Source organism: Mandrillus leucophaeus, unplaced genomic scaffold (genome assembly GCF_000951045.1).
Source record: "Mandrillus leucophaeus isolate KB7577 unplaced genomic scaffold, Mleu.le_1.0 Scaffold131, whole genome shotgun sequence".
NCBI lineage: Eukaryota > Metazoa > Chordata > Mammalia > Primates > Cercopithecidae > Mandrillus > Mandrillus leucophaeus.
Window position 1 is genome coordinate 3,716,234 of NW_012101266.1, and position 72,089 is coordinate 3,788,322.

The window sequence follows — 72,089 nt, forward strand, 5'->3', positions numbered from 1 at the left end:
AAACATAGGAAGGAAGACTTTTATTATGATTAGGCAGTGATGCCTTCCCCAGAAGGTAATCTCAGAAAACATCTACTCTTGTGAAAGCAAAAGTTCAAAGAGATCTGGATAATTTTCTGATAAACATCCTCTGTATTTCATCTTTTAATCATGATGCAGCTTTTATGCTTGGTAATTATTCAGACAATTCTAATGACAGAATCATGGGTTTGTATAATACAGAGATAAATAAAAGTTTCCGCAGATTAGCCCATGAACCCCCCCCCACCAGGAAAATATTCAGATTTGTTCCACCATATTAAAATGTTTGCAGGCATCATAAATTCTTCCAGCCTACGCAAGCCATGAATATTCCAGCACAGAGGTTTAAAGACCTCCTGTCCCTCAGTAGCCCATTTACTACACTATCACATATGTGTGAATAATATAATCTCTTAAGCTCTATCCCGTCATATCTTTAAACACTTTGAATCTAAGATTAGAAAAGTCCTGAGATTTTCACTTACAGTGAAAATGTCTTCTTACTAAATAACACAAACCCATCTACTTTTAGAGGATTAAAAAAAAAAAGTTTGCTGTTTTTTAAGAGATTTCTACTATATTCTTTTAAAATTTCTATTTTCTTCTTTCATTATTTAGCTGTTTCTTCCCTAAAATTCCTTCCCATTGACAATTTCTTTCTTAAAATATCAATGTAATAATGTACACATAGAGTAAGAGGGTGAACCAATCCATGTCTGGGGGCCCAAACTCTGTTCATTCATTTATATCTGGAGGGCAAACTTCCCTCAGGCCAAAGGCATTAACCTTGGATGGGACCTTAACACCTTTCTACTCCCTTCACCTGGCATGCCTACTCTTGCCACCACTACCAGTAGTGAAGCCAACCGGGCTCAATTTTGGACCTGAAGTTGGAAGAAGCCCCTGCTAACTTTTTGAAAGGTGAGGCAGATATATTATCAACAATCTGTGGGACACTACTGAAGAATGTAATACTGTAAATGGCAGTTAAAGGCTCAACTTAGCCTGCAAACATCCATCTAGCTTATAGTGGTACTTAAAGGTGAGAACATGAGACATTGAAATAGACTTTACCTCTACTAAGTAATAACATGAACTTTGAGTTCTGGTAGGCCTGGTTTCAAATAAGGATTCTTTCTGGTTTTCTGATTTCAGGCAAGACACTAAATATCTCTAAGTCTTGGCTGCTAATTTATGAAATGGGTGTAACAACTGTATCCTCTTCATTGGGAGAGATAAATGAGATAATGTATGTTGAACATACAATATTTAGCATAAGTTCTCAGAAAATGCTAGTTATTAGTATCACTATTTATAGGTACATGAAGTTCATGAAGTCAGATACTGTGTCTTCAGTAGTAAATAGGACACAGAGCATTACACATAGTGTGCTTCATAGGTAGATGCTGAATTTAATTGACTGTATTCTAATCACTATTTCTTAAATTATTGTCATGAAAATTCTATTTCATATTCAAAATAAGCTTACAAATGAAACTCTGATTTCCAATTTATGAATACACTGTAGACTATGGTATTTTCATGTTTCCTTACTATTCTGATAGGACATCAACATTACAAAATAATATCTATATATGCATAAGTCCCTTCAACCACACACTTGTTTTGTTACAGGATCAATCAGTGGTATGGAGAATATAAGTTTGGTGTTTCACATGAAAAAGATATAATAACATTAAAAAGCAAGAAATAAAGAATGGGTAGAAAGAACTACTTCTCTGGGTAAAGCTGAATTAGTGCCTATAACTAGTTACCAAAAGAAATTATTGAAGCAAATAGTTCAGTGTGATTCCAAAAAACATTAGGCTTAATGAGGCAAAAGTTTGAAAGCGGCTTGCAAATTTACACCTATGGATTTTCAAAGGAAAGTAAGATTTGCCTATGAAAGTTTGTATTTTGTCAGGCAGAGAAAACAGTGGTGAAAAATTACTGGTTTGTCTCAAAAGCTAAGTTGATTTTGCCTTTTCAGTTGGCTTCAATTAGTTCCATATTTTAAATTTGGTACTGGAAACAAGCTGAGACATTGGGGGAAAGAAATAGAAATGGCCACTGCTCTGTAAGCAAAGAACCAGAAATTTCAAACAACCAGAATAAATTCTCATGTATTTTGAAAAGAATTTAAAAACTTCAGGAAAATAAACCAATAGTTGTATATCCTATGTACATGTTAAAAGGAACATTCAAATGAGGTCAGATTCAGCCCAGTGCCTTCTGGAGGACAAAGACGTCCACAGTGACAGCTGGCAACTTGCCACTGGCAGGAATCATTACATTTTGGGGTGCTTAACACAAAATATTGGGCATCATATTATGTATTTTATATACATGATTATATTAATTTTCACAATCTTAAGAGTCAACTGTTTGCCCTTTTTTATTTCTTACCAGATGAAGAAGCTGAAATTTCCAGTCAAATTATCTAATGTCATACAGCTAGCAGAGAAAAGCAAAAATTAAGTAGTCTGGACCTCAAAGACTATTCATTTTATGACTCTAAGACCCTACAGAGCAATCATCAAAGAAAGATATCTTTTGGTATACTTTTATTGTTAACGATTTCCTTTTACATTATTTTTAGAGGGTGAATCCTATTGTGGATGACAAATCAACTAATATAAAAACTTTCTAAATATATATGAGTTTAATATATAATGATCACAAAAAATCTTATTTGTGTACCTAAGTTGTTTTGTAATATGGACCTTAATCACAGGAGCCCACTGCCAATTTCCTTGCCAGTATATAATTTCATGTTCCTCAGCCCTGATATAATATTAAAGGTCAAATAAATGACCTGAGAGTGTCAACCTTCTGATATTTAGCCCTGGTGACCAATTTGTTTGTTGTTATTATTAAACTTTCAGAAGAAAAATGAAATGAAGTTTCTTTTTTGCCAATGTTGTCTTCTTCATCATGATACTGTGAAGTTTTTATCTACACAAGGGAATTAATGGAAAATTAGCTTTAATAGCTACAATAGACTCTGCCTTTCAACTAGGAACTCACTGTGTATCAGGGAATTTATGTATATTATCTCAGATACTCATAATAACTTTACATATTTTAATCTCTCATTTGGTAAATATGGAAATATTTCAAGTTAAGTAATTTGCCTAAATACAAACATCTAGGGTATCTGATTTAAAAAATAAAACCAGATCTGTGGGACTTCAAAATCGAATGTCTACCATTATCCCAAATTACTTCTTACATACCAATTAGAGTTGATTTTCTGCTTCTAAACTGATATTATGTGTATTTAAACAAATGAAAATAACAAGGTTTATTTAAACACAAGAACCAACAGAACATATTAAAATCAAAAGTATGAGCTTCACGAAGCCCAAATATTATTATTACCATCATTTTAGTGCTTAATAAAATGTTAAACTTTGGTATTAATAAAATATTCATCATGATTTATATCAAGCCCATGAGTTCACATTGAGCTTTTCTATTACTCCAGAAAACAACCATAAAGCAGGTAACAACCACCATTTTACAATAAAGTCTAAAAATAACTAACAATTCTTGTATGATTATGCCAAGTTGGTTAAGGAGCAGAGCCCAAACATAAACTTAGGTATTATCACTTCAGACTCACTGGTTGAAATAGTCATGCTTTGTGATTCTTCCGTAAAATACATTAGTAGACTTTAAGCAACACTAGTGAACAATTTCAGCATGAGCTTTAGCTCCAGTAGATCTTGGTTCTAACTTTGGTTGTGGTATTTTACAGAAAAATTAAAGTGGGAAAATCATTTAATCTTTCCGGAACTGTTTCCTCATCTGTAAATGGAAAGTTAATAACAACTATGAAATAGGGCTGTTTTGAAGGGTAATCACAAAAGAACCCTAGAATGCTTTTTGACAATACATAAATTTTTCATCACTAATTTATTCCAAAATTTATAACAGACATTTTCTGATAGAAAATAAAATAAAAGTGTTTTCTATAATTTAGATTACTATTAGGTACAAGATACAAAGTAAAAGTAACATTGTAATGCACTAGTTGTTCCTTAACTCTTATAATCTTTTCACTTTTCATTTATTTTCAATTTTCCTTCTGACTGTCATCAATTTGGATTAATTGTAATAATTTCTGTTCTCATTATTACCATTAGAAACACAACATGTTGTGTCAAAGTCAGTAATTTGTATTCTTTAGATTTGGCCAACAGTCACGATCCTGGATTTAGAAAGCAGCATAACCGTTTTCAGATGGCGCTCATGCCACAGTTTCCATGGCTTCCATATTTACTCGTTTGTCTTGATAAGAGTGGAAAATTGATTTTTATTATAGAGCTTAATAGATATAACATTGAGGTTACATGGAAAGTCAATTTATATAGAAACTAAGAGTTATTTAATCTCAGCCCTTTGACACATCATCGAGTAGGAAGAGGCCACAGATTATCCTGACTTGACTTCTTGGTATTTTCACTAGTCTTTGTTCCATATCCTCCAGCTGATTATGGCATGCTCAGAAAGCACAATTTAAACATGACACTTTTCTATGTAAAAACCTTCAAGTCTCCCCATTTCCATTAGAAGAAAAATGGTCCATATTCTTTAGCACAAGTAAAGTCTCTTATGATCTGACCCTAAAGTACTCTTATTCCATTACTGTCAAATACACAACTTATTTGGAGGCCAGATTTTAATGTTGCTGTTACAAGAGCTTGCCTAGGATTTATTTATAAATCTATCTGACAAGCCCCTTCCTCCTTTCATGTTAAAATTGTCTCTAATTTTCCTAGCAAGGAACTGTTACTTCCTTCAAGGAAAGTCCAGTGATAATTTTTCCCTTCTCCTAATATCAGCAATATTTCATTTATAATGTTTATCTCATGCATTTATCTCACACATTGGATGGTATCTGTGAGAAACATTATACTCTGTTCTAAGTTATAAGTTCCTTGGAAGCTTAACTTTGCTTTATCTGTTTCTATGGCTACTTCAATGCCAAATATAGTAATTATTTAATAACTGTTAAAGCATTATCCAGTTATCTAGGCTATAAAAAAGAAAAAAAAAAAAACCCTGGGAGAGAAAGATAGCTACAATTACATCCCCAGAAAAGCAAATACCAATATCCATTATACAGGGGTAAGAAAAAAAAAACAAGATTTTGTTCATTATGGTCTTTAGATTCATTCGGGCATGTGAACACAAATGCTTTTTCCAGCAGTGCATGATTAACCCAGAAGCCGGAGTGGCATCCTGGCAGCAAAGGCATTTTGTTTTTTATGACCCACTTTTCAATCTTCTCATGCATGTTTCATTTTGTTCAACATTCTTATTAGCAAAGATCATCAATGCACGGGCTGCAGTTGGTTGAAGTTGAAGCCCATTGTATATTTTTTTCCACCTCTCTATCTTATTCAAAAATAATTAAGTGGAAGGGGCATCACTTATACCTTTGAGGTTACAGATGTTTCACTACTGTAACAAATGCTAAGGACAAAGATACAGAGGCTAGCACAGCAAGTCACTACTATTGCATCATATTGAAGGAAAATCTGGGGTTTCTTGGTAACAATGTGTATTATTTGCCTTTCACAATTTTTTTTTTCTTTTTTTACCTCCGCATGGTAAATTGTTGATTTCTCAAAAGCATTTGAGACATTTGTAGTTAAAAAAATCAGTTACAGTGGACAATTGTGAGGGTGGCAAAAGGAAGCAGAACGTGTACCAGGAGATGAACAAACCCCATTTCTCTGTATTTAGCTAATCTGAACCCTTAGACTGTAAAATATAGGATTTTCCTTAGATTATTTCTAAAGTCTAGATTTAAACAAATTAAATTCTCTAATGATAATTTCTATATCTTTATCACAACACATTATTGCTCAACTGGGAAGAAATAAAAAAAAAAGATAGCTTCAGAAATGTCTACTAATTATAAGGGACTATTAAAAGAACTTTTTGTATATTAACTCAGGTAAACCTCACAACAACCCTATTAGGTAAGTTCATTGTTAGTACATTTCATAGATTCAAAAACTGAAGTACAGTGTAATTTATCCAGGTTCACATTTGGGCAATGGCTAGGATACATCATGTGACTCCACAGTAAAAAGTGTTCTAAAGCTTTGCCACTGAAAGTGTGGCTGACAGTCTGCAAGCATCAGCATCAAAGGGGAGCTTGTTAGAAATGAAGCTTCTCTAGTTTACATATACCACAGTTTCTTTATCCACTCATTGGCTGATAGGCACCTAGGTTGGTTCTATATCTTTGCAATTATGAATCGCACTGCTATAAACATGCATGTGCATGTCTTTTTCATATAAGGACTTCCTTTCCTTTGGGTAGATACCTAGTAATTAGATTGCTGGATTCAATGGTAGTTCTACTTTTAGTTCTTTAAGGATTCTACATACTGTTTTCCATAGTGGTTGTACTAGTTTACATTCCCACTAGCAGTGTAGAAGTGTTCCCTTTTCACCACATCCCTGCCAACATCTATTGGTTTTTGACTATTTAATTATACTACTCAGCCATAAAAAGGAAAGAAATAGTGTCTTTTGCAGCAACTTGGATGGAGCCAGAGTCCATTGTTCCAAGTGAACTGAGAACTAAGTAGATTACATTCCTAACTTAGGAATGGAAAACTAAACAGTGTATGTTCTCACTTATAAGTGGGAGTTAAGCTATGAGGACACAAAAGCTTAAGAATGATATAGTGGACTTTGGGATTTTGAGGGGTGAGAATGATAGGGGGTGAGGGATAAAATAGTACATATTAGGTACAATGTACACTGCTTGGGTGATGGGTGCACCAAAATCTCAAAAATCACCACTAAAAAATGTATACATTTAACGAAAAACCACTTGTACCTCAAAACTCATTGACATAGAAATTAAAAAAATAATAATAAAGAAATAAATATTCTAAGTCCCTGTCCCTTCAGACCTACTTTCCAAGTAATTCACAGATATATTAAAGTTTGAGAAGCCCTGGTCTAAAGCACCAAACTTCATTGCCTTGACCTTCCATATTTTACTGCTTTCTAACAAACGTTCAAAGAACATGCACCAGAAAAAAAGGCTTCGTGTTTTATAGTCACCTTGAAATTATGTGTTCCTCCAAATTCAAGATAACTCTCAATATTGCATTACATAATGAAGACAAATAATGATGGAAGTAATTTCCTGACCCTACTCAGTGATAGTTGGAGAAAGTGATGTTTTTCAGATTTGTTTTGATTAGAGCTATCTTCAGTAATTCAAATTAAAAATCAATATTGAAACAAATTCCCTCCATTTATTGATATGAGCTGGGATCAATGTTTTCTGCATGAATCAGCAAATGACATTTTTTTATAAGATAGAATGCATTTTACACATAAGGTTTAATAAGGAAAAAAATCGGTTTTCTTCTTCATTCTTCTGAATTTGAATTAAAATATCACTTAAGTCTCTACTCAGTTAAATATTGGAAATAAAATGCACATACCTAATCTACTACTATTAAACATCTACCAAAAACTTCATTTAGTATATTATCTAACTTCTTCAAAAACAGTGGTAACTCTTGCAAAAATATAATAGTGTATTAAAGGGAATCATATTTTGATTATATGAGTTCATTTCTTGAAACATATTATTTTCAGTTACCAGTTAAGATAAACTTACCAATAGACCAGAAATATCTCCATATATATAAGGAGAACCATAAAATAGGTTTTTATTAAATTTCTTCTGAGAACTTAAAATTTATATTCAGCATCTTTAAAAAGAGGATCATATCAAGCAATGGAGACTCATCTCTAAAATAGCTGCTGTACAAAGCATTTAAATCAGGCTAATTCCCACATGAGACAACATTTTAACATCTAAATATGTTTTGAAAGGATTACTTTCTAATTAAGGTAAATTTTATTGAAATTTTCCATTTAGTCTTTGCCATATATCCTAAAATAAACTTATTCATACTTTTAATGAATCTATTTGTATCTGCTTGTATGTGATTATCACTATGGATAATATTTATACTTACTGAGGCTGAAGCAGTAGGATCACTTGAGCCCAGGAGCTTGATGCTGCAGTGAGCTATGATCATGCCACTACACTCTAGACTGGGTGAAAGAGTGAGATGTCATCTCTAACAAACAAACAAACATGGCCAGGCACGGTGGCTCACACCTGTAATCCCAGCACTTTGGGAGGGCAAGGAAGGTGGATCGCCCTGAGGTCAGGAGTTCGAGACCAGCCTGGCCAACATGGTGAAACCCCATCTCTACTAAATACAAAAAATTAGCTGGGCGTGGTGGCATATGCCTGTAATTCCAGCTACTTGGGAGGCTGAGGCAGGAGAATCACTTGAACCCAAGAGGCAGAGGTTGTAGTGAGCCAAGATCGTGCCACTGCATTCCAGCCTGGGCAACAAGAGTGAAACTCTGTCTCAAAATAATAATAATAATAATAAATACATAAAAACAAAATATATATTCATTTATTATTAATCATGAAAAGTTTATACTGTTAATATTTTCCAAAGAAAATATGTCTAATGAACAACTTAGAGCTAGTATATTACTAAAAGTTGCTAATAGCCTTGTGTTAACTACTTTAACAAACCCGAATGATGTGGAAACTTATTTTGGAAGAAAGTTATTCATAAGAACACATAAAAACAATATATTCAAAATATGCAGAGGTCACAAGCCCAAGCATTATCTTTAAATATGTTTGATGTGTTTTACTCTTCTTGAATATTTTAGCATGGAAGCTGCACAAATGTATTGGGGGGAAAAAAGTCTAAGAACCTAAAACTAAAGTGCTCATAAGGTGAAAAAGAGAATTATATTATGCTTTAAAAGAAGAATGAACTTCAACTTCATGTTATTTTTCAAAGATATTCTTGACTGAATGAGTAGGGTGCTAATTGCCTGGTGCAGGTGAAAGAATGTTGAGTGGTAAATCTTTAGCCATTAACTTCTGTGGCCTTCCCCAGTATTTCTTACCAAAGTTCTCTCTTGAAAACTCCTTATCTGAAAACAATATTGGCAAAACTAAACCCCATCCTCTAAAGCATCTATGAATTTTTTAATAACTCCAGGTTTTAACATGGATAATTAATATAAATACATTTGAGATTAAGGAAAAACAGCTCAATTCCTAAAATCGGTTAAGGACATGAACAGGCAATTCACACACACACACACACACACACACACACACACACACATCCCCTTAGATATACCTTAAAATAACCAATACGATTTTGTAAGCATACCCTAAATTACTTATAACTAAGAAACTGCACCTTAAAAAATTATAATAACTTTTATTCAGTTTAGAAAATATTAGACAGCCTACTATAGCTAGTGTTGGTAAGTATTGCTATAAATAAAAATATCCATATTTTTTGATGGGAGTGTAAATTGGTACTGTCTGTGAAAAAATATTTTAGTGTTATCAACTAAAATTAAATGCACATGTCCATTAATTCAGCAATTTTATTTCCATTAACACACTCTACAAAAGATTGAAAACATATTTAATATTATATGTATAAATCATCAATGGCTGTTACTAATATTAAAAAGCTAGAATGAATGAGATAAATCTAAACAAAATGATATATAAAAAAGTATTCAAGACATCACATTAAACAGAAAAGTCAACGTATATCAAATAGAATGATTTCACTGCTACTAAAATTATTAAGCTTTATATATGTATATCTATATATAGGTAGATAAAGATAGAAATAGATGCTCTTGACCCTGAACAACACAAGTTTGAACTGTGTGTGCCCATTTATCCTGGAATTTACTTCTGCCTCTGCCACCCTGAGACAGCAAGACCAATCCCTTGTCAGCGTACTCAATGTGAAGACGGTGAGGATGAAGACCTTCATGGTGATCCACCTCCACTTAATAAATAGTAACTATATTCTTGCTTATAATTTTCTTAGTAACATTTTCTTTCCTCTAGCTTAGTTTATTGTAAGAATACAACTTCTGATAAATATAACACATGAAATGTGTGTTGACAGACTGTTGATATAGGCTTCTGGGCAACAGTAGGGTATTCACAGTTATGTTTCTGGGGAGTCAAAAGTTATACACAGATTTTCAACTGCACGGGGAGGGGGATGTGTGTTTAGGTAACTCTAAATTGCATGTTTTTCAAAGGTGTCAACTGTACATACTTGATTGTTTATAAAGTTTATTGAAACAAACACAAAATGAATTTAAAAGTGCTTACATTAGAGAGTAGGACTGCTGGAGTCAGACAACAGAGGACTTTGTTTCTTGCTCTATACCACTCTATTGCTTGATTTTTTGAAATATCCATATGGGGTATAAGAAAAACATGATAGAATAGTGATAAGTTTTACAAAATTTATGTGAACTCATAAACCCTTTCCTTACTTCCCTTATTAAAATCCTTTAATGATGCTGCAGTGCCATCAAGATAAAGACCTTAGAAATTAGTTTAAAAGAAGATGAATAATTCAATAGAAACTAAAGGGAATAACGCACATGAACAGGCAGTTACTGAAATAAATACACAAATAGATAATAAATGCAAAAATAGTTTAAGTCACTCTATTACCCCCAAAACAAAGTTAAATTGAAGAACACAAGCATGCCTTGGCATGATCTTCAAGGCACACTTTCACAGCCAGATGTGTCACCTCCATCATCATCACATCAAGGTTCATGCAGCCGGTTATTTGTCTTCCTTCACTACACATGGTGCATCTTTGAAGTCACAGACCACAGACCCTGGCACCTCTTTTAGATTCCTTGCACATAGCAGGACAGTTAACAAATTATTTTTGAATTAATGATTTTTTAAATAGATTGCATAAAATGAATGGCAAAAGGAAAGATGCTCTTTATTTTGGAGAATGTTATTGAGAGGAAAACAATTCACGATTATGTCAAATTCTGATGTATTTCATGTTTTAGGAAGCCAAAACTTATTGCTCCTTGTTCAGTATCCACAAATTCTCATGTTATATCTCTAATTAAATAATGGCATATAAGGAGTACCTTTCTTCCTCCATTATATTGTGAGATACTTAATAGCTAGGTCTTACTTCTTTCTATATCCCCAATGTCTGGTAAGACAACCATCAAATAAGAGATATTTATTTATATTTGCTGATAATACAGAAGTTATTAGGAAATAGTTTTTAGGCAGCTAGAAAGGGTAAAAGTTCTTCATGGAATTTTCCTTTAGCAAAAAGCAGCCTCTAAACCATTTCTTCTCTAATAGAAAGCAGCCTGATAAGTTAGGCATAGATATGCAAACCAGAAGCTCTTATATGCAAATGCTGGCAGCTGTATATGGAAGCCAGGTACATTCAATATGTAACTGGTGTCTCCTGCCCTCTTTTTCTAGTCGCTACTTGTGCCAGGTGTCATGGCAGCCTCCAGATAAACCCACGTGTACAGGCCTCATGGCGACCAGCCAGGTGGAGGCTACATTCTTATAATAAAAGACCAGGGTGGGAGGGCCAGTCTTTTCGCTGGCTATGTAAATGACACACCTGGTGGATCCAATCCCCTGAGCCCTGTGTAAATAAATCACCTCCTCAAGCCCCTGTACAAAATTGATTGCCTTCCACCACAAAGAGGAGACCCTCCTTTGGGTGACCCACTTTCTCAATATGAGGAAGCCTTTTTTATCTCTCTTCTTTTTCTATTAAACTTTCTGCTTCTAAAACCCACTCCCGTGTGTATCAATGTCCGGAATTCTTTCTCGACTGAGACCAAGAACCAGGATATATACCCCAGACAACAGAGTGGTTTCACTAAGTTGAACAGAATTATACAAAAGCCTCTCCTAAATTCAAAAAGGCCAACAAAAGTATTAATTGAACATTCATTCACCTCAGTGTTTCAATAGCATAGTAATTACTTTGGTTACTTTAAGGTATTATTCTTAAGATATGGCACTTAAGGTGTATTAATCATATATACAATCTGTGATATTTCATATAATAAAATTATTTTATGTAACTTAGAGAATAATTTTACTTTTTAATAACTAGAAGTTTATAGCTACTGAGTCCTTAATAACATGATATAGTTGAGAATCATTTGATTAAATTTTTAAGGTCATAAACTTCATATTTCATGTTGCTCTATGGAAGAGCAAGTATTTTTGACAATTCATTTCATAATTTGATTTCAACTAATGCATCAATCTAAAAAGTGTGTTAGCGAACCCAGCAATAATAGCAAGGATTCATGTAGCTATCATCGGTGGACTGGTATTTCTAAGCACTTGACACCTATTGATTTTTTGCGGGGTGGGGAGTCTCACTCTTGTCACCCAGGTTGGAATACAGTGGCACGATCTTGGCTCACTGCAACCCCTGCCTCCCCGTTCAAACTACTGTCTTCTCTCAGCCTCTCGAGTAGCTGGGACTACAGACACATGCCAGCATACTGGCTGAATTTTTTTTTTTTTTTTTTTTTTTGTAGAGATGAGGGTTCACCACCTTGGCCAGGATGGTCTCGAACTCCTGACCTGAAGTGATAAAACCGCCTCAGCTTCTCAAAGTGCTGGGATTACAGGTGTGAGTCCTCATGTCTGGCCCCTATTGACTTTTAACATCCCAATTTTATAAATGGGGAACTGAATCAAAAAGAAGTTCAATAACTAGCTAAAGTTTACAGAGCTAGTAAATGGCAAAATCCAAATTTGAATCTAGGAACTTTGACTCTGGAGTCCATACTCTTAATCACTGCAAAAGATTTTCTCCTTAAAAGCCTAGGTAGCAAAGAGTTCTTATAATGCCAGGAATATGTAGTATGTGGCATTATGCAGGGTTCCAAGTTGGCCACATATAGACAGGTTGTCAGTGCACACAACACACACACACACAGAGACAAACATAGTATGTCAGGAGACGCATCAGTTTTGTTCCCCTTCCCCCACCATGGCATTGTCATCATATACCCACATAGGATTCTGCCGAATATTAAAATCAAGACAGAATGCTAGGTTAGAGAGTATAATAAACATGCCCACTACTGCTTGCTGTTTGGTCATTGGCATCAATCACCCAGAAACTTGTTAGCAATGAATATCAGGTCCAACCCCAAACCACCTGAATCAGAATTTTTATGTAGACAAAATTCTCAGTGTTGGGATACAGTTCTCCATGGGTATCTCATACTTCATGTCCTCTGAAAGAAGGCATTGACAGCTTTTGTTTTCAAGGATGTTTGTATAGCAAATGGTCTCAAAAGAAAGACATGGTATCTCACTGAAAAGCAGAGGACAGATTCGTTTGCTGACCAAGGTAATAAAAATAATGTTTCCCATTGGAGGAAAGGTAGAGAAGAGCTGTATGCAACTTTTTTAAAGATTGGACTTTCCCACATTTGAAGTTCCTCAACAGTGATATAAACCCACTGCATATTCAGAATGTACTTGAGGAGTAAGGGTAAGCAATGGTAACGTAAGCCTTATTCTGCCTTCTGTGTCATGAGTAATAGGTTATCTCTGGACCACAAACTCCATGTGTTCTGCCAAAATACATGAAACTGTCGGAGGCTAACTTAGTTTGCAGGTAAGGGAAAATCTCAATCTCCACTCCACCAGTTGTCTTGTTGACAACTGGTGATTTGTATTCACATTAAAATTTGAGAAGCCCTCAGGCTACTTCATTTCAAATAAGCAAATAAATAAGCATGAGAGAGACATATTTAAATGCAAACCTGTATAGGCACTGTTTTCAAAAAGAGCTCCACATGTTCGGACTTGCTGACCCAAGGAGGAGGTAGTGATGCAGTTGGATAGTCAGTTCTTCCAAAAGAAAAGTGTTTTCTTGGCCAAAAAAAAAAAAACAAAAACAAAAACAAAAAAACTACTACTTCAAGTTGTCCACCACAAGCATAAATTCACAACTTAAAAAAATATATATAAGTTCTTGGATTTGGGGTACTGGGTACATGGTCTGAAGAATTGTGCCTTATGAACTATTCATGTCCAATACCCACTCCCCATTCACTGGAAGAAACATGATAGCCACGTACATTTACACTTACCTGTGTACAACTTTTCATTAAGGAAAGATTTTGGATTGAAGAAAAGATGCAAAAGAAAAACACATTTATTTTCAAAGCAAATTATTTAATTTTGCTACAAAACACTACTGCCATGTTGTGGCTTATCTGAAAGAATTCAAGTGTCAAAATGCAATGTGATATTGTACCCCAAGAATAATCATTTGATTAAGATGTTTTTATAAGTCTTATTCTCTTCTTCTACCATCATGTTTCAGTTTTATAATTACAAGTCCATTTGGAGTTTCATCTCTGGTCTCTTAATTACAATAACTCTCATAAAAAATAGTTCTTGTTTCATTTTCTAGAGTTTATATGCTATATATATGGCACTGATATTGAGTATGACACAGAATTCAATATAAAATATTTGCTTTAAATTAAAAATATTACCTATTTTACACTTGTACTGTGGTTCACAATTTTGGCTACATGTTTAAAATGTTTGGGAAGATTTAAAAAGCCTGATGATGCCCAGACCACACCCCAGATTAATTACCTCAGAATTTCCTGTGGTCCAAACATCAGAACATTTTTTACTTTTCTCATTGATTCCAACATGCAGCTCAGTGAAAACCACCACAGTAGAATGAAAACCACCACAGTTCCAGAAACATAGTAAGATAGAAGGAACAAGTTCTAGTATCCAATAGTACAGTAGAAAATTTTAACAAAAACTTACTCTATCTCCAAAATAGCTAGAACAGAAGAACTGTGATATCCCCAACACAAAGAAAAGGTAAATGTTTGAAGCGATGGATACTGCAATTACCCTGATGTGATCATTACACATTGCATACATGTATCAAAATATCACAAATATGCCAACAATATGTACAACTAGGATTCATCTATAAGAATACTACATAAAACGTGATTGGGAATGAAAAATGCTTTTTCAAGAAAAGAGGCTGAAACTTAACACTACTAAAATTCATATGGACAGTCTGAAACACTGTATTTTAATGTTCAAGGCCGGCAGTGAGAGTTGTTTTAACAGAAATACAAAGCAGGTGTATTTCAATTATAAGAAACGAAGCCACCTGCTGCTATACTCGCCAGTTCCCTTATCTGGGCCAAATAGTCCCCACCTGCTGAGTTAATTCTAAATTAGACCTCAAGATAGATTTTGTTGTTGTTGTTGTTGTTGTTCTGAGCAAGAAGAACCCAGACCAGGAGGTCGGGATGTTGTGTAACAACAGTGGCCGTGGCCTCATGTTAGCTTTGGGCCTAAGTTCTGTGGCTAAGTTCTTCCCTCAAAAATAAGACCATGTAACTCCTCCCAGCAGTCTGTCTTATTCCTGTGGTTCTCCTAAACCTAAAATACTATCCATGGGCAGAAGCCTTCCTCCCCAAGGTTAACCCCATTGGCCTCCTGCTTGCCAGTTTCACCTCATAATGTTTACAAATATATCATTTTTTTTTTACAAATGTTTACAAATGTAACATCTTTTCCTGTTCTGCTCCATTAGAAAATATTGATATCTTAGTAAGTTTCAGGTGAATTCAGTTACTAAATATTTACATTTGATCGATTCAGTTTTTTTCTTCCTTGCTTTTCACTAGGATATTTAGATTCCAGAGGCTTATACAATGACTGAATTGGGAAGAATATGGGGAGAGAGGTGAATTGTTCTGTCATACCATTTTAAAGGGTTATTGATAGGATCGAGATAAAGTATGTAAAACAATAGCATCTTTTCTAATGCATGATGGATGCTCTGTAAAGAGAAACATCGTTTTCTTAACTTAGTTAATTCTTATTTAGACAGAAATAAGAACATTCTTGAAAGTTTTTCTTCCCATATTCCTGATTCTACACATAAATGAGTAGCTTCACCATCACTTTCCACCTTTCTAGATGTACTAGAAATAAATTCTTCCACACTCCTCCTTCCTCCTGAAAGGAGGGACTTCCCTGATAAAGAAGACTGGATGGAGCCTCACTTCCATTAGTGCACAATTTTGGACTAGACAGGGTGATTGAGTTGGAGGAGATTGCTGGGAGGAGGCTGGTCCCTTGGGTTTCTGTCTCATAACCTACTACTTACCTTAGGAATCTCCATCAGGACTTTTATCTGTTCCCAACTCCTGCCTATGATGAAGTAGGTTCCCCAACTTGGAGGGAATTGTATCTTTCTGAGAAGATAAAATCAATTCCAGGTGGAATATGGTTCAATCTACTTTACTCAGTCCATCTAACTATTAATACTTGATACATTTAGATCCTCCTAATTGGGCTCCTTGTTCTATTCAGCAATTATGATTTATTTTCACCCTAAATACTCTACATCATTATGAGTTTTTATTATTGTTATTATAAATTTCACATGCTCATGATAATCCAAGAAGTGGATTACCTACTGAAAAATTGGAAGGAAAAGCAGAAAGAGAAAAGAATATAATTGAGAAGCACTAAAAGCACTTAGCAGAAAAAACATTTTTTTCCTGCTAAAAATGCTGAGGGATGCCTCCTGCAAGAAGATGAAGTACATTTTCTAATTCTCTGAAGTGTCAAAGTTCTAAGATAAGTCAGGCTGTTCCTGTCCAAAATTCCTGTAAGGGGAATTTATAGCCTGACTTGTTTACCCTGAGAACAGATTTCAGATAAACCCTTAAGAACAGAGACAAAAGAGAAGAAAGAAAATGGTGGTTAGAGAAACGGATGTCAGAGGTTCACAGAAAGCTGTTTGTGGGTGGTAGTCACAAAGTTTCCAGAGGGCCAGGGATGGGTCTGGGGCATACAGCAAAGAGTCACACGCTCCAGAGACCAGAAAGGGAGTAATGTAGGCAACTCCACTTGGGATTAATGCAAATAAGTTAGAGAGACTAAATGCTACTCAGGAAAGACAGCATCAAGGGTACGGGGTATTGGCAAAGAGCGCTCTACTGGCAATCCAGAGACCTGAAACTTAGATTCAGCTTTGATTCACAAAATCTCTCTGTATGTAAATCTCTCTTCATCTTTAAAATATAAGGAGATAGGCTCTATTTTTTAGAGATTTAAAAAAAATTTAATCTTTTTTTATAGAGTCAAGGTTTCCTTCTGTTGCCCAGGCTGGAGTGCACTGGCACAGTCATAACTCACTGCAGCCTTAGACTCCTGGGCTCAAGCGATCCTTCCACCTCAGCCTCCCAAAGAGCTGGGACTACAGGCATACACCACCACTCCTGGCTAACTTTCAAAACAACTTTTTAGAGACAATGTCTTGCTATGTTTCTCAGGCATTTTTTTCAGGTTTTTCTCCAGCTCTGACATTCTACAATGCTCTGAATAGTTGGTAGTTCTAAGTCTAAATTTCTTCCTTTGGTACCTGAAAGTACACTAGTGTGGCTTCCAAAGGTCTCTCCTCTTTTGACAAAAAAGAGGTGTGAACTCAGATCATCTCTGTGAGTTGGAATGTATTAAAAACAGGAGAAAGATCCAATAGATTCCCCCAAGCCAAAAAAGAAAAAGAAAAGAAAAAGAGGAATGAGATGGAACCCGAATATATTGTTTTATAAAATAATGCACACAACTTTATTTAAAATGAAATATTTTCTATAGAAAGATAATCTAAACCTCCATCAAGAGGACAGCAAAATAAAGGGGCAGGGCCTGGAGGATGGAGGTGCCATAATCATTAATTATCACAACAGTACTAGTGAAAGTTAATATGAGCTCCTGAAGCAACTATGAATAATGGAAAACATTTCAGTGGTCAGAGTCAGCCAGGTTGGTTCTAAAGGTGAACTTTTAACTCCCTCAGAAGTTTCAGCATCTACAAAACTTTCAGAAAATCATACTAAAAACAGAGCAGAAATCTTTCACTGTAACTCAAGTTTCTCCCTGAATAGCTAAGAGACGCAGCATATTTTCCCTTTTTCTAAGGTGACAAGACTCTTCAATGAAAATATCAAGAGATGCCTATTCAGAATTTTATTCCAGGAATATTTACAGACTTGGCAGTTTGCCCCTAAAAATAAAAGAAAATAAATAAATAATTAATTAGAAAAGGAAAACCTTCTTCAGAGTTTCTCTGAAACAGGAAAGGAAACTTTTTTATTTAATTTGGTATGTCCTTGCTTTCTGCAAATGAATGGGTTTATCATTAGAACCAAAGGAGATTCTAAATTGAAAGCTCTCAGTCTTAGTAGGCTGAAACTTTTTCTCTTCACAGTGAGAACCAAGAGAGGACACCTGCACATTATCTCCATGCTATTCATTGTATAGCCTCAAATGAAACTGTTTTGAAATGCAAATTCTTGTTTGGTATCTTTCTCTGGCACATATTATTTAAATTTTGAAAAAAGCAAAAAGGAAGACTTATTAAAATTAAAAAGTGTTGCATATCTGCTTCCTTTCTGGGCATAGGATTCCAAGCTTCTATAGCTGAAAATCTTCAACCGTTATTAAGATTCTTGCTTATGCATGAATTGATCAGTATCTAAGTTACAGGGATAGAAAAATATCTTCAGCCTGGATGAGCCACTCCACCAGGTTGCACAGATGCATGTGCTATCCCTACTGATGGTCAGGCAAGACCCACAGGGCTATTTACACTTTCCTTTGAAAGTATTCCATGCTCAGAAATCCCTTTCCTAAAATTTATATTAAAACAGACAGTTATGCTTACTTGATTGAGGATAGAATTTCTTATGATTATTATTTCTGAGCCCACTGCCAACTTTGACAAACACGTTCATTTACCAGAGATAATAATGTGTGATTTTCTCTTTTAATGAAAGATAAATAATTTGGCAGTCTTGGCTTCATGTACTTTTCTATTTCAATACACTTCATTGTATGGTGTGGTGTCCTTCATTCTTGAATGAGTTGGTGTGCAGAATGAAAGTTCTTTCTTTAGATCAATTGTGCTATTTTCTGTAAGGCACTGCTATTCATACGACAGGTTTACAAAAGACCATTAAAGGCTGATATTATGTTAGGTTCTGCTCATAATGATGTAGTTCTTTGTTTATAACTTACATAATTCGCTGTAGTGACAAAGCTTCATCAAATTGGAACAAAAGAAATAGGAAGTACATTTCTGGGACTCTAAATAGAATAAACAAGCTTTGACCAACTCTACTTTTTATTGTGTTTCTTTGAATTAATGCAGAAGCTGTGTTCCCAAATCTCAACATAAGAATAGCAGTTATTTTTGGTTTTATTATCTAAGATGGTATGTATGTATATGTATGTGTATACACACACACACACACACACACACACACGCTTAATATTTTAAAGGTAAAGCCCATATAGGAGAATTGCAGGAGTATACGGCTCCAACCTATTGGATATTTCCTATCACAAACTCCTGATTAAATTTGAATTCATACTGGATTCTCTACAATATAAAATATTTGCATTTAGTCTCAAGAGATAGAAATTGAACTAGAAGGCAGATATACAGCAGATCATCCAATCCACTTCTTTCTACATATCATACTGTCTAAAAGAACTTGCTTTAATGATAGAAATGTTCTATATCTGCCCCATTCAGTTTGGTAGTCACTAGCCTCATGTGACAATTAAGCACTTGACACATAGCTAGTGCTACTGAACAACTGCATTTTAAATATTATTTAGTTTTGATTTTATTAAATTTAAGTAGCTATCTATGGCTAATGGCTGTTGTATCAGACAGCATAGCTTTGTAATAATGAAAGTGGTAGAAGGAGGTCTGCCAATATGCTCCACTCTGAGGACCACCAGTCACCTCTCCTGTCTCACTCTAGGTCCATTGCTCCTGAAGTTGTACATGCACAGTCTATAGCCTTGCATGATGATCTGCAGAGGGTTCTATAACTGGAGGGAAAGGGGAGGATATCTCACTTTCCTCCTCCATCAGGAAATTAGGACTAAACTCATTAGGCTCACGGCCAACACCCTGGAAATCTTTAAATCTCCTCCATCACACTCCACTGTGAAGCTCAAGTTACATTTGGAACTCTTCAATGTTACTATATCACTTCCTTCTACCACCTCCTCCTTTAAGTATGTACATTTAAATCACACTTTGACTACAGTTTGGTTACTAAGAGAATAGGGTGGGAGGCAAGAGTGCTTTCACAACAATCTGCTCTACATCAAAGGTAGACACATCTTAAAAATGCAAACCATACTCATGTTCAACTTCATAATCTGATCTTGGCTTGTATACTTAATAGGAATGTCAGAATGCCTATTCTGACATGATAAAAAATCCCAAATACATGATAGAATAATTTCTCCTTAATTCCATTCTCCCCCTGATCTTCTCCATCTCAGTATGTGCTATCACCATTTACCCAGTTGCACAGGCCCAAAACAAAATTAGCTTTTCTGTCCATTATCTCTCCACCTACTGTCTATATCTAATCCATAAGTAAGTCTTGTTGACTCTGCCTTCAAAATGTATCCAGAATCTGATCTTCCTCCACAAACAACTACCCTATCTTACCAAATCTATTGCAACAGATTTCTTATTCTCTGCATCTATCATTATATCCTCCCTTGCTATCTATAATCTTTTAACCATACTTCATAGTGGGAAGGCACTAATAAATATGCCATGTGAGGCCTTTAAATCTAAACCCTAACTACCTTTCTGAACTCATCTCAACTCATGTCCTAGCCTGGTGCCTCTTTCATAGTCTTCTTGTTGCTCCTCAAACACACTAAGCTCATACCCCTCTTAAGCCTTTCACTTACTCATAACAGTCTGGAATGCTCTTCCCTACATCTTCTCATAATACACTCCCTCACTTTGGTTTCCCCTAATCACTGTCACATCACATCCTCTACATTCTTACTTTACTTAATCTTCTTCATGGCACATATCAGTACACAAAATTATATTATCTCATTATTTGACTTTGGGTATTTTTGTGTTTTCCCACAAGAATGTTCCCATGAAATCAAAAATCTTGCATATCTTATCTACAGGTCTCATTTCAAGAATTAGAAGAGTACCCAGAACAGGTGCTCAAAATACTAGTTGAATAGGTTAATAAAATTTGATTATGCAGCTCATCCAAACACATGCACCTAGAGAAACACAGCTACATGCCACAGACTTAAAGATACTGAATAGACACACTCAGAAAGATATTTATACCACAAACGATACACAGTCATGCTTCTTAAAACTTTCAGAGGTTTCTCATAGTTTTAATGATAAAGACAAAAACTTCTAACATGGGTAACAATATTTAGCTTGATATGGTTTCCACGTACTTCTCCAACATCATCTCAAACCATACTCTATCCTTCTTAGTCTAGTCACACAAATGTTCTTGCTATTCTTTGTATTCAACAGATTTTTTATATTAAAATAATTTAATATAGTCACTACTTGGAATGCTCCTCTCTTTCTTCTTGTGTAACTTAATTTCCACTGATCATTAATATACTAGAACAAGTGTCCCTTCCCCATGGGAAGATTGGTTGATCTCCCTAAACAACTCAAATCTTCCTAGTTATATAAGCATGAGACTCCCATAAATGAATAAATAGATGAATGAATTTTGACAATGTTGCTAATGATATTGGGCCTCTAAATACATTTGAGTATTGAAACTTTATCTCTACTTGCTGCTGTGGTATTTCACGTTAATTAAAACTCTTGTGTAGCTGCACATCAGTCACATTCCCCCAACTGCAAGAGATGCAGTCAGGGAGATGAAATAGACCAGCAGGCTTCACATGCTTTCCATCATCATAATGGTGACAGAGATAAAGTTGACATTGCAGAAGTTACCAGAGCTTCTATTTACCTACTGATATTTACTGTGTTCCCCCAGGACAGCCAGTAACATCATTTACTTCAGATAAGGTATGTTTGACAATGCAGTGAACATTAAAAGGAAAGGTGCCTGGGTAAAACGAAAACAACACTGTGTCCTGGAAAGGGGAAGAGATGGATGGGCTATATATACATGTGGGTTTATTAAACATCAGGAATGACAGTCACAATAATAAGACCTGGCATAGAGTGCACTGTCATTTTCATAAGTGTATCTTCTAAATATCATTTATGAAAAGAATTCAAGTGAGAAGGTTATTAGAAAAAATAAAAGGCATATACTGAAACCTGAGAGCTTAGATTTTTTGGAGTACTAATTAGTCAAATAGATGCATATTCATTGATTCAAAAAGAAGAGCGGTATGCCTCCATAATTTCAGACACAAACCATCAGATCACTGAGCAACTGGCAGGTCATTAAGCAAAATTCTCCAGGTACCTATACTGGTTCTTCCATGTCTAAGTGGGAATCAGAGCTCTTGGGGCATAGGGGACAATAATCACAATATCCAGGGTTATCATGGGATTAGTCTACACTCAGACTCTGTTATTGTGCACAAGACCATGTGTGTCTAAAAGACAAAATACAAATGTCCTCACAGTAAAAGAGAGCCAATAGCCAGAATGTCTGTCACACAGCAAATAAGGCCAAGTGCTTCATTAGACTGTAATTCAGTTTATGTCTTTTCTGTCATCCTTAATTAACTATGATTGAATCTACCTACCTCACGCCCATAAAGGATTCATTTCTACTTCTGTCATCACCTTGTGAATTCTTCTGTAGTGACAGCCCTACTGTTATCCAGCCAAATGACCACCTGTCCACTCAGCTGAGACTCTCACTCAAACATGGTTGTGCCCTCACTCAGGAGCACACCGGCGCTTGGTAGCTCATAAGAAAACTGACACTGACATTACCTGAGCACTTTCTAAGTCAGCTACTTTTAAAAGGGCAACTCAAAAGCTCTCAAACAGAGCCAAACAATAACACTTTTAAAGCTTCCTAGCATAAAAACAACACATGCTACTTTTCATTTGTCATAAGTCATGTAAGAAGATAACATAGATTAAATTTTCTTAATTATAAGAAAGCCTATATTGAATCATAAAATGGCAATTCCAACCTTTGTTTTGCAGGTTCTGGCTTGGATCTTTCTATATGGTCATTTCAAAGACTGTACTTTTCATTTTCAAAACGTTTACAACCAACCCTTGAACAATGAAGGGGTTGGGGTTTCCAACCTGTGCCATAAAAAATCCTCATGTAACTTTTAACTCCCTCCAAAAGTAATTACTATTAGTCTACTGTGGACTGGAAACCTTACCAATAACATAAACAGTTGATGAACACATTTTCTCTATGTATTATATACTGTATTCCTACAATAAAGATAAAGAGCATGATAGAAAATCATAAGGAAGAAAAATAAATGTACAGTATTCATTGATGCTGTAAGTTTATGTCATCTGTTTACAAGATAAATAATCTGTCTGAAATGGTGGCCACTGCAGCTGCAAACTTTAATCTATGATACATATCAAGTAATTCTACTTTTTAGTGTAATGTCATGACTTTTCTCGGCTTCTTGGGAGCACTCCCAGAAACACTAGTGACACGTTATGTGGGTCCCATGGTGTTATTTAATGTTTAAGGTATTACACGAAACACAATGAAAAATATGCAAGAACTTGGAGAGATCAATTTTACTGAGATACACAATTAACTGGAGAGAACGGCACAAAAGGAGATACTTAGTGTTACATGGCAGGTTAGCAGATCCTTGCAACACTTGAGATCCCCACAATAGCAACAGGAGATAGCTATGAAATTATTACTGTAGTATGGTATGTACTGCAGTTAATTACATGCAGTCATTATTTAATAGTGCATCTTTATATGTCTTTACATTTCTCTCAACTGCAAATAGCACCATGTCTGTAGGTGTTTGCATGTGTAAGTTTTGATAAATTTTAAATTTTTTAATAGACTTTTGTATTTTTATGATAGTAAATGCTAAAATAAAGTAGTATCTACATATATTTTATGAATTGACAGCACAACTAAGTTTTCCTTATTTTTTTTATTTCTTGGCTACAGGATTCATGTGTTAGTTTTTTCAAGTTTTCACAAATTTCCAAATAATTTTTCAATATATTTATTGCAAAATATCAAGGTGAAAGTGTACCATTCAAACTCATGTTGTTCAAGGATCAACGGTAATGTCAGTTCTAACACAAAAATGTTTTATTTATGTAATAAATATTTATTACACAGACACTTCTTTAAGTACGTGGGTTTAACAGTGAAGGAGATAATCTCTGTTTTCAATTTTAGAGTTTAACATTTAAATACAGAGATGTGAATATGTTGTCATATTGCAAAGTAATAAATGCTCTCATAGGAGTGAAAGCAGGGCTCAGGGAGGTAAGTGACAATCATTGGGCTTTGCCTTAGAGAATCATGAAAACCTTTCTTGAAGTTTCAGCTGAGATCTGAACTAAACCCATGAGTTAGGCAACACAGAGAATAGCTTTGTAGGGAACAGGCAGGGAAAGATCTAGACAGAACAATGGGTCATCTTGTAGCAGGAATATAAAAATTAAACAATGTTCTGATAGTCTGGGAATTACTAGGATAAAAACTAGGTTAAAGAGACTCAAAACTGTCATTTTCACATGGGAACAGAGATAAACATATACGTGATGTTCTCCCATGGGTATAACTGTCATGTAGGTGAGGTTTGTAGTGAGTTGAGGTCAAGTTTCATTTCTTAGATTATATGTAAACTGCCACCTGAAGCAACGACAAGAGGTCAACAGAGGATATTAGCCAGGTGTGGTAGTTCACACCTGTAGTCTTAGGTATTTGAGAGGCTGAGGTGGGAGGATTGCTTGAGCCCAGAAATTTGAGGTTAAAGTGAACTATGATCACACTACTGCACTCCAGACTGGATGATGGAGTGAGACCCTGTCTCTCTTTGTGTTTTGTTTGTTTGTTTGTTTTGTTTTGTTTTTTTGAGACGCAGTCTTACTCTGTCACCAGTCTGGAGTGCAGAGGCACGATCTTGACTCACTGCATCCTCCTCCTCCTGGGTTCAAGCAATTCCCCTGCCTCAGTCTTCCGAGTAGCTGGGACTACAGGCATGTGCCACCAAGCTCAGCTATTTTTTTTCTATTTTAATAGAGACAGGGTTTCACCATGTTGGCCAGGATGGTCTCCATCTCCTGACCTCATGATCCGCCCACCTTGGCCTCCCAAAGTGCTGGGATTACAGGTGTGAGCCACTGCACCTGGCCATCTCGGTCTCTTAAAAATTATTTGGAGCTCAGCTCTTCAACAAAGACATAAAAACATAAAATCTTTATAACAGGCAGGGAAATAACTTTCCTGTAGACTCAAAAAATTGGCAAGTGAAATAGGGCTTACATAAAAAATAATGGAGGCCAATGAATACAAATGTCAATTTGCTATATTCTTTCTCCTTTATCACATGTAAATACTTATTTCTTAAATCAACATCTATTTCCTGCAAGATACTTGGCTAGGCAAAAGATTTTTAATGAGCAAAATGACTTCAATTTTCCAAAGAAACAGATGAAGAAAACAATATTTTCCATGACGTGTCACAACTTCTGCAACAAAAAAGGACACAGGAGATAGATGAGAACAAGGACTCAAGTGGCCCACTTGACACAGAGAGGAGTTTTGAAGCTACTGAGAAGAGTTTTACACTAACTTTCTTAAATAATGCTTAGGAATTGCCAGTGTGAACTTCAAGCCAGGGAAGGCCACAGGCAAACACATACAGTAGGGGTCCCAATCCCTGGGCCACAGACAGATATCAGTCTGAGGCCTGTTGGGAACTGGGCTGCACCTCAGGAGGTGAGTGGCTAGCAAGCGACAAAGCTTCATCTATATTTACAGCCACTCGCCATTGCTGGCGTTACCTCCTGAGCTCTACAGCAGCAGCATTGGATTCTAACAAGAGCAAATACAAACCCTATTTGAACTGTGCATGTGAGGGAGCTCGGCTGCACGCGAGGGAGCTCAGTTGCACATGAGGGAGCTAGGCTGCTAGCTCCTTATGAGAATCTAGTGCCTGATCATCTGTCACTGTCTCCCATCACCCCTGGACGTGACCATCTGATTGCAGGAAATCAATCTCAGGGCTCCCACTGATTCTACATCATGGTGAATTGCATAATTATTTCACTATATATTACAATGTAATAGAAAGAAAGTGCTCAATAAATGTAATGCACTTGAATCATCCTGAAACAATTTTCCCCCCACCCCAGTCTGTGGAAAAATTGTCTTCTACAAATCCAGTCACTGGTGCCAGAAAGGTTGGGGACCACTGATATAGAGGGATGAAAAAGCAGATTGTCCAGGATCACTCAAGTGTAGTAGAAGAATTTAAACAGAGTAATCCAGAGGGCAAACAGAAGTGCAGGTTCAGGCTCCTAATGGTCCACCGCAGAATACAGTGACAGCTTGCTAAGGCAGTGACAATTGGGATGGAAAGAAGAGAATGAATACACGAGATGTTTAGAAGGTAGAATTAACACAAATTGTTGAAATTGAGCAATGGTGAAAATAAACCCTCACCCACAATTCAGGACTCACTCATGTTAACTGTGAATACATTCATGAAGAAAATTGAATAATGTATTTGAAATAACTGTGCTGTCAGGACATATGGCTACGGTAAACCAAAAATTACCTCTGACTTAAATGGCCACTAATTATATGGCACAACTTCTTTTTCAAGAACTGAGAAGGGATGAACACACACACACAAGCAAATTACAACGAAAAGAGGTACATATTGGGGTGGGAGGAACAGTAAAATCCTTTGAACTGTTCAAAAACCTACATGATTTTATAAACCACCTTTCCGTATACTATTTGGTGAATTACCATTAAAAATCTCAAGCAAATCAGACAGGAAAATCATGAAAAAGTCAAATGATTACAGGTAAAGAAAATTGTTTTGATAAATGAAGCTTCACTAAACAAAATCTGCTTAATAATTTTGGCTGAAAGCTGCAGATAATATGTAGCAATAGGAGCAGGGAACTTAACATCTCTGCCTGGCAAAAAGAAACAATTCAGCAAGCAACAGTGAACTGATATGCACTAAATAAACAACCAGGCAGACACACCACTGTGAAAGGGCTTTTTATATAGCTAAACCAAGCTGGATGGCTTAGAGTTGGAGAAAGAAGTGCTAAATATGTAACAGCCTGGGGCCTCGCTGGACCCAAATAATAGTTATTTCTGAGTAGGTCAAGCAAAAGTCAATAAAAAGGAAAGCAGGAATGGCTGTTGGGTTCATAGTAGGATAATAATGCCCTTCTGGGAAAAATCTGGGTTTTGAATAGCCAGAATCGAATACTTAAGTTTCGAATACTTTATCATAGACCACCAGTTCTGGAAATATCAGTAGAATAGCTAGAAAATAGGTAAATTCTGCCAACCAGAATCATCCTTAACATAGATTCCCTAAACCAGTGTTTTCAACATGGGTAGAAGAATCACCTGCAATGGAATTACAAGGAAGCTTATTAAGTGGAAATTCCTGGATACCACCTCAGAGTTACCAAATCAGAATTTCTAAGGAGGAAGCCTGGTAACTTCATTTTTAATTGAATTTTCAAAAGATTCTTCTGTCTTCTAACACCAGAGAACTTTTATTTTTGCTTATTTTGCATTTTGCTTTGCTTTCAAATGCCATCATTCACAGATAATAGATTCGCCAGAGAGAGAAAGGCAGAAAGGGAGGGAAGAGAGATCAGATAGGTATATAGCCAACTGCTGGCCAAATTTTTCTTTCGCAGCAAGCTAAGGCTAAAGTAACACTCTATGAAGCACTAACTAATTAGAAAACAAGTTCTTCTGAGATAAAAGAACAAACGTACAGCCAACAATTAGACAATATGAATGGCCGTTTATAATCAAGTATCAGATTGTATGGAGCAGAACATGCCCACTGTATTAGTCTGTTTTCACACTGCTACAAAGATACTACCTGAAACTGGGTAATTTATAAAGAAAAGAGGTATATTAGTCTGTTTTCACGCTGCTGATACATAGCCCAGACTAGGCAATTTACAAAAGAAAGAGGTTTAATGGAGAACTCACAGTTCCACGTGGCTTAGGAAGCTTCACAATCATGGCAGAAGGCAAAGAGGGGCAAGTCACATCTTACGTGGATAGCGGCCGGGAAAAAAAAAAAAAAAGCCTTTGCAGGCAAACTCCTGTTTATAAAGCCATCAGATGTTGTGAGACTTACTCACTATCACGAGAACAGCACAGGAAAGACCCGCCCCCATGATTCAATTACCTCCCACCGAGTCCCTCCCACAACACGTGGGAATTCAAGATGAGATTTCAGTGGGGTCACAGTCAAACCATATCAAGAGGTTTAATTGACTCACAGTTCCACATGGCTGGGGAGGCTTCAGCAAACTTCCAATCATGGTAGAAGGCTAAGGGGGAAGCAAGGCGCATCTTAAATAGTGGCAGGAAAGAGACAGTGAAGAAGGAAGAGCCACTTTTAAAACCATCAGCTCTCCTGAGAACTCACTATCAAGAAAACAGCATAGGGGAACCACCCCCAGGATCCAATCACCTCCCATCAGGCTCCTTCCTTGATACACGAGGATTACAATTCAAGATGAGAGCCTAACCATATTACCCACAAAGGTGAATCAGAAGCTGAACTTCTCTGTGATTTCTTCAATTATTCAGTTTTCCTGAATCCCTTCCAGTAAAGTTTCTATACAATAATCTATCAGTAAGTAATTATCACTTAATAAACCTTTAAAAAATTATACAGGAAAACATTTGTTGAAAGTTTGAAGATAGTATCATCTATAAAAATGTATTTAAGATGATTACTTTTTCCTTTTTTGGTAGGCGAGAAAGCAAGATAATAAATGCACTTAGTAGAATATTATAGTAAACAAATTCTTTAAAAAGGTATATACTTTACTCTCTCATAAGACTATGCATCTCTTCTACAGACATCCTGGTGAGAAAGTGGAACCCTAAATGGACACTGAGCCTCAGGCATTTTTATCGGACCTCCGATGAAAGGTATAGGCAAGTGGGGTCAGGTGTGTGGGATGATTGCACTTGTCAATTAAGCTCTCGATATGGTTTGGCTCTGTCCCCACCGAAATCTCATCTTGAATTCCCATATGTCATGGGAGGGACCCAGTGGGAGGTAACTGAATCATGGGGGCAGGTCTTTCTTGTGCTGTTCTCATGATAGTAAGTCTCACAACATCTGATGGCTTTAAAAACAGAATTTATAAACTTGTGAATATATATGTATGTTGCAAACCCTAAAAGCATAAATTCACCTAATAATTGTGATATGTATCTCTATAAGGTAAGTATCGAGGGTGAAATTGAACCTGAAGATTTGTTAAATGAAACTATGCAGTAAGTTTGTAAAGACATATGCATACTTCACCAACCTGCTCAAATTTAGATTGGCAAACCCTTTCCTCCTGATGGGCACTGCTGAAAGTAAAATGAATGAAGTCTGAATTATGGTCTGCTATTTCTTCTACCAAAAGCCATAATCTTGAGCCAATAGGTGTGTAATACTTTTCAATGTTATTATTAGCAATGTTTATTTAGTTAATGCTCCTGATGAAATAACAATTTTTGATCTAGATTTTTTAGAGAGTGTTATTTAGAAATTAATAATTTCAATATTCAAAAATTATTTTAAAAAAGAGTAAACTATCAGACTCATCTCTTAAACATTAGAGTTGCTTCTACATCCCAAACTCTAACCACTCAGTCAAATTTATTACTAATGGGTAGGTACAGAGGGTGGTTAAGAAAAAGATACAGCTTTATGCTTTACTTTATTCTATTTGAACATTACCCAGCTTTGTGCCCAACTGAACTCACTAAATTTCAGCTGTGCCCAACACAGAATGTGAGGTGGACTCAGTTCTGTCCCACAGGTGACCAGCAACTACAGAAGAATTGAAGCCATTGACCTCAGGGTATGATTATAACCTCAGGGACAATAAGTAACCGGGTAGTCTCCAGGTTGGGGCCAGAGTTAAATGCTCCCATCAGAACTTCCTTGAAGAGCATAAAAGCCCTATTAGTATATTGTTATTTCTTTGAGATTTGTTATGGTGAAACTTTAGTAGCAAAAACATTCAAAAATATTTATGACTTAGAAAATACTTTGACTCATATTTTCCTTACCAATTTGGTTGTAAATTTGGATAAAACATGAAACAGTCCCTTTTTACTTCTAAAGAAAAAAGAATGGAGAATTTTCCACAAAGATTTACCAGTGATAACCAGCTCTGTGAATTAACTATAAGAAAGAAATATCAACATTATGAGTCCTGGGCAGACTATTCATCCTTCTTTTCCATCACTTTATCTATCTAAGAAAAAAAAAATACAGTTACAGGTTAACTGGGAAAACCTGTAGTTTAAAAAAAAAAAAAAAAAAAAAAACTTGTTTGTGGAGCTTTGTATCAAAGAGCAATTGCATTCCACCTATATACCACAGTAATACTGGTCAACATCTATTTTTCCACATATCTCCTAAAATGCTTTGTGTAGTCTTACTAAAAATTGTCTAACAAGCAGTATTGAAATAGTTGTTAAAGTATTATAACAAATAATGCTCCTTTTCTTTCCCACATACTCAACAATTGTGATCCATGAGAAAAATCCACATCCAAATGCAGGGTTTGCTCAAGTTCATTTTCATTATAATGTAGGCACTTTACATCACTTCAGGGCTTTTACCAGGAGAAATATTAGAAATATTGAAATATTTATTTTTGTTTTTCTTCCTTTTTTGGTAGCAGACCTCAGTACATTTGCAGAATGTCTTGTAGACCCAGAACATGCTGGGTGAAAACAACCTTTGCATATTTTTGCATGGCTAATAAAAAGTCATTCTTCAAAAGCATATCACCTGTCAGCATTACTTTCCAGAAAATATTTTCAGTTCTGTGCAGCTGCATTTTACTTCCTGTATCCTTGGCATAAGTGTTCAACCAAGTGCATGCTTTGCACCTTCAAATGTATTTTTCCAGTTGCATCCTTGTTTTTATTTTTACATTCCAGGATGTAGCATTGTCAGCTTCGAAGGATTTAGCTAATTCAGTAGTTGTAGTGTTTTTAGCTATTCCTATCCACATTTCACACAGTCTCTAGTGGAATTCTGCAGCATTCCAATTCACCTCTTAAAAAGATCATCCTAATTTGATGCAGATGTTAAGTTCACACCTGTGCCACAATGGTAGCTGAAACAGAGATTACATTTGATATATATTTATGGAAGCCATTTGGTCATTTGGCTTTGTAACTAAGAAGATGTGTACGATTTTTAAAAGTCGATTATTTTCATACATGGATATGAAAAGTATTATTGCCCAAGAAATTTAAGACCATCAAATAAAGGCTTATATATACATGGCTATTAGCCACATAAGTTAGCTTATCCATTTAATCATCAAATAAGCATCATCAAGCACTCTTTAGGCACTGCAGGTACAAACTCTTCCATAAATGTTCTTATAGTTTTTCTTTAGTAGTTTTACAACTTTTATAGAAGCAACTTGATTTTTTGCTAATAAACACATGAAACCACAGAACTGACACTTTATTAGTATGAATTTTTTATAAATATAAACTTATAAAACTTTATAAATAATAAAAATGATACAATCACTATTTTTTGATTTTATATTATAAAGTCCCAATTCAGTCTCTATTGTATTTATCATAATTCAGTCTCAATCATATCTTTTAGTTGCATAATATTTTTTAAATCCAATTCATTCTGTAATTACTTGCAAAGGGTTGTAGTAATTTAACTACTCCTCATGCCAATTCAGTATACCCCTCATGTACATACAGATGGAAAGAAAAGTTTTATTTACATATGCACAGAAATGAGTTAATCTGGTAGAATTGCTAAAGAGTCTGTGGTGTTCAATTCATTACAAATATAATATAACACATTTGATCATGTACAGTCCTGTGTCACTTAAGTACAGGGATACATTCTGAGGAATGCTTCATTAGGCCATTTCAGTGTTATTTGAACATTATAGAGTGTACTTATACAAATCTAGATGATATAGCATACCAGACACCTAGGGTATATGATATGTCATTTACTGCTCTTAGGGTTATGAACGTGTATATTATGTTACTGTACTAAATACTATAGGATATTATAACACAATAATAAATATTTGTGTATCTAAACATAGAAAAGTAAAAATATATTAAAACAGGTTAAAAGTGGTACATCTGTATAAATCACTTACTACGAATAGAGCTTGCAGGACTAGGAGCTGCTCTGAGTGAGTCAGTGAGTGAGTGGTGAGTGAATGTGAAAACCTGGGACATTATGTACACTCCTGTGGACTTTAGCAGCACTGTACACTTAGGCTACACTAGATTCATTTTGAAAACTCTTTTTTCAATAATATATTAATGTTAGCTCCTTATTACATTTTTACTTTATAAACTTATTTTTCTTAACTCTGACTCTTTTGGAAGAACACTTAAAGTAAGACACAAATACATTGTACAGCTGTATAAAATACTTTTTCTTCATATTCTTATTCTATAAACTTTTTTTCCTATTTAGCTGTTTTAGTATATGATTTTTGTTTAATTTCTTACATATCACTTCATGCATATATAACTTTTTTCTTCAGGATCTTGTCCTCATTAAGTGCTATCTTCCTTGGTAGCTTCAGGAATGTTGGTTTTTATTTTTGTTTTCTTTTCTCCTAGCCCAGTGACTTTGAAAATGTTCAAGCTGCTACTTTTCCTTCAGCATCTCTTTCTTTTCGTTTTTATTTGCAAGTTTCCTGTGCTGAAAAACTGTGGTAAAAATGTACATAAGTGCATTTTCTTGCTCTCCAAAATCTTAGTGTTTCTAACCAGACATTTTTATTAATACATAATATTTTTGTTCATGCCAACTTTTCTGATTTATAGTTTATTTTGTCTGATTTTGTATAGTCACCTCTGCTCTCTTTTGGTCATTATTTTTATGACCCAGCAATCCCATTACTGGATATATACCCAAAGGATTATAAATAATTCTAGTATAAAGACACATGCACACTTATGTTTATTGCAGCACTGTTCACAATAGCGAAGACTTGGAACCAACCCAAATGCCCATCAATGTTAGGCTAGATAAAGAAAAGGTGGCACATATACACCATAGAATACTATGCAATCATGAAAAAGGATGAGTTCATGTTCTTTGCAGGGACATGGATGAAGCTGGAAACCATCATTCTCAGCAAACTAACACAAGAACAGAAAACCAAACACCACATGTTCTCACCCATAAGTGGGAGTTGAAAAATGAGAACACATGGACACAGAGAGGGGAACATCACAAACTGTGGCCTGTCAGGGGATGGGGAGCTAGGGGAGGGATAGCATTAAGAGAAACACCTAATGTAGATGACTGGTTGATGGGTGCATCAAACCACCATGGCACATGTATACTATATAACAAACCTGCACGTTCTGCGCCTGTATCCCAGAACTTAAAATATAACTATTTTTTTAAGTTTCAATATAGCAAAAAGATATAAAAGTTATAAATATTTTCATGCCTAATAGCAGACTATAAATATATATAAAGCAAAACCTGACAAAGTTGAAGAAATAAAAAGTTATACAGTAATAGTCTGAGCCTTCAATATCTCATCCTCAATTATCCATAGACAACCAGACAGAAGATATGTAAAAAAAACAGAGGACTTAACACAATAAATCAACTAGATCTAACAGACATGTACAGAACACTTCACTCAGCAACAGCTACATGCATATGCTTCTTAACTGCAGATGAGACATTTTCCAGGCAGACCGTGTTAGGCCACAAACTAAGTCTTAATAGATATAAAATATAGATATTGTACAAAGTATCTTCTCTGTACACAATGAGAAGAAGTTAGAAGTCAATAACACAAAGAAAATGGGAAAATGAACACATTTGTGGAACTTAAAAAACAAACTCCAAATCAGCCAGTGGATCAAAGAAAAAATAACAAGCAATAGTTAGAAAATAATTCGAAATAAATTAAAACAAAAACACAATATTCCAATACTTATGGGACACAGTGAAAGTAGTGCTAATGGGAAAAATGTATAGCTATAAACATGTTTAAATCAACAAAGATATGAAATCAACTACCTAACTTGGCAACTTAAGGAACCAGAAAAAGAGAACAACTTAAAGCCAAATATAGCAGAAGAAAGGAAATAATAGACTATAGCAGAGAAAAATGAAGCCCTGAATAGAAAAACAATAGAGAAAATTAGGGAAACCAAAAGTTGATTATTTGAAATGATCAAAATAATTGACAGAACTTCGAATAGAACAGCTATAAAAAAAGAAGACTCAAATCACTAAATTCAGAAATTAGAATGGGGACATTACTAGTGATTCCAGAGAAATTAAAATTAAACATTCATAATTGTACACTAACAAATTGGCTAATCTAGGTGAAATGGAGAAATTATAAAAAACATTAAGCCTGCCAAGGCTAAATTTTGAAGAAATAGAAAACCTAAATAGATTTGTAACTATTGGTAAGAAGATTAAATCAGTACTCAAAAATATCCCAACAAAGAAAATTCCTGGACCTGATGGCTTCACTGGTGGATTCTACCAATGTTTAAAGGAGACTCAAAGGATTAACACAAATCTTTCTCAAATTATTCAAAAAATGGAAGAGAAGAGAACATTTTCTAATTTTTCTATAAGGCCAGTATCACCTTGATACTAAAGTCAGACAAAAACATCACCAGTAAAACAAATCTACAGACCAAAATTTCTGATAAACATTGATATAGCAATCTGAAACAAAACACTAGCAAATTAAATTTAGTTACATATTAAAAGCATTATGCATTATGACTAAATGGGATTTATTTCTGGAATGGAAAGATGATTCAACATGCAAAAACCAATCCATGCAAGGCACCACATTAACAGAAAGAAAGTACTAAAAAAAGCACACATTATCATCCCAATTGATGCAAAGAGAAGCATTTGACAAAATTTAACACCCTTTCATGATAAAACACTCAACAAACTAAGAATAGAGGGAAACCACCCAACATAATAAAAGCCATATATGAAAACCTGCAGTGAGTATCATACTCAATTATGAAAAACTAAAAGTTTTAATATCAAGAACAAGGCGAGAGTTGCTAATTTTGGCACTTCTGTTCAGTATAGTATTAGAATTTCTAGCCAGATGAATGAGTCAAGCGAAAGAAATACAACACATATGAATGGAAAAGGAAGAGGGGAAGAGGTAATATTATCCCTGCAGATGACACAATCATATATATTGAAAACCTTAAAAATTCTACCAAAAAATGTAGATATAACAAATTCAACAAAGCAGGAGGATATAAAGTTAGCACACAAAAATCAGTTACATTTTCATAGACTAACTGAACAATCTGAAAAGGAAACTTAAAAAATTGCATTTACAATAGCATCAAAAAGAATAAAATGCTTAGGAATTAGTCAAGAAGGTTAAAAACTTGTACAACAAAAACTACAAAATATTGCTTAAAGAAATTAAAGAGGACATAAATAATTGGAAAGACATTCTATGTTCATGAATTGGAAGGATTAATATTATTAAGATGATTAAGATGTTAATACTACCCAAAGTGAGCTACAAATTCAATGCAATACCTATCAAAATCCCAGTGATGTACTTATCAGAAATAGAAAAATCCTCCCTAACATTTATATCGAATTTCAAGGGACATTGGTCAAAGTAATCTTGAAAAAGGACAAACTCAAAAGACACACACTCCCTGACTTGAAAACTTGCTACATAGCTATATTAATCAAACCATAAAGTACTAGCATCAAGGACTTATGACCAGTGGGATAGCATAGAGTGCCCAGAAATAGATCCTCACATACATGGTCTAATGATTTTTGACAAGGTTACCAAAACCATTCAATGGGGAAAGGACTATCTATTCTACAAATGGTGCAGGGAAAACTGGATATCCACATGCAAAATAATTAAGTTGGACCCTTTATACAAAAATTAATTCAAAATGTACCAAAAACCTAAAGGTAAACTAAAACTCTAACACTGTTATAAGAAGCATAAGAAAAAGCTTCATGACATTTATTTGGCAATGCTTTCTTGGATATGACACCAAAGGCACAGAAAAAGACAAAAATAGAGAAATAGGAATTCATAAAGTTTTTAAAATTAGAATGTGATGGTATGCATCTGTAGTCCCAATTTCCCAGAAGACTAAGACAGGAGGATCGCTTGAGTGCAGTTCAAGTCCAGCCTGGGCAAAATAGGGAGACTTCCATCTCTAATAATAATAATAATAATAATAATAATAATAATAATACATTTGTGAATCAAAAGACACTGTCAGCCAAGTGTGATAAACGCAAACCATAGGATGAGAGAAGATATTTTCAAATCATATAACTTATGAAGGATTACTATCATGAATATATACAGAACTAAAAACAACCAAAAAATCCCAACAACAATTTGATTTAAAAATTGACAAAGGCTGTGTTGCTCCCTTTCTCACCATGTGACATACTTACTCCCCCCTTTAGCTTCCACCATGCAGAATCTGCAAGAGTTGGCTGGACTGGTTGTTTCATTGTCATAGATGCCATGTTAGAAAGAATCAAGCATGAAAAAACTATAGATAATTATGCCCATGCAACTTTAATGAGACCCCAGAGGAATTACATGGTTCAAGCAGGAGACCAATCTATCTTTGTCCATGATGCACGGTTAGAAGCATTTACTTGTGTAAATACCAAAGTGCCAGCTAGAAACTTGTATGCATCTATTAGAAGCTGACACAAATAGAGACGGGACAAAATGTCATAGGAATGGTGCTCAAATTTAAGCATCTAACCAGCTCAAAAGCTCAAATCTCAGGATTTATCAGTGCCAATCTTCCATGCAATAATTTCAAAAATCACCTTGTTAATATTACACCACAGGAATCCACGAGGTCGTACTTGCAGCTTATCCATGGAGTAGAAGGATCTGGTTACATCAATGCCAGTTTTATTGATGAGTAAAGAACAACAGAAAGCTTACATTAGGGACCCTTGAAAGAGATCACTGAGGACTTCTAGTGGATGCTCTGGAAACACAATTTCATCAAGCTGTGTGAAATGGGCAGAGAAAATTGTCACCAATACTGGCCAAAAGAATAATCCACAAGATACCAGTACTTTGTGGTAGATCCTATGGCTGAGTACAAGATGCCATAGTTTATCTCAAGGGAATAGATGCCAAGGACAGCTGGTCCTGAACAGTGAGACAGTTCCAGTTTACTGACTGGCCAGAGTAAAAAATGCCAAAGTCTGGAAGAAGATTTATTGACTTCATTGGCCAAGTGCATAAAAACAAAAGAGTACTATGGTCAAGATGGACCTATTTCAGTTCATTGTAATGTGAGCTAGGAAGGAGTAAAATCTTCACAACATTGAGCATTGTTTTGGAAATAATCAGTATGAAGGAGTTGTAGATATCTTCCAGACCACCAAAACATTAAGAACACAATGGCCAGCCATGGTACAAACAGAGAATGAGTATTGGTTTTGCTACTGAGTTGTCCTAGAGTAGCTGGGCAGATTTGATCCATATGCAATGTAGAAATCTCTGACCCATTCTGGATTTTTACTATAGTCCTTCAATATTCATGGAGTCTGAGAAGTCCTTCTTAACTTTTAAGTAACAACTACTTAGTGGGACTATAACACACATGCACAAAATTAAACCAAATCGTTCCAGTGGAGTAAGATTTCACACTTTAATAACCTAACTTGAATCCTTACTGACAAGGCATCTGCAGGTTTTTATTTACCGATACCTCAAGGATTCAAAATCAAGGATAGAAGAAATCACAGTAATGAACAACTACCTCATTCAGGATTGCTTGATAGGAGTGAAGAGAAATTGAGCGCTGCAAGATGTGTGCTGGTGTGGCTCCTTATAATGAAACGGACTCTGCTTTGACATCACTCCTTCCTGCCATACTGCGCATAAGATTTTAGGCGAAAGGCTGTGGGAATGTTTAAAAAGAAAGTTCTTGAACTAATTTTTTTAGTATTGTAAAGATCTGCTGTACTTCATTTCGAACTTTGTAAACTTTTTTCAACAAAATTTATGATTCAATGAAGTGAATTTTTAAACAGTTACATAATTCTTTATTTTTTATTTCCAGATTCTAGTTTTAAGCTGTAGAACTGTTATCTGTAATATATTGCTCTAGAAATATCAAATAATTTGAAAATTTGCATATTTTGTGCAATAATTTAATCTACAGTATAATATCTGTAGATATATCTACAGATATATATGCAGATAATAATATCTGATTAGATTTGTACAGTTTTGATTGGTACAAACTTCTGTACAGTTTTGATTGGTAAGAAAGTATCCATTCTCTTAAAATAGTCAAAGAAAATTTTATTTGGGGTTGATTTTGGAATCAATAGGGAGGTGCAAATTATAAAGTTGCTGCTAACATATGTACATATATATCCACAGTGTATAGAGTGTCCACACAAAAAATGTAGGCACAACTATCAGTCAGTTCTTCTATGATTTAACTTTTTTAAATGTAAAAAAGCTATTGTAAATGTTTTTTTCGATTCTTAATTTTTTGACACATTGGTATTTCCTAATATTATGAAACTTTGTTTTTTTAAGGGAAATAAGAAGTGCGCATTGGTGACTGTTAAACCTCACCCCCTAATTTCCTAATCCTTCTCCCCCCACCCACCCAATCATATTCACAAATACCATTTTGTTGGCCAGGCTTCCAACAATGTTCAATATTTCTAACATTCTAGTACAACAAAATGTTCTTAGACAGGGCACGGTGGCTCATGCCTGTAATCCCAGCCCTTTGGGAGGCATAGGTGGATGGATCACCTGAGGTCACGAGTTCAAGACCAGCCTGATGAACAAGGTGAAACCCCGTCTCTACTAAAAATACAAAAATTAGCCAGGCATGATGGCAGGTGCCTGTAGTCCCAGCTACTCCAGAGGGAAGGCTGAGACAGAAGAATTGCTTGAACACAGGAGGCAGAGGTTGCAGTGAGCTGAGATTGTGCCACCTCACTCCAGGTTGGGTGACAGAATGAGGACCCTGTCAAAAAAGAAAACAAAAAAAGTTATTAAATATCTGATAAGTGTGGGAAGATCAGTGAATATCTCTTTAGAAGGCAAGAATGTTGTAATACGTCAGCTATTGTTTTAAAAAGTGTATTCAGTGAAACATTGTCTCTAGTGTCTGCTATGAAATTTGCATTTATGATATGTACCACAGGCAAAGTAAAACTCATGTCACTCTGCTCAGTAAGGAACATTTTGTGGCAAACAGCATTCCTGGGAAGAGCTGTAATTTTGGGGGGGGGGTTATTTGTTTGTTTTAATTATGCATTTAGAGTGTCTTATAATTGATGCCTATTTTAATAGCATTTCTTGTTAGATTTTTGTTCATATTTTCATTAGTTTTTCATATCTTTTATTCTTTTCTATTAAATCATTTTCTGTTTACCACAGAAAATAAAAAATAGTAAAAATTAAAATGGGCAAAAAATTTTAATATACATTTTATCCAGAGAAGATATACAAATGGCCAGTAAGCAGATGAAAAGATGCTCAACACCAGTAAACATTTGGGAAATGCAAATCAAAACTACAATGAAATACTATCATATACCCATTATCATGACTACTACCAGAAAGTTATAAAATAACAAGTGTTGACAAGATAGTGTAAAGGACAAAAGGAATAACACCCTTGTGCTTTGTTGTTGGGAATGTGAAATGGTACAGTTGCTGTGGAGAACGGTTTGGTGGTTTCTCAAAAAATTAAAAATAGAATTATATTATCCAGTATTCTATTCTTGGTATATATTCTATATTCAAAAAATTGAAAACAAAGTGTCAAGGAGATATTTGCACACTCATGTTCATAGCAGTGTTATTCAGAACAGCTAAAATGTGGAGGCAACCCAAGCACTCATCTGTGGATGCAGGGATAAGCACAATGCAGGGTATACATGCACTAGAATACTAATCAGCCTGAAAAAGGAAGGAAATCCTGACATGTGTTACAACATGGATGAGCCTCGAGGACATTATGCTAAGTGAAATAGGCCAGTTACAAAAAGATAAATATTATATGATTCTACTTATGTGAGGTCCTTAGAGTAGTCAAATACCACAGAGATAAAAATAAAATGGTTGTTTCCAGGCGCTAGGGGAAGAGAGGAATGGAAAATTATTGTTTATTGGGTATAATGTTTCATTTTTACAAGATGAAGAAAGTTCTGAAAATGAATAGTGGTAAAGGCAACACAAGATTTTGGTTGTATTTAATACCACTATACACTTAAAAGTGGTTATGATAGTAAACTTTATGTTATATATATTTTACCATAATTAAAAGCAATCAAGGCAGTTGTCTAACAATCAGTTAAAGTCTTCAGAAATTTTCCTAAGGGATACAGCAAATAGAGAAATCTTCATCAAGAAAACGTACTAAATCTCACTAAGAATGGCAAAAGTCTGTGGCATTGGAGCCATGACCCAATCCTTTACCACCCCCACTGTTTCCCCAAGTTCTCTATAACAGAAGCTTTGCTTTTGCCCTGGGAATTCTACAACCTGCAAGTGAGACCTAGAAGATGGGGGCTCTCTCCCTTCACCACTGTCTACTCTTGGGCTATGGCTTCACTCTGGGTAGGGCAGACTGCTGGGATTTCTAATGCCTTGTCACCCCATGTTGCAGGTGTTCTATTCCATGCAAGCAGAGCTAAAAGAACCAGGTGTCTCCCTGCCTCTGCTTTCCCCCTATCCCACTCATAGAGTAGAAGCGCTACTCCACATAGAGCAATCTGAGAATAATCAGGTTCCAGTGACCCTTGCCTCAGAATGTTCATAGGTTGGTGGTTCCATGCTGGAAAGAGTCAAACTGAAAAGACCAGAAGGTGTGGTCTGGTCTTCTCAGATTGACCACCCCACTGTGATCATTCATAATGTGAGGGAATCACTCCAGGAAAATCCAGGCCCCCCACCCCTGCCTGCCCCACCCCTAGTTCCAGTGCAGTAACTCTGAGATCTGCCAACGGTAAAGGCAGGCCATAAGAATTGACAGGACTGAATTTATTTGAAAAGAGCATGGAGAACTGCATGCCTATGGGCATTGGATATTTTTATGGAGAGCAATTAAGAGGAGACTGGTGGTTCTATGATACAGGTAATATAGAGGAAACTATAGAAAGATTGCCAAAAAGAGCCCTGCTGGAATCACACTTCATGCTGGGGTTTGGAAGGCTGTGGGTGTGTGCTAAGCTATACTCATTCAGAAGCAATCAGATCAAGAAATCAAGAAGACTCAGAAACGTTTCTTAAGCATACACAGACACATCAACACAGTTAAGTACACTGGCACAAACAGATTAAACACAACTGACTACACAATGAGCTACTTTGTCCTAGGGACACTTCTCAGAATGCCAGGATTTAAAAAATATATATTATTCCCTGGCAATCTCAAGGAAGGAATGGATATCTATGGTGACTGTGCTGTGTGCCCTCTTAAAATCAACTAGAGAGGAAATTTGTTAGCAAATTATCCCTGGATGAAAATGAAGCAAAAAATGTAAACTTCAATTAGATAGCACCTCCAAGATATCCAATAATAAAGGATTAAATCATATTTTCAAAAGGGGGCTTAATCTTGAGAATTGAAAACTCCTGGGGTCCCAATCTTGTGGTGGAAATCTCACAAGTTTAACCTCCTGTAGCCCCACCAGGTACTCACAATGAAAGTATGAGAAAAATGTATCTTGTTTCAGGCAGGAGTAATGAACAGTCACTGTTTTGAAATAAACCTGGGAAGGAAGCAACCATTTTGAAATATTTTGAGAGACTTCTTCATAACAAACGCCTACACTGTAGGACCTTTCTGACTTAGGAAAATGTTAGTTAAACAACTCCAAACTCCTTAGTCTTCCTTTCTCACATAAGAAGAGATTTTTAAAAAGCTAAGAAATGCTCACAAAGGTCATAACCCAATGACTCGTAACCACTAAAACAATGGGATTTAATCATAAGATTACAGAATGCTTCCCTCCCCAAAACCTTACAACCAGATCAACCAGACTTCAGTATACAAACAGTGAATTAGCTAGAAGAGCTGTAATACATAGGCTCTAATTAAGTCTCTGATACACAGTCTCTAATTAAGAGAAAGTATCTAGGGAAACCCAAAGAAAAGAGGGGAGAAAAAATAACTAGTACATAAAAACTTTGAAGTCTCTGGCATATACAGCTACTATGGTTGTTATGTTAAGGTTTCTAATTAATTAATTCATCCAGTTTACAGAAAACCACCGTTAATTATCTAGATCTATTTGATATTTATAGAATGTTTCATTCAATAAATGTATACACATTCATACATTCTTCTCAAGTTACATGGGACATACAGCTAGACAAAGTATATGTTGAGTCATAAAACATATTAACAAGTAAAAATCAGCAACATAAAGATAGCTAAAAAAAAATCCCCAAATATCTGGAGAATAAAAAAGTAGTGCTAATTAACACATGAGTCAAATAAGAAGTCTCTTGACAGTTTCCATACCCGGAATGGTATTTCCTAGATTATCTTCCAGAGCTTTTATAGTTTGAGGTTTTACATTTAAGTCTTTAATTCATCTTCAGTTGATTTTTTGTATATGGTGTTAGGAAAGGATCCAGTTTCAATCTTTTGCATATGGCTAACTAGTTATTCTAGTACCATTTACTGAATAATAAATCCATTCCTGAATGTTTGTTTTTATCAGGTTTATCAAAGATCAGAGAGTTGTTGATGTGTAGTCTCATTTATGGGTTCTCTATCCTGTTCCATTGGTTTATGTGTCTATTTTTGTACAAGTACCATGTTGTTTTGGTTACAGTAGCCCAGTAGTATAAAGTTAGGTAATGTGATGCCTCCAGCTTTGTTCTTTTTGCTTAGGAATGCCTTGGCTATTTGGACTATTTTTTTGACTGGGTAAAGAAAATGCCGGTGGTACATGTATTTTGTGGGATTGGGGAGACTGGAGAGACCAGTAGGTAGAACAGGAGGACTTTATTGAGTGCACACACACCCAGTGGATTAACATCCAGAGACTGGACCCAGAAAAAAGACAGGACTTGACTTTTATACATACTTCAAAAAGGGGGTTGGCTAGTTTGAAATAAACTTACAGTGGCATGAAGCATAGTGGCATGAAAGCAAATGTACAGGGGCAGAACAAAGGCAGTTAATCAATCTGTGACAAGTTCATAATTCAGGCTTACATGTGACTCTTGCTATGTTACCAAATGGCTATTATCTGGGGTTGCTCAAGTGCCTTGCATGGGCTTATTTCAATACCTTCCTTATGGTGCCTAGATGGCTGCAATCCAGGCCTGCTCAGACATCTCAGGACCTTCACTGTGCTGCTTAGATGAAAAACAGAATACTTGAGGTTACTAGTTACAGAAAACAGGAATCCATCAGCTCATCAGTTTACTTATGCCAAAGGAGAAAGGGAATTTGTTTTTCTTTTTAGCATTTTTCTGCTTCATATAACACCATGCAATACTATGCAGCCATAAAAAAAGAATGAGATTATGTTCTTTGCAGCAACATAGATGGAGCTGGTGGCCATTATCCTTAGTAAACTAACACAAGAACAGAAAACCAAATACTGCATTTTCTTAATTTTAAGTGGAAGCTAAATAATAAAAACCAACGGGCACACAGACAAGAACAACAGACACTGGGACCTACTTGAGGGAGGAAAGTAGAAAGTGGGAGATAATCAAAAAAATAACTATCAGGTACTACATTTAGTAGCTGGGTGATGAAATAACCTGTGCACTGAACCCCCATGACAAGAGTTTACCTACATAACAAACCTGCACGTGTACCCCTGAACCTAAAATAAAGTGATTTAAAGAGTCTTGAAAAATTGTTAAATATTTTGAGCAAATAAAATGAAAATGCAACTTATCAAAATTTGTGAGATGTAGCAAAAACAGTGCTTAGAGGAAAATTTATAGCATGAAATCCATATGATAGGAAAGAAGAAAGATCTAAAATTGATCATCTAAACTTAGTAAACTGGAGAAGAGCAATGGAAAACCAAAACAACAAGATAGAAATAATGAAAGTTAGAGGGAAAATTATTAATGTTTCAAACATGAAGTCAATAGGGAAAATCAACAAGACCAAAGCCGCTTCTTTAAAAAGTTTAACAAAGTGATAAACTTCTAGGCATATAAATCAAGACAAAAAGAGAGAAGACATAAATTACTAATATCAAAAATGAGAGGTAATCCTGTGGATATTTTAAGATTAATATGGGAATATTATGAAAAACTATACTCACACAAATTTGATAACCTTCATAAAATTGACCCATTCCATGAAAAAGAGAAACTGAAAACTGGCACAAGGAGAACTACTTTATCTGAACAGCCTATATTAAATAAATTGAATAATAAACTGATAAATGTCCTAAAAAGTAAGCACTAAGCTCAGATGATTTTACTGGTGAATTCTACCTAATATTTAGGAAACAATACCAGTTCTCTACAATCTTTTTTAAAAGTGTGTAGTCTTCAGTTGTTTCGATATCTAAAAAATAAAAGTACAAAACAAAAGTACAAAACACTGTCAAATTTATTCTATGAAGACAGCATTACTTTAATACCAAAACCAGATAAAATATTGAAAGATATCAAAACCACAGACAAATATATCTCATGAACAATGATGCAAAAAATTCTCACAATATATTTCCAAATTGAACCCAACAATGTATTTTAAAAATCTAAGTATGCAGGGGGCGGAGCAAGATGGCCGAATAGGGACAGCTCCAGTCTCCAACTCCCAGCGCGAGCGACACAGAAGACTGGTGATTTCTGCATTTTCAACTGAGGTACTGGATTCATCTCACTGGGGAGTGCCGGACGATCGGTGCTGGTCAGCTGCTGCAGCCCGACCAGCGAGAGCTGAAGCAGGGCGAGGCATTGCCTCACCTGGGAAGCGCAAGGGGGAAGGGAATCCCTTTTCCTAGCCAGGGGAACTGAGACACACAACACCTGGAAAATCGGGTAACTCCCACCCCAATACCTGTCTCTTATACACATCTAGATGTGTATAAGAGACAGCTCATAGGTGGGAACTGAACAATGAGATCACTTGGACTCAGGAAGGGGAACATCACACACCGGGGCCTATCATGGGGAGGGGAGAGCGGGGAGGGATTGCATTGGGAGTTTTACCTGATGTAAATGACGAGTTGATGGGTGCAGCACACCAACATGGCACAAGTATACATATGTAACATACCTGCACGTTATGCACATGTACCCTACAACTTAAAGTATAATAATAATAAATAAATTAAAAAAAAAATCTAAGTATGCAATACTGGTTCAACATTTGAAAATTGATTAATATAATTCATCCAATCAACAAGCTAATTAAGATGATCATATTATATCAATAGAGAAATACACTTCAATGAATTATAACACCCTCAAAAAACTAGTAATGGAGAGGGAGTTCTGCTTTCTGATAAATAATGCCTACTAAAAGCCTGCAGCTAACATCACAGTAAATGTGCTTTCTGCCTAAGAACCTTCCCGCCAAAGATGCGTGGCCTCTTAGCCAATCCTACCCAGAATTTTATGGAAAGTCAAAACTAATACAATAAGACAATAATAGGTAATAAAAGGTAGAAAGGTTGGGAGGGAAAAGTATTTGTGTTCACAGATGACATAATTTTCTGTGTAGAAAGTCTTCAATAACTAACCAAGAAAACCTCTCTGAAGTAATAAGCAATCACAGCAAGGTTGCTACGTACAAGGTTAATATATAAAGGTTAGTTGCTTGCCTATATACCAGAAATTGATAATTGAAATAAGAAATTAAAAAAAATACTATTGGCATTAGCAATAAACCAAATTATGTATAAATCTAACAAAATATGTACAGCACCTATATGAGGAAAATTGCAAAACTAAAGAAAAATTTAAAAGACCCAAGTAAATGAAGAGCTATTTCATGCTTATGTATATGTAAGAATACTCAATATTGTTAAGATGTAAATTCTCTGCTACTTGATCTCTAGATTCAACACAATTTCACTCTCAGTAACTTAACATGTAGATATCAACAAATTGATCATAATGTTTACAGAGAAAGGCAAAAGAACCTAAAATTGTCAACACACTACTGAAAAGGAAGAACAAAATTGGAATATTGACACTAGTTGATTTTGAGACTTACTGTAAAGTTACAGTAATAAAACGCTATCTTACCAATACCAATACAGCATGATATTGGCAAAATAATACCATTGGTAAAAAGATAAATCAATCAGTGGGAAAGAATAGAACACCCAGAAATAGATGCAGTCATACAAACATAGTCAACTGATCTTTGATGAAGACTCCAAGATATTTCAATAAATAAAGGATAGTTGATGGAACAATATGACATCTTTATACAAAGAAAAGAACTTAGACACTTACCTTGTAACTTTCACACACACATACAAAAAAACTCGAAAGAGACCATAGACTAAATGTTAAAGGTGAAATTATAAAATTTGTGAAAGATAACATAAAAGAAAACCTAGGTGTATTAGAAAACTTCTGCTCTGTGAAAGACACTGTTAAGAGAATGAGAAAACAAACCACTGACTGGGATAAAATATTTGCAAAAACGTGATAAAGTACTGGTATCCAGCTGGGCGCAGTGGCTCATGCCTATAATCCCAGCACTTTGGAAGGCTGAGGCGGGTGGATCATGAAGTCAGGAGATGGAGACCATCCTGGCTAACATGATAAAACCCCGTCTCTACTAAAAATACAAAAAATTAGTAGGGCATGGTGGCAGGCGCCTGTAGTCCCAGCTACCCGGGAGGCTGAGGCAGGAGAATGGTGTGAACCCGGGAGGCGGAGCTTGCAGTGAGCTGAGATTGCGCCACTGCACTGCAGCCTGGGCGACAGAGGGAGGCTCCATCTCAAAAAAATAAATAAATAAAATAAAATAATAATTTAAAAAGTCTAGTATTCAATATATGCAAAACTCTTAAACATAAAAAAAAATTCAATCCAATTTTAGAAAGGAAAAACAAATATGAGCAGATATCTTACCAAAGAAGATACACAGATGGTGAATGGCATATAAAAAGATACTCAACATCATATGTCGTTAGGAAACTACAAATTAAAACAACAGCAACAAAAAATATTACCTATTGGAATGACTAAAACTCAAAACACTGACAACACCAAATGCTGGTGAGAATGCAAGGCAACAGGACCTACCATTCATTGCTGATGGGAATGCAAAACGGTAGAGTCACTTTGGAAAAATTTGGCAGTATTTTACAAAATTAAACAAGCTCTTACAATATGACCCAGCCATTGTGCTTCTTCAGATATACCTAAATAAATTGCAAATTTTGGCCACACAAAACCGGCACATATCTATAGCAGCCTTATTCATAATTACCAGAACTTGGAATCAACCAAACTGTCCATCAGTAGGTGAATTTAGAAGCAAACTATGCTGTTCAGCAATAAAAAGAAATAAGACATGAAGGATTTTTTTTTACTAGAGAAATCATAAAAGCAAATTTCTAGGTGAAAGAAGCCAATCTGAAAAAGCTACTTACAGTATGTTTTCAACATTCTTGAAAAGGCAAAACAGAAATAAGTTGGGTGGTTCCTAGGTTTTTGGAGATAGGAAGGGAAGGACATAGATAAAGAATAGGGGACTTTTAAGGTAGTGAAATTAATTCTTTACAATACATCAGAAAGATGACTTGAACATCATCAACATTAAAAATATTTGGGTTTCAAAGAACACCATCAAAAAAGTAAAGACAACCCACAGAATGAGAGTAAATATTTGCAATCATTTATCTAATCAAGTTGTATCAAGAATCTACAACTCTCTAATAATTGAACAGTAATGAGACAACTCAATTGTTAAAATGGGTAAAAGATTTGGAAATGTAAGGTTGTGCAGCTGATTTGGCAAACAGTTGGCAGTTTTTCAAAATGTTAAAGATACAGTTACCCCAGCCTGGCCAACATGGTGAAACCTCGTCTCTCTTAAAAACAAAAAAAAATTAGCTGGGCGTGGTGGCAGGCACCTGTAATCCCGGCTACCTGGGAGGCTGAGGCAGGAGAATCATTTGTACCTGGGAGATGGAGGTTGCAGTGAGCCGAGATTGTACCATTGCACTCCAACCTGGGTTTCAGGGTGAGGCTCCATCTCAAAAAAAAAAAAGAAAAAAAAAAAAAGAAAAGTGAAGTTACCATAAAACCTAGCAATTTTACTATGTATATAGCCAAGATACACAAAAACATAACAAAAACATATATTCATACAAAAACTTATACATCCTTATGAAAAATTCTCATAGCATCATTTTTTATAATAGCCAAAATGCAGACTAAAGTATTCACCAACAAAAAAATAAATAAATGCAATGTGGCACATTCATACAATATAATATTTAGCCACAGCAATGAATGAGGTTCTGATACATGCTACAACATGGACAAACCTTGAAAACATTATGCTAAGTGAAAGAAGCCAGATACAAAGAACACATACATATAATTGTATTTATATGAAATCTTCAGAATAGGGAAGTCAGCAGAGACAGAAAGATTAGTGTTTATTTAGACCTGAGAAGTAGATTGGGTGGAAATAAGGATTGAATTCTAATATGTATGAGGTTTCTTTTTGAGTAAAAAAGAAAATTCTAGATTAAGTTGAGGTGATGGTTACAAAACCCTATGAATTTACTAAAATTCGTTGACTTACACACTTTAAATGGGTGAATTTTATGGTATATGAACTACAACTCAATAAAGCTATTAAAAAGCAATAATTCAAACATTTGTAGCTACTTTTTATAAAAAGTTTTCACAAATCCATCACTTTTCCAAGAATTTTAAAATAATTATTTAATCTGTACAATAATTATGTGAGGTAGTTACTAATATCATCCTTAATTTACAGACCAGCACACTGAAACTTATAATACTTATGTAACTTGCTGAAAGTAGTAAAGCATTTATGTGTTCAGGCTGGAATCTATACCCAGGCAGTCTGGCTCAAAATTACTTGCCTTAAACCAAATACTTCTGATATATTATATTGCTCAGAATTTACATTCCTATTATGTTCCTATTATTCTTACAAAAATCATATAATTATAGCAAGATTTCTAGGGAAGGTGTTCTCTTCCAGCCAAAGTTAAATAGGACAAGGACTAATGTTCTACAGGGTCCTGTGGGCCTCCAGGCCTTTGCCATTGCCTAAAATGGTATTCCCCTTCTTACTGTGGTTTAAATTCCACTCACTTTTCAAGGCCAAGTCCCGCGTAATCTCTGGGAAGTTTTCTCTAACTCCCCAGGCCAATGTGGTTGTTCCCTTTCTTGTTCCATAACATTCTTTTCATGCCTATAGTATACCTCTTTTCCCATTGCATTATAATTATTTGTTTTCGTAACTGTCTTTTCCATTACATTGTAGTTCCCAAGAGCAGGGAACACTGATATTAATATTTGCAACCTTCAGTATTGCTGCTTAGAAAACAGAAGGCACTCAAGAAACAATGAATAAAGAGGAGATGGAGGCTACAGAAGAAATAATATAATGGGTGGACCTTCCCTTAGCCTTACAGAACTTAGGATGCAAGTAGGAAACCCAAACTCTCACCACATTGAATAGTGAATAACTCATGCAAGAGAATGTGTAGGTGAGATTAATAAGCAGTAAAATTTTGAGTAGGAGCATTTAAGTGACATTTTGAAGCTCTCCAATATACATTTAATTCACAGACTTTGTTTCTGGACAATTGTGTGACTTTTCTAATAATTAAATATCACCTTCTTCCATTCCATCTTCACCGTGCAGCCAGGTGTCGATGTTTTGTGTATTAAATAGCAAAGGCCATCTCAAGCTTGTCATTATATCTCTGAGCAAAGGTCAGGAATCTAAGGGAGTTTTGATTTGCCAGTTCTATATTAAAAGAGTGTTAATCAAATGTAGATTGAGCATGCCAGGGTTTGATCCCATTGGCATAGAGTTTGAAAATGAATATTCCAGACGGTGCCTGGTTTAACATTTTGAACTGAAGTCTGCTGGCCTGGGAATGTCATTATTTCTTTTAAAAAAAAAGTTTTACCTTTGTGACTTTTCAATCAGCAAATTATTTTTAAAATAAATGTAAAAGGGAATATATTGTTTCTGCCAGGATGAACAAAACATTTTCTTCTTTTATAGTGTGTAACTGAAAGATCTGCCAAATGTAAATCCTTCTTTCCAACAGTAATGAGAATGTATGACTCAGATATAGTCAAACATTCCTTTTTAGTATTGCAGCCATGTATCTCTACGTTAACTCTCAAGCTGCTTGGCTATCAGCTGGTGAAAGCTATCAGTCAATTGCTAAATGATCTGAATCTGCCCCATGGCATCAGAATTGCCTGAAACTCATTGCATTCTCCACGTGTCCAATGTACTCTAGAGATATAATTTGTATGGTGAGACTTCATTTCTCCAAAAGTAAGTATGATTCAGCGAAGAAAAAAAAAGCATGAGTGGATTTGAACCATGGAGCTCCCTGGACTAATATCTCTGTGGACATACAAAGCAGGCATTTCACTTTGCACTCAAAGTCTACTCTGTATTTTGAGGGCTCGTGGTAAATTTGACTTTGAGAGAAATTACAAAATTAAAGCGGGAGTCCTGCAGTAAAGGACTTTCCTCCTCAGCCAAAGCTAAGTCTAGGTAATGGTTATGTAGGCCAGGGACATGCTAAAGATTTGAGGTTTATTTAGACCCCTATAATTATATGCATCAGGAATCAGACTATCCCAGAGCAATGCTATAATAATACAGGATGTGTTGTTGAAAGTCTGCCCATTCAGTTTGAAGCCTTTGGGATGCATGTGTGGATGCCCTGTGAGTGTTGTAATGTTCTTCATCACAGAATCTTTTCTGGTGAGTCTTTTAAAAAATGTTAAAATTGCAATGAAAGAGATGAAAATTTACTTAAATGTTCAAAAATATATGCAAATGGACCCTGCCAGGAAATCCCAGGCAGTTTAGCGTGGTCCAGTCTGGGTTACATTTTAAATGTTTGGTTCTCAAATTGAGAGCTTTCCATTTTATTGTGAAGTAGATACTCTGGAGATTCCCAAAAAGAAATGCACTAAATTTCTGTTCTTGTGTGGGCTCCACACCCGTGTTCACATCGTTCTTCATATGCATATTATTTAAGAACTGGATATAAAATGAAAATGTGAGGTTCTTAAAAACACATTGCTTATACTACCAATATCAGCCATTTCCTACCAACAAATTTTATATGTTTACTTAAGCACATACCTACTGATTGTCTGCTACATATCAGACACTCTGGTAAGTATTAAGGAAATAAACAACATTAATATTATGTTTGCCTTAAAGGACAGTCTGTGTTGTACTGTTTCTGTTTCTTTCAACTTTGAAGTGTGATAAATCCATACTTCTTATGATAGCCCATAAGTGCTTCATAATCTGCCCTGCCAACTTTTCAATTTCGTTACATGCCAAAATTATCCTCATTCCTTGTGCTCTATTTACATGAATTCTATTTCCCTCCCAGCCCTGATTTTTCCCTCATTGTGTACTTGCTTAACCCTCTGTTTGGAAACATTCTTCCCCGAAATTGTTCATGGTTAGAGTCTTCTTATCTTTTAGATTGTCTTTCAATCCTCCTCCTTAAAATGTCCTTCCTTGATCATTTTGTGAAATATGATCCCTCCCAAACACTATCATATTCTTCTATATTCTGCACTGGAAATATCACTTTTGAAATTAACTTATTTTTTTCTTGTTTTCTATGAGTGTCCTACTACTGGTTTCTAAGCTCCATGAGGGGAGGAATATTACCAATCTTATTTATGAATTGATTTCCTAGAAGAGCACCTAGAACAGGAAAAAGAAATATATATATATATGATTATATATATATGCTTTTTATATATATATATACTTAATAAAAACTTGACAAATTGATGGATAAAGAAAGAAGTGGAATGAGGTCCAGGCAGATTTTTTTTTTAATTGTGGTTTCTTAAATGGTATGTGCCTAGATTACTTTGAATCATAAATAATCCTCAAGAGCTTCTTTAACATGCTCATGTATCATTTATCCAAGACCAAAGATTCTTATAGGATCAGGAATATCACACAACACTAAATTTTAAGGGAGCAGTGTTTTAGAGGTCTATCCTTTCTACAATATATAAGAATGCAACTCTCACTCAAAAGAAAAAAAGAAAATGAGCAAAAATCTAGGTCTTCTGCCATTCTGCTCACACTGATGTTCAGATTCTATGCCTACCATGGTATGATATTGAAAATCCAGCTAGATATGGAACACCAGATGTCACCTTGCATCTCTGATTTTCATCTCCGTCAATGTATAATCTCACTTTATTTTACTTTAGTCATCAATAAAAGCAGGGACTTTTTAAAAGATAGTCCATAAGATAATTTTTAATTCTATAATCTTTTTAGCATTAATTTCTGAAAAAGCATCATTTGGCAGTGAGACATCTTACCAGCCTTTGTATTCATATAGCTTGGAATGCTAAATTAGCATCAAGACAAGTTTTCTTCCTTATCCTCAAAGAAAATTAGATAAGTGAGCATATTGTCTTGTAACCTCTGACTACAAATATATTTCCTGATGGTTTTTAAGTTCTTAGCAAATGTATATTGTTTTTTGTTTCTTTTTTAAGTGTAGGAAATATGTCTAAACAATATATCCAGACCTGTTCTCCTTTGTAATTGTATCTATTTTTTCCTCAAGTTGAGGGATTACAGACACACTGATATTGTGCAGAACAGTAGTGTTGAAATTGAGAGTTACTTTGGTTTCTTGGTTCATGGTTATTTCTCCACTGGAGAGTAAAAGGAGGGGCTTCCAAAGAGTCCACTTCTGGGTAGATATGAAGTAATTATGTAGTACATGTGAATCTCCTTCGTAATGGATAGACTATCATTAATGAAGGCAAATTAAAATGTTTTAAATCCTAAGGAATTAGCCTTGGATTAATTTTCCCAACATCAGAACTTGGATGTTTATTCTTCTACATTTTCCATGAGAAGTTTTCTTTTTGCAAACTAGACTGATGGAAAGTTTTCAGTTTTCACAGTCACTTTCTAAGTTACACATATGCAAAAATAATCAGAGAGTAGGAACAGCACTTTCCTTTCATCCCTGTGTAACTGAAAAACAGTAATGCAAGTATGGCTCACTTACCATGAAGCTTTCACTGTTTCCTGGAGCCCGATACATCAAAAGGATAATGTTACAGAAAGATGTGAAAGAATAGAAACAGGCTGTCAAATGGTGGGTTTACCCTCTTTTTCTTCTCTTTTTTGTGAAGTTGCATTTTTAAAAAGAAAATAATATGGATATGTTTTAAACCACCATCAGTAAAACACAAGACATTTCATAAATACATAAAACTGAGACAATATTACTGGTAAAATTAAAACAATTCACATTTATAAACTAAGGGGATAATAGCTATTTTAATATTTAATCTTAATTATAAGTTGAAAAGCTATATCCTTCTATTATTAATTTATTTTAATGTCATAAAGAATATTTTTAGATAGAAATGTTTGTTCACCTCCCCCTGTGGTTCCCATATTACATTAAGAAATGTAAGATAACCAAAAAGAATAAGCTCATTCAATATCAGAAAGAGTAACAGACTTATTTTAATAAATTGGATATTCCTACTCCCATGTTTAGCTTCTTTTGAGCCTATAAAATGGCATACCCACTGTAACATAGTAAATTGATGCCATGTACAATTGAGCAAAATATGATAGTATCTGAATTTTAAAAAACAAATATCTATGAAAATAAGATAGGAAGATAAAAATAAGCTATTAATTTATTCTTTAAAACTAAAGATGAATTCTTCATTTATTATGAAGGTAATTGATCCATGGGCAGTTTTGGAAAGTCTAGTGGTATGTTTTATAACAGAACGGCATACATTTTTACATGCATGTAAATCACTACTAAAATGATATAATGATAATCCTTAATGTCATGCTATTGAAATCATTACTACTAATTCATTAAACAGCATTTTATTGACATGACTGTTTTAAGAAATTAGATGTTTCAAATAATATCTTTAAAAATAACTGACTATCATATATCCTTTGATTTTAACATGTTTATTTTTATGCATTCAATACAAATATTTAAAAAATCTAAATGCTCACTAACCGTACAACAAAATCCATGCTCTCTTTAGTACACTGGGCACATAGCTGGATATTTCTCAGCCTTGCTTGCAATTAGGTGTGCTCATTTGCAAGCATAGCTGCCACTTCCAAGCCTAATGCAAACAAAATTCTCATTTGCATTCTTCCATTCTGGCTGGAAGAAAGAAGACCCAATAACTTTGTAGGTTAAGTTTCGAAGATGGCTGTGGTTCTGCCAGTTTGAGTCCCAACTAGACTACATGGAAGAGGGTCCTGCCATCACCCTGTCTTCCTGCCTAATTCGATTATATGAGCATGAAATCGACTTCTATCATGTTCAAATCATTATATATATTATTGTATTTCATTTGTTGCAAGTAATACACCAATACTCTTAAATAAAAAAATTACTGACCATGATATATTTTGGAGGAGTTAGGGTACTCCTTATATACTTTACCAAAATGCTACTTCACACTTTTTCCTCCCACAAATCACCCACTTCCTTATCTATCCTTTCCCTATGATGATGTTCTTACCTCATACTTCCTGGGAAATGAGGAAATAGACAGAAATGCCCTTATCTTCACACTATGTTAATTTGCCTTTATCCCCATATTTCTACTCATACTTTCTCTTTTCCTTCCTGTTTCTTTAAAAAATAAAAATAAAAAGTAAAAGAAGCAATTAGGTTGTGTGGATAAAGTTTTAAGAAAAGCTACTCCTTTGGCTTCAGAATTTAAACTTTATTTAACTCTCTAACTCTGATCCTCTGGCAACTTGATAAAAATAGTATATGAACCATGTTGTCAGGCAACACCGCTTAGAACGCAATGATAAACTATATCTGGATTGGATGTAGCTTTGGCGTATTCTGAGTGTAATGGCTGGTAAGTTTTTCATGCAACTCTGGAAGTTATACTATGGGTCATGAGTCTTTTCAGCCAAAGTGACTCTTACATCTCCTAATACGGACTCACCTCCTAGCCCTCCAGTTGTGACCTGGAATAACAGTAGCTACTGGATGTGAACTGCCATGTGAGCTGCTGCAAGGACTCTCTTTGCAGGAATGCCTGATGTTGCCCTCCTGCCAAGCTGTGTTTCCTGCTAAGATCACTCTGAGTAGCTTGCTCCCAGTGTGGCCTATGTGTTGTGAAGCTGAATGTTTAGTTGAAACCAAGGAGATCCCCTAATGGGCTTTGCCTATCTCTGATGCAATCCCCACCCTCAGTTCCATTAACCAAAAAACCAACCCTCCAGTACTTCAGCAGAACTCTGGAGGTTTGCTTTCTCCAGAGGGTAAAAAAGAGAGTCTCTGGAGTAGGAAAAATTAGGCATAGTTGTGGATAGGGATACTCTACTGAAAATGAGAGAGGTGAAGGTGGCATTAAGTGGATATTTACATACCAATTCCTGAGACTCCTGAACCCCTCCTCTTTCGCCAGTTGGCTTACAGAATGTTAGCAGGAATGTTGACACATTCTTCTCTAGTGAATTAGACTTTACAAAGAAAAGGCACAAAATGATGGGCATCTTATGTCTACCAAAAGAAAAGCTCAGGCAGCACACTCAATAGTGAAATTCAGTCAGCAAGTCCATGGGATTCCAATGATCTATTCAGTGTTCCACACTATAATATGAGTAGAAATTTATGGATTATTCACTATCTGAAGAAAACCTATAATAATAAGTCAAAGACCAAAATAGGTGAAAAACAATATCTGAGAAATTCCTAGTATAAAATTTACAAAGACAAGCACATACACACACCCATGCACACACTTGAAACAAAAGCAACATAACACATATTATGCAAATCTAACAATTTTCAAATAAACTATTAATATCTTTAGATGAATAAGAGAATATATTGCATCCATGAAGCAAGAACACACATATATATACACAAAGAAATTTCAGAATATATGTAATTATATATAAACGTGTGTCTATATCTAGATGTCTATCAATCTGTAAAGGACACTCAATGATCCAAAAGGAGCTTTTGAATTTTTTGTAAATAAGTGATAAGAGAAAGGAAAACTCATAGAATGCTGAAAAACTTAGTAAAAAAAAAAAAAATCCTATTAAGTAGAGCCAAAAAAATCATACATGGAAAAATATATGAGAAAATGTTAAAAAATTAAACAAATAATTTAAAAAGTTCAACATCTGAATACAAGAAGTTCCAGAAAGATTGACCAGGGCAAAACAAATAGAGAAAATCATTTATGAAACAATTCAAAAATATTTCATGAACTAAAGAACTTTAATTATCATATTGAAAGGCCTTACTTTACCTACACACATGGCTAAAAGAAATCATACAAAGTTAAATCACTATGAAATTTCAGAGAACTAAGGATCTTTTTACAAGCTTCCACAGAGGCTAGAGAGGGGAGAGGATTTAGATTTCCACAGGAATTAGGCTATCAGAATGGCTTGGGCCTTTTGAATAACAAATTCTGAAACTAGAAAGTAGTGAGCCAATGCCGTCAAAACTCTGAAGAGAAATTATTTCCAATAGAGTACGCTTTGCCTAGCCAAAATATCATCATGTAAGAAAACCTCCCATAATCCCATGTATATTTTTTCAGGAAGTTATTGTAGACTATGATCTCCCACAACGAGAGTAACCCAAGGAAGGAAGAAGACGTGGGAGACAAGAAACAAGAGACACAACACAAACGAGAGACAAAGGATATTTTCCCCAGATGATGGTCAATAGAGATCCTATGTAGTAATAATAATAATATGAGTTAATGTAAATACTGCATGTTGATCTAACCTAATTTACAATATTTAGCAAGTATAGGATTATGGAAAAGACATATGTGTGTGCTGGTAATTAAGAAGGGATGAAAGAGAAAATCCTTATCCACAGTGGGCGGTCAATAGATAATGCTTAAAATAGAAAAACAAACAGGATTTTTAGTCTGTATGGCCAAAAAAGTGAGAGTGAGAAATGAGAGATGAGGGGTCATTGTTGAATTTTAAAAAACCATTGTTTAATTATCTGCTGTTTTTGCACTTCTTGTGCAATCATGTAGATGATAAAAATAGGAATTAAACAAAGATTAATATATTTTAAATATTATACTGTTACAAGAGCATACATAACAACTTTAGATATATTTAATGAAAACTTTTGTAATGCGAGATACATATATTCTACTACATTTAAAAGTTGAAAACAAAGCGGCAGTCTAATGGGAAATATTAACAGGGAGATATTCTGAGAAACACATCAATAATTGTCTCATTTACATATTCTCCACTGCTGTTTTCCTTCTTATTCTTTTTAAGACCATTTCTGAGTTATTTTGTCCCATTAACCTTGTACTTTCTCTGTCTCAATCAATTTCTACCATTCACTTTCCTTTTCAGCTTAGAATCTGTGGTATATCCTTAATCAATATTTTCTTTCCAATATTTCCAGTTCTCTCTCGTCATTTTCCTTTTATCATAGTCTCCTTGAAAATTGGCAACATTGAATAAAATCAATATGTCATGGAGAAGTAAAAACCACATACTTCTTTGTAATTATATTGTCAAAATATTTCCATATTCAATTATTCCAAATATAAACAGAGTAATGGATAAACTCTATGATTAGAGGTATTCTTCTCTTTCTAAATGAATTAAATTTTCAGTATTGAAGCAATTGGCTACTTTTTAGGTGGAAATAAATTCCAATTATGTAAAAATTATTTATTTTGCTTGGAAATGTTTAAATGTATAATTTAAATTAGAATGCACAAGACAAATACTGGTAACTGAAGGTAACAAACTCAATTCTACGTTTGTTAACATTCTACCTAACTTAAATTTACACATAGAAAATAAACACTGTACTAATTGTAGAAATGGTGTTCTTAAAAGAACATTTATAATATGGAATGCGTTATGTAACTATGTATAAAAATAATTGATAATTTGACCTACATAATTCACGCAAATTTGATGCTAAATTTTATGTATAACTAATATGATTTTGAGTAACTAAATTCCCATCTTAAAAGTTCCTTAGCTAAATAACATGAATTAACGTAAAGTATAACTGTAAAATAGAATGGAGAAAAAAATTGCACAGAAATTCTAGAAGAAGATAAGAATCTAATGCTTTTTACTCAGAAGAGACACATCTGATTTAGGAATACACACACATATGCATGCACATACATATGTGTGTATAAGTGTATATATGTCTGTATAATGCATATCTATAGCTCTCTATAGATGTGCATGTTTCATGAAATGCCAATTCTAATATTCTATGTTAAAAATAGATTTTTATTTCTTTAAATAGTTTTCCAGTAGAATAGAAATATATTTCTTTGGAATATAGAATAATAGATAGAAGAAAAAGAAACACACAACATTTTACAGCTCCATTCATCAAGACACAAACTCTATGTCTCTACCCCTTGAATCTCTCTTTGCCCATGTGACCTTAGTTTTTTAGTAAGATATTAGCAAATGTGATACATGCAGTGTTTTAAAACATACTATATCACCTTGGGGCTTGCCATTTCTTGCTACTAGGATCCCTGAGACCATGATGGGCAGAAGCCAAGACAAGTTTCCATGGTTGAGAAATCTTGTGGAAAGAGTTCCAGACATTCATAAACTCTCAGCCATCACAGCTGAGAACTCAGACCATAAGAATGGTCCAGAAAATCCAAAGAATTTTGAAAAAGAATAAATGTATATTGCTTTAAGCTGCTGGGTGTTAGAGTGATTTGTTTTACAGCAACAGCTAAGGCATAAATTGATACTAGAAGTCGGGTGGCGTTGAACACAAATCTAAAATGTGTAGCATTGAACTTGAGACCATCGAACAGGAAAAGACTGGAAAATTGTGAATGAAGTGTTAATAAAGTCTAGAAAAGTGGGTAGTAAACTCTTAGTGAAGCCTGGGAAAGTGGCATGAATATTTCTAAAGAACACTTAAAAAATAGCAACTCATGATATAGAAGCAAACCAAATTGGAAAAACTGTTGTTTGTGATAATTTGGAAGACTGAGAGTGTACCTAGTAAGCTTTTGGGTTTTGGCTAAGGAAATCTACAACTAGAATGTTGAAAGTGTCAGTAGATATTTATGGCTGTGAATAATAAAATTGAGGAAGATGTCAATGAGCTACAGAAGAAACTATTCAACTTGCAGGCAGAATTTAGAGAAAAGCCAGGACTTGCATGGTTGGAAAATAAAATGGTCTGTCTATCTTATAAAAATAATTTTATTTAAATGTGAAACAAGGTACGGAGCCAAAAGTGAAGTCAAGGAAGTGACTATAAGATCTGTTGTTAGTGTTCTCTTGAAGACATAGCTGGATTAAAGATCTAGGAACCTAAGCGGATTGTGTCATGCCAGTTTGACACATGGCACCAAATAGAGGCTGGTCTTTAAAAATAAAACAAACAAAAGGAATATGACTTTCAGGGCATGGAGTGAACCTGAATCAGATCAATAGGTAACCAGTCTTAGACTAAAAGGAACAAAGATAATTTATATTTAAAAGAAGATCAGTGGCCTTTGCATTTTCTACTGTAAGAAGCAAGGTGAAAATTACTCAGCTGCAAATAGGAACCATTTCTTGTGGAAAAAGAGGGATGTCTCAATGAGCAGAGTGAAAAACCCAGAATGGAGCCAAAAGCCATATGGAACTGTAGTATTAGAGAGTCAATCACGAAGACCAGAACTAGGCCTAATCAGAAATCATCTTTTGCCCCGCAAATAGTGAGACCTGCTAATATGAGCCTGGCTGGATTTCAGAATTGCTATAAATCAGTGACTGCCATGCCCTTCCTTTTCTTCATCTTTCTGAGTGGGAGTATCTGTGGCAGTTACTCAGTCCCTGTCCAACATTGTATGTGGGACAGATAGAAAGTAAACAACTTGTATTTTTAGTTCACAGGTTTCTGAATCAAGAAGAATTCCATGCAAGGGTCCTCATCTGGATTAAGACTTGATGACAACATTGGGTAAGACTTTGAGGGATCCTGAGATGGGTATAAGCATATTTTATCTATGAATAGAGTATCACTAATTGTAGTCAGAGAGCAAAATGTATTAAATTGAAAAGATGCGCTCAGTATTTCACAACCCCTCCCAGCAAGTGAAGTCTATTTCTCCATCCCTTGAATTTTAGCTTGGCCTCATGACTTGCCTTGACCATGGGATATAAGCAAACACAATGCAAGAAGAGGATTAAAAATCAGCTTTCACGCTGGCACCTCCCCTCTTTTGCTCCTGGGAACTCTGCGATCACCCTGTGAATAATCCCATTTTTATGACCATAGTACCCAGTGTTTAGTTCCACTAACATCGGGTACATGTAAGTGAGAACATATGGTATTTGAAAAAAATAAATAAATAAGTAATGAAAAACCTCTTAGCAAACATGGTAAAGACAACTTTAAAAAAAAAAAAAAACTGATAAAGAGTCTCTACAACAAATATTCTCAACGGGAAATGTTGAAAGATTTCCCTTTAAATCAGGAAAAAGACATGGGCTCTACTATCAATATTCATATTTGGCATTTTACTGAAAACTCCAGCCAGTTCAGTAAAACTAGAAAAAAAAAATAGAAGAATGAGAAAATGAATCCAGTATATCTTCTTGAGGATGAGGGATCACATAGAGAGGTCCCAGCTCCAAGATGACAGAGCAGTCTCACTTGAGGTCTCAGTCCTGTAAGCGAGACCATCTTATTCCACTCAGCCCTAGCTGACCCAGTGTAGACATCCTGATGAATTCTGAGCAGTATTTAATATTTATTATTTTAAGCCATTAAAGTTTAAGGTGGTGTGTTATTCAGCAAAAGAAAAATAAGTAATAACCTATAGTCTTTACGAAGTAATTATAATCATGATCAGTCTTAGTTTTCGGTGTCTTCATTACCGAATTAATAATATAACTTCTCAAGATTAGTAAGTCATTAATTCATTTGCTTACTTAATAACTGGAAATTTTTAATCTTGTTTTTTTCTCACTGCTTACAACTTACATAAATTATCACAGAGTTGGTGGTATCCAGCTAGAATGAGGGGATTATTTCTCTAAATATTTCCTACTTATTTAGGCCTGGAAGAACTTCCTGTTAGGAAGAGATCAGAGCCACGAGGTATGCTGTGGTGCATTTTACATAGAGTCCAGAGGTCCTGGTTCTTAATTTCCTGGCTTCAGAAAGCAAGGCATGACATAAATGACTCTTAGCAAATTTGCAGGATAGAGACAGCTGCTCTTGGTGCCAGACTATTCTCAAAGAATGAATGCTTATTTTTAAGAATAGTTGCCTAATCTCTTGCTACTCAAAGTTTGGTTCCCAGACCAGCAACATTGACATCGCCTGGGAGCTTGTTAGAACTGCAGAATTTCAGACTCTACCATAGACCTACTGAATCCGAATCTGTACATTAGTAAGATTCCCAGGTGACTGTATGCACATAAAAGCTTGGGAAATGTTGGCCTATACCTTGTTCAAAAGTATATAGGTTATTATACGAAACATTCCCTAACATCATCCAAAGCTACTAATTGAGGTTTTGTGGTCCCCCAAATTGAGTACCTCTTGTGTTGCCAGCAATCATATGAAATAAATGTGTTCTGTGCACCACCTGAAGTTTGGCAACTGCAAACTTATTAGGTTGAATCATATGAAGTTGCTTAGGTTATACTGTTTGTGACTAATAAAATAGCAATTTTTTCTGAGAAGCATGATACAGTATAGAGAACACAGGCCTTGGAGTCATACTAGTCCATGTTAAAGCCCTAATTTTTCGACCTTACAGTACCGTGACCTTGGGAAATATTACTCTGTCTCCTTGAATCTCAGTTTTGTCTCGCTTGAAAGATATGGATGATAACAGTTTATTCATATTGTTACTAAGTAGATTTAATAAGAAAATGTGTGTAACTATGCTTAATGTAATGAGTGGTCCATGGTAGACCCTACATACACGTACGTTTTCTGTGTGACTTTGCTTTGCTGCCAAGACAAAATAGACAGTTAAGACAATTACATGAAAATAAATGATTCCGGAAATTCTAGGTTGCTGGTCTAAAGGTTTTAAGAGGGGAATTGATATTTTGAATTCTCAAGGATACAATTGATATAATCATGCTTTCTTACTTGTCCTTTTGGGATATACAGTCTCTACTCAGTTGCTTTGCTGGGTTGTTCAAAAGTGTGCCCTATTTGTCTGAAAGAACTGTATTGCTTCCCTGTCTTCTTTCTTTTTTCCCACTCTGCAATGTGACCTTGTTTTTTAGAGGGTTAGCAATGAACTCACAAAAGGGTTTACACTGCCAGCTGTAGATTCAGATAAACAGATTTGTATTAATCCAGGGAGTAACTGGGAACATTTCATCTAATAAGGCATTTTGCTTAGATCACGTCAACTGACCTAGGTGAGTAAAAGATTTGCTGTATCATCTGCTTAGGGGAGTAAATTTGATTGTGAACATACTTCTATAGTGTCCTACTATATCACTAAAGAAAAATTGGGAAGTTGGGCTGACCTGAGGTATACTAGAATTTCAACTGCATTAATGTCCCACTGAGATCTTCAAACACTGTTCCTCAGAGGCCAGTTGCAAGCATTACTAGAGCAATTACATTTCATATTAGACTGTTCTAATTCATGTCATTTCATGCAAGGAGTAAAGTAAAATTGTCTATTCATTTTAGAGTTTAAACAGACTTGAAATGTAGCAAAAGGGAACCTTCTTCCAGTTAGCCATTCTAACAGATCCCACTGAGTGACATGTTAAGAAAGTTAAAGTCAGAGGAAAAGATGGAAATCTAAGAAAAATGTATGCAGTTTAATTGCAAATGTCTCTATTTCTAGAAAATATACTTAGGAAAGCAAGAGAATATGAACATTAGTATCAAGCAGAACTACAGGTTGGTGTGGTTGTACCTAATGTAAATATTCTATTACTTATCATCAGCTATATTTTCCACAGGCTTCCAGTAATGTAATTCCTCTATAAATATGAACTTTTGATCTATAATTCAATTATATTTACCATAAACCTTGTTTAAAGCATTTACTACTTTAGAACTCATGAAAGCAATACAAATCTAGTTTTATTGATGAAGCAGGCCTATAAGTGCTCAAAAAGTCCTTAATAGAAAGATATCACCATGAGAAACATATGGGAGTATAAACTGGTTATATAAAATGTGTTATTTACCAAGAGAAAAGTGTTATCTAAAACTTCAATTTCTGCAGGTGAAAAAATGTAAAAAAGCACCTACATTCATGTACTCTGAAAGGACACTGAAACTTGTTTAAATTGCTACCAGGGGAACCATAGCATATCAAGATCTGACTTGCCAGAGCCCAAAATTAAGTTTATCCTCACATTCTGGCCTATATAATAAAGAGATAGATTGTATAGTGGTTGGCAGCAAATTGGATCAGAGCCATGCTGTATAAATTGAGAATGAACAGAGAAATTACAGAGAAAAAAACATAGCAATGCAACGAATAAATGGCTCTTTAAAGTACTCATGAACACCATTGAATACTATTATTTGGTTCTTATTTTTGGACTTACAGGCGCAGGAGGGACTACCCAGTTTAGTCCAATCAGCTTCTTTTCTAGATGAGAAAGTCAAGATTTAGAGTAGTTAGAAGCCCAATATCCCAATATAATTTGAGTTCTGAGTTCTACTCTTGGTTCTGAAACTGACTTCAGCATTTTGTCTTTTTTGCTAAAACTCACGGATAATAACAACTACCAGTGAGTTATGGACCCTTGAGTTTTCTCATGTTGTTGCTATTGAAATATGCCAGTGTCACAATTTTTCTCATATTCACATAAAACCTCTTTTAGTATTTAATATTGTTAATATTTATTCTTTGAAATTTGTCTGCATTTTAACTTATAAAAATATGATTGAAGCTGCAGATCTGATCGTAAGCTCTGTGATTTCTAATAAGCACAAAATAATTATAATACTATTAACATGAAAAGATTTTTTTACTGTCTGTAATGATGTTAGGTAGCTGACTTTGTGAAACACTGTCCTCTATTTCTCCCTCTAACCAATATTTATTGAACTGCTTCTGCTTACAACACACTGTGTTAGAAGATAAGTTGGGAAATACATAAAGTTGAATAAAATATTATCTAGGTTTTAACAGAAGCTTCACATTTACTAGAAAATAGAGGCGTGTACACAAATGGCATAAAAGAGAATACCCAGAGGAATGGGAGAAAGTACTGAGTTGAAGCTAAACTTGACAGTAACCATCCTCAAGGTTATAAGTTTGAACACTGCATGTTCATTCTGTGAATTCCTCATACTCTGCAAAATGATGCCAAAAACTAAGCTATGGAAATTGGAATAAATGGCAATTACAATTATTCCCTAAAGGACAAATGTGGAAAAAGAAGCGTCCTTTAAATCTTTATATATATTTTGAGCTCAGTTTCAATCCCTTCTCAATCCACAGTTTTAAGTAGCTATGCTTATTGCCCTGTAGATGGATGACATTAGGCCCTCTTAGGATAAATGATATTCTACAGAGAGATGCAATCAGGAGAAAAGAGAACTGACAGCCCCAAGCCAAAAATTGTGTCCAAGTTCCAGGGCTCCATTAGGGAAACTCACTAGGCACCAAATCCTGTTTCTGGAGCCATCAATGTTTTTAATTAAAAACAAGCAGTCTATATCCACCAAGGTTGGAAAATGTGAATCCTTTACATGTTAATTTATTAAGAGGGAACTTCATAAAGATTTAATAAAATGACAAGGAAATTATTTTGCATGAAAAAATTCCCGTATTCGGACTCAGCCAGGTCCCAGACTGTTTTTTGACCACTAGAGAAAGTGGATGTGACATGATACATCTTGTTGCAAGAGAATATGCTCTCCACTTAGTGTCCACAATAAACATGGACAAAATATTAGTCTTGTTCCCACATAGAGAGCAAAGGGGTCTTTATTGCCTCAGAAAACTCAAGGAGCACATGAGCCCTGTTTACCTTGTGGTGCACCTCTCTCATAGGAGTATGAAAGTGGGAAAGGATGGGAAAATACTTTGTCCTTTTTACTTCTTCTCCATTAGTGTTTCTTTCATTAATTTCACAAGCACTTCTGCTTGAATAGAGCCATGAAATAAACCAACACATTTGGGACTTTGAACATGACTGGGAGCTGTAGAAAGTAGAAATAAAATTCATTATATACACATCATGGAGCTAGGGAAGAAAACCTTCCAGGCATCCTATAATCTTCCAGGAGAGGTTGCTAAGAGAGAAAGAGAGGGAGAGAGAGAGGTGGGCTGGCTCCAGCTGTCTGTGGCAGCAGCTGGCTCCTTGATATTCCCTCAGCATGGATGCCTCACAAACACAACAGGAACAAAACAGCCACACTCTCTGAGTGCTCCTGGATACAATTGGAAAGTATTGTTTTATTCTACCTTGTAAAGAAGCCACTTGTTTTCCTAAGAGCCCTGCTGAACTTAGAGCTCACTAGAGGAAATTTCTATATTTGAAACGATATTTCTAGGCAAAGCTCTCATACTATAAAATGCCATATCTATACTTGTTCAAAGAAAGTGACCTTCAGGGCACTGAATATGTCTCAATAATTTGCTCAGCTTGTTGTTTGATGGAGCTCACTAGGAATATGTATTTCCTAGAGAATGTTCAGAGGAGTTTGTGTGGGGCACTGTCTAGTTACTGTTGTTCTTCTGGCACACCGAATATGTTGTTTTTAATTATGCAAATAAACCTGGAGACTTTGGCAATGGGCAGATGCTTTATATAAACATAAGTGTAAATCAGTATCAATATGGACATATCCATTCTACTGCTCTTTTGACATCTCTCCATAGCTACAAAGTTTTATTTTCAGTCCACTTCCACAGACAGCATGACAACAGCAGTTACACGCCTGCCATTCTGCCCATTTTCTAAGAATTACTTCTATGCATACAACAAAACCCCAAAAAGAGGAAAAGAAAGAAAATAGAAAGAAAGGAAAAGAAAGAAAACAGAAACAAAAAACAAAGAAACAAGAAAATAGGAAAAGAAAGACATTTCAAATATTTTTGTTTTCCTCTTGTCATTTTAGTATTTATATCTATGAGCCTTTTTTCCTTTTTCAAAGTTTTAAGGGCATTAGGATCACCATCAAAGGCTGTTTTGAGCATGAAATCATCAGGAGGCAGAGCCATGTTGAATTCCATCCAAATCGCAAAAGAACGAAATAAGAGGTTGTCTGAGTTATAAGGCTGTTCCGTTATATGTGTTATGAGAAAAGCCTCTTTAGTTTTCTGTATCCAGACCCCACTGTAAACACCAAAGTCAAGCATGGTGGCTGCTTTGTCAAACACAGCAGCTGTCTCAGCCGACCTTCCTCAGCGTGTCGGGGGGCCTGGACCCACAGTGGGGTCAGGTGTCCCTTCTCATATTCCCACATCTCTATCCTAACACATATTATACTTGAATATAAATGTCCATTATTTCCTCTCACTCTAGATTGGGAGTTTCTTTAGGGAACCCTTTGTCCACCTACCAGAGCATTCCCGTAACTCTGTCCTTCAATGTCTTCCTCTCTATCTCTCTCCCCCATCTTTCTTTTCACACTGAAAACTAAACATTATACTGTCACATTTGAATTTGTGGATTATATATGCTACTATGAGGAGAGTCTTTAGCTTTTCTCATTTTGATTAAGAAACTTTTAAGAGCTTGTCCTTGCTCTTATAGCATGGACATCTGGACAAACAAGACCTGGAAATTTCTGTTTAGAAATCACTTTAACCTTGCATCATCTCTTCCAGTTATGACTGACTAAAGAAATAAAAGTCTAGTGTCATTTTATATCATAAAGTCAAGTGTTAGCGAGGGTACAGATAATTGGAAATACTACACAGCAGTGACAAAAGTATAAATCTATACACTGTGGAGAACAATATGGCAGTGTGTCTTATAGCTATATACACAACTATGTGTATATACAATCATATATACATTCAAAGACCCAGCAAGTCTACTTATCAGTTTATTCATGATGAAAACACAATCATGTGAGCTCAAGGAAGTTTGTAAAAAGATGTTTGTTGCTACATTGTTTTTATCATAAATATATTGGGGAAAAAAAGCCCAAGTGCTGGATAAAAAGGGAATGGTTACATAAACTATGGTATATCCATATTCAGTAGCTAAGAAGTGTAGGTAGATATGTGTTTAGTAACATGGAAACATGTCAAAATTATATTGTTGAGAAAACTATAAAATATGTATATGATATAAAAATAAACTCATGAACCTATATATATGTAATAGAAAAGTATGGACATTTACTCATTAATAGACATAACCACATCTAGAGAAGGAGTTGGATTGTGCAGGGGGGATAAAGGGCCTTTGGTTTTATCTGTAATAGCTAATATAATAGAACAATGCATTTGTGTATCACATATGTAATTCAAATAATTTGTAAAGTTCTAGTTTAAGGTAATTTTTATAAAAAACAAAACAAACAATTCTATGGAGTGCAGAATTCCACATTCAGAAGCAGATGAACTGATTTCTGGGCTATCCATTGGGCAGGCAATACACAGGAAAATTTTGTTTGTAGTACCTACTTATCCATCTCAAATAATCCTTCCCCATGTTTATTTCCATTCACTATTCTTTTATATATCAAGGGTGGTTAAATTGCAGTTTGGATCTTTAGGATACATGTGCTTTGTGAATTCTCCTTATAAGTAATTGCACACACAGATATCTCACTTCAAAATTACCTGGCCTGTGACTTCTTTCGTTAGTTCTTTTGGCATATAACCAGATAGACAATTGAATATTAATTGAGACAAGAGATAAAAGTGTTAATTGCATTACCTCACCCACATAGCAATTGTAACTTTTGACACCCCCTACAATTGCAAATGGTTAGAAATGACGTCAGAAATATCGGTGTGTACACCAGGTAGTCTAGTTTATGGCATTTTAGGAATGAGAAAAAGGCAATAGCTTTCCCAAATTCTCTGTTTTAAAATAACTGATATTTAAAATTCAACAGTTCATCATTAATAAGCTTAAAAAGCAGAAGCAGATGGTGGGCATGGTGGCTCATGCCTGTAATCATAGCACTTTGGGAGGCCGAGGCAGGTGGATCATGGATCATAAGGTCGACAGATCGAGACTATCCTGGCCAACATGGTGAAACCCCCTCTCTACTAAAATAAATAAAATAATAATACAAATATTAGCTGAACGTGGGTAGTGCATGCCTGTAGTCCCAGCTACTTAAGAGGCTGAGGCAGGAGAATTGCTTGAACCTGGGAGTCAGAGGTTGCAGTGACCCAAGATTGCACCACTGCACTCCAGCCTAGCAACAGAGTGAGCCTCTGTTAAAACAAAACAAAACAAAACAAAACAAACAAACAAAAAAACGAAAAAAGAAAGAAAGAAACAGAAGCAAAGTCTCTGGAGAGAACACCAATTAATTCAGCCTTCTAAACCTTGGGTCCACAGACTCTCCAAGACATCATGAATGACAATCAAAGACGGAAAAAAATTACCTCTTTATTTTCACCAATCTTTAACTGAAATTTTACATACCCTTCCATTGTCAATGCTAACATTCCTGTGCAACATGCACAGTAACACTAGCAGCAACAGTTACTTCATCCCCCATGGAAATCACAGCTATTTTCAAATCATATTACAGTTGTTGCAAATACGGTAAAATATTGTTGACCCTCATGATTATTCAGAAATCACAGTAATTACTACACTTGCTGCTAAGAACTTTATTTAGTATGCTAATAAAAATGGATTATTATATCACAAATTTGTTGTTTAATATTTTGATAATTGTATTTCAGTATAAATGATTTCATTTTACTTTTATTTTTAAATATTTTATGCATTTAATAACATTATTCTGAGAAGAAGTTCCATATGTATCACAATACTGCTAAAGTGATTTATAAATACAAAAGGGTTAGGTTTGAGAATCATTGCTTTAAATTGTTATCATACATTTCATTTTTACTAGTTATAATGTTATCATTCTCATAATTTTCACATAGTATGGAGGAAGGATCTAGAAGCAATTTTCACTAGTAGAAAACGTAGTTCATGTGTGTGGTTTTAGAGGGAATTTATGCATGAAGAACAAGGTTCTGACAAGTTGGGGTCATCAAAACACACAGTCCTGTGTGTTTACATTTTCCACAAAAAACAGACCTCAAAGCATTGCAAAGAAGCAGCTGTTAGACACACACTCTAAGGTCAGCCTTTCTTCTTCACCTTACATGTTTATCCTCCACTTCCTTCTTCTAATACATATTTTGATCATCCTGTTGTCCATGACACTTCCACCCATAAGAAGGCAGAAGACAACAAAACACACTAAGATTGAACCAAAAGATTTACAATGGCAAGAGTAGCTTTGGTAAGATACTAACCAGAAAACTAGAATAAAACAGCAACAGAGAAATATTTTTTCCACCGTCTACAGATCTCAGAAAATCAAGGAAATTTTTCTGAAAGGAATGTGAGCCCCATGAGCATCTTCCAAGTATTCAGAGAACTGCAGGTCTAGTTGTACTTTCAGGCTACTGAGGTCTGGAAAAACTTGGATTTCTTTAGCAGTGAAAACCCATTAGGGCTTAGGTCCCCACTCATTCATGTAGTCCCTTAATTCCCTTCTCAAACTCATCATATTGTTTATAGGTACTACCATGTGAACTATCTGACACTCCTGTTCAAAAACACTCTGCTGGCTTTAGTTATCTCACATGATTGGTGTAGCATGAAGACACCTTCAGCTGTTAAGAGCAAAGTGTTTGGAGCCAAGTGGCTATTTCTACCTCCATTTCTGGATCTATAAAATGGCACAATAAGAGTACCTGCCTCATAGGGTCACTGTGAGGAACAGCAAGGAACCAGCTGTCAAGAATGCACCGTATTTCCCAGCACATAGTAAGCATTCAGAGAATGCTAGCTATGTTTATGATTGCGGTTAGGCCTGCCCTATTTTTTCCCCACTTTCTCTGGCTCTCTTGTTAAGGACGTCTTCCTGATAAGTCATCTAGGAATCACAGGTCTGCAGGAAACCATAGTTGGTTCCACCATTAAAACACTCTCTGTAACCAGGGTGTTATCCTCCAGTCCCCAAGAGGTGAATGTCATTCAGGCCTTGAGTGGTGAATGTCATTGATGAATTGGAATACACTGGTTCTGCATGGAATATGGATCTTATCCGCAGCACTCACTCTGTTTCCTAGGCTCAAAGGCAATACAACTTTGGGCTCTCTTAAATTATCTTTAAACATCACTGGAAATCTCTTCTTTGCATTTCAGGTTTCTTAGTTGTAAAATAGGAGTAGTAGGACCTTCATTGTATGTTGAATGTGGAGTATTTAGCATCTAAAACAAACTCATCTCTTCTCCTCAAACTTAAGGTACATACAGGTCTGATCAGATTTCAGAAAACATTCATGCTTCGTGTAAAGATCATAAGTGCTATAAAGCAAAGTGATTCGTTGTTTTTCTGGATGCTCACTTGCCCCACTGATGTGAAAGCAGGGAAGTGCAATCATAGCATTCATTAGACTGAAGTTACTTTTTCCCTGTCTCTCCCCAGTGATTAATTTCCCTTTTTCTCATTCACTTTCTATCTGTTTCTCTTTTATAAATGTGCTCTTTCTGTCTTTTAGATCCTAAGGCACTGCCATCAACCCTGACTATATTCTATTTTCTTGATAATGCCAAATAAAAATGATAAAGATACATATTGGTTTAAAGCAGAACATTCCAGATATTGAGCTACCACCAATACAATTTCCTATTTGTTGGTATTCATTTGGGAAATCATTTATCTATAAAAACAATCTGTGTATATAAAGTGTCATTTCTAAATTTTGTTTTAATACTTCCTATTTCACCTTGAAGGGTTGAAATTCAATTTGATTCTACAGGCATTTAGCATTTATTGAGTGCCTCATATATTAAACGTTCTGGTTAGGTACAGAGTAGGATGTGCATAGTAAGTAATATTTGCAGAGCACATTATCATTTGCAAAGTACCTTTAGATTAATCAGCAGGGTTCTTGTATACCACTTGTTTGAGAAAATATTATTATTGTTGGTGTTTTGTGGATTATGAAAGTGGGTAGCAAAAAGGTTATGGACCTCATTCAAAGTCCATCACAAAACTCATATGTCTCAGAGATGGTTCTCAGACACATGTTTTTTGATCTTATATTTCATGTTCTCTCCTTCCATTGTAGACATTGAGGAATGTTGAATACATTAAGAGATAATACATTATATTATATTTCTAATATATTCAGCACTTGACATAATAGATTATAACTGAAATTCAGACAAATAGCTATAAAATACAGAGAACAAAAACCTTTCTAATAACCTAGAAAGGCTTTATGGAAAATGAACTTTTATTTGGATTTGAAGGATTATATGTGATTTGCATTGTTAGATATAATGGAATCTTTTAGATAGAAAGTAATTTTCTTGTTCTAGAGCTTTCAGTACATCAAAAGGTTTCTTCAGAAATAAATGTGATTGGCACAGATTGGGAAGAGCTATTAACTCTTTGTATCATTGCTTCCCTGCTAGGTGTCACAGCTAGTCATTGACCAAAAAGAGACCTGGTGATATTTAGAGATGCACCAGAGCAGAATTTCTCTAGACTTGGCATAATTCAGAAGTTGTTCAGCCTTCCGCCAGTCACCCCAAGCTGCAGGCCTCATCCCACAGGCTCCTCACTTGTCTTCCCA

General features: G+C 35.2%; 1 pseudogene; it reads left to right on the forward strand.

Annotated features, from left to right (window-relative positions):
- Positions 1-29,245: 29,245 nt before the first annotated feature.
- LOC105534182 lies at positions 29,246-37,586 on the forward strand (annotated as a pseudogene).
- The last annotated feature ends 34,503 nt before the right edge of the window (positions 37,587-72,089 follow it).